The 64108-nt window shown below is 43.0% G+C and overlaps 1 long non-coding RNA gene across 2 annotated transcripts; it reads right to left on the reverse strand.

Annotated features, from left to right (window-relative positions):
• Positions 1-17688: 17688 nt before the first annotated feature.
• LOC137149307 (uncharacterized) lies at positions 17689-59024 on the reverse strand. Of its 2 annotated transcripts, XR_010918736.1 has the most exons (4): positions 58966-59024; positions 29273-29382; positions 25016-25107; positions 17689-18044 (listed from the first exon to the last, which is right to left on the reverse strand). It is a non-coding gene; the product is annotated as an uncharacterized lncRNA (long non-coding RNA). The 2 variants fall into 2 exon arrangements; XR_010918735.1 differs by lacking the exons at positions 17689-18044; positions 25016-25107 and adding an exon at positions 26043-26311.
• Between the last annotated feature and the right edge of the window lie 5084 nt (positions 59025-64108).

The raw sequence follows: 64108 nt of genomic DNA on the forward strand, positions 1-64108 counted from the left end.
AAAGTTCACTGGCGCTGAAGACGACCAGGAGCACCCAAGACTCACCACCAGATTGGAACTATGCCCAGGACTCCTGAGCTCTGAGTGCAGGCGCGTTGTTCAGTGTCTGCCCTTCCAGTCTGCGGTAGCACTGGGCCTGTGGGGCCTTGTGTTGAATGTAGCCCTGTTTTACTGCTCCTCCTTTCCCCCCCCCCCCCCCTGTTGTTTTTCTCCATTCATTCCTCTGTAAATAAATATTTCCCTTTCCTATATTCACTCTACTATCCTGGTGTGTGTGTATGTTCACTCCAGGGGGGTTAGAACAGGTACCTCTGGGGTGGAGGGGACGTTCCCTGCTGCATTCTTGCATGCGTCTTTTCCTGGCCAGAACTTCCTGCAGAACAGACTCCATCTTGGCCACGAGGGCGCTAATGTTACACCTATGTCAGGGGTGGCCAAACTTACTGTCCCTCGGAGCCGCATACAACAATCTTCAGAAGTTTGAGAGCTGGGGCGTGCCTTCCGGGCCTCCAGGCCTCAGCATGTGGGGTGGTGGTGGGGCTTGGGGCATGGCAGGTGCCTCCCACAGGGCAGAAGCCCCTAGCCCCATCACCCCACCCATAGGGCTGAAGCTCTGAGCCCTCACAGGTGTGCCCCATGGGGCTGAAGCCCTCAGACCCTCCTCCTCACTGCTGGGCAGAAACCTCTAGCCCCACCACCCCACTGCATGACAGAAGCCCTGAACTCCCCACTCCTAATCTAGGGGAGAGGGGTTGGGGGTTCCGCAACCCACACTTTCACTGTAAAAGAGCCACACATGGCTCCTGAGCCACAGTTTGGCCACCCCTGATCTATGTGATGAAAGATCCCAAATGGCTCACTTGGAAAACGAGCTACAAAAGACCTCCACTGAAAGCAGTGAAATTAAAGAAGAAACTACCTCCTTAAGCTTGGACTAGACAAACTGGAAGAAAAACAGGATGACTTAGAAAACAGCCTTTGCCTCTTGGGCATTACTGAGGGTCTAGAGTAAAAGGATATTATCAGTTTTCTTCTGAAGCTGCTCCCTGACACACTTAAATTGGACCCACAACTGCTCCTAGTAGATATTGAAAAGGTGCATTGAATGCCTGGTACAAGAAAGCAGGAGTCTGGTGAGCCCAGACCCATCATCTTCAAGCTGCTGAAGTTCAGTGATAAAGTAATGTTAATGAATGCTGCCAGAAAAGCTGAAAACCTTATGTACAAAAGCCACAGAATTTCTCTTTTTCCTGACTTCTCAATTGACCTTAACAAAAAGAGGGCTGCATTCAATGGCATAAAGCAATTTGACGTTGAGGGGGCAAAGTCAGACACAGCATCAAGTATCCATCCACCTTCACTATAAACTTAGCGGGATCCATAAGATTTTGCAATACCTCTTCTGGAGGTTGGCAGACACTTCAAAGACTTAGAGCAGATTTGACCAAAAATAGAATGTTTTTTTAATCATAAAAAGATATCTCAACACACTTAAAAATCAATTTGTTGTCATATGTATCCTTGTTCATAACCAGCTAGATTGGACTCTTTTGTTGATCTCCTTTGGAACTGAGCAACAACAACAATTATATAGTACTGCAATGCATACAGTAACAGTTTAATATTAAGCTAGGGTTTATAACACCATATGATGAAGTATTATCTGCACTAATCATCACAACTTGCACTGCTAGTCAGAATCTCTTCACTAGCTCTGCCTCTGATGGATTTTGTTATGGTCACCACAATTCCCTTTGAACAGTCAATACTCTGGACATATAAAGTGGACTATAACCTAAATATTCACTAGCACTAGTTATTCAATTTGTGCAGGGCATTAATATGATTTTTATATTGTATTTTTCATATTTAGATTTTGTACTAATTTATATTTGATTTACCAAATCAATTGTAAATGTACTTGGGATGAGTCTGTATATAAGTATATGTATATACATATGTGTGTGTATGTATTTATACATAAAATCTTCTATTGATAGAAATAGATTATACATATGCTAGTACGTTATTTACAGGGTAATATTTGACTTAAAATATATTTGTATTTAGAGATGTTTAAACTGTTAGATAATACAGGGAGGGGAGGAGCAGCTGGAACTGAAACCACCAGGAATCTGAATGTGTCCACACTGGCTTGTTTTAAGTCTGTTAATCTTTTTCTTGTTTTCTGTTACAAATATACTTTGGAAGACACATGATATTTAACTATAGATCATTTTATATACCGGACACTCTTAGAGGCTCAGCTGAAGGCATAAATTCATTTAAAACTAACCAGTATCTAAATATGTAAAAATACAGACTATATCCTAGAGATGTGGTTTTACAATATCAATGGGGAAATATGAATCTTAAGGTTATATATCTTAATATACCTTTTAAAACTGTGCCATGAATTTTCTTAAGGGGTGTCCATACTACCGCTTAAGTTGATCTAATTTACGTCGCTCAGGGATGTGAAACAGACACCTCCCTGAGTGACTCAAGTTACAGCGACCTAAGTGCTGTCCACTGAGAGCATCTCCTGCCAACATAGCTTCCACCTCACGTGGAGGTGGAGTAATTATGCCGACGGGAGAGTGCTCTCCCGTCAGCATAGAATGTCTTTACCAGATGCGCTAAAGTGGCACAACTGCATGGGTGCAGCTGCACTGATGTAGCACTTCTATTGTAGACCTGCCCTTAAACCTGCCTATTCCACATTTCACTTCTGGAATGTGAGGAGACTTGCTCAATCTTCCAAAAGAAATAAAATCCTGAGATACCTCAGATCAAAAAAGTGCCAGGTACTTTATTGCAGGAAAATCATCTAGCAGAAAGAGATGCCCTAGAATCAAGAAGATGTTGGTAGGTGCTATCATTCATCATTGAATTCTAAGAGCAGAGGTACATCCATCTTAATTCATAAAAGTATAACATTTCAATGTACACAATTTTGGTCTGATCCTGAAGGCAGATACGTTCTTCCTGAATGCTGTTTCAACTCCAAATAGTTAATTTTAGAAAGCATTCACAATCCAAGTGGAGGTGATGCTGAATTTTTCAGAGACATTGCAGACATTCTTTCTACTAAAAAAGACATTTCTGTACTAATGAGAGACAACTGGAATACTATGTTAGACATCTGGACAAATCCAGTTACATGAGACCCGGCTCTCAGAGCACAATTTAAAAGATACACGGAGAATGGCACACCCCATGGAGCGTGACTACACATATTTCTCTACTGTACTTTCACCTTACTCCAGAATTGACTTTTTTCTTGTGTCTTCAGAACTGATTCAAGCATGCCTAGAAGCAGCTATTGGTAAATATATTAATTTCATATCAAGGTCCAATTATGTTTACCATAGACACTGGTTACACATCAATAAAATCTTCTAGGTGGAAGCCAAACACTTTGCTATTAAAAGATGCAAAGTTTTGTTCCACAGTTGATTCAGTCATCTCTAACATCATACAAGAACATAAGCACTCAGTTACCTCAGATACCGTCCTTTGGGAAGCTCTGAAAGCTACAGTAAGGGGTGAATACATAAAGTATTAGTGACAGGGTGTACTGAGCCTACTACATACATTGTCTTTTTCCTTGTCATTCCATGTTCATGCTAATGAACCAATTTTCTATGCTGCTTTTGGAGCCTTTTTGACCTTTAATTAACGGGATTGTTTGTAGTCCTACCACACCCCACCCCAGAAAAGGAGCGTTGATTTCAATCTTGTGGTTTGCCCTTTATCTGTATCCAGGCGCTTGATGTCTGTTCGGGCCCCCCTTCTTTTCTTTCTCACGCATTTCTTAGGCTTGAAGCTGGGTCCTCCTTTTAGATTTTTACCTTTTTCCTGCCTAGAAAGGCTGCAGGGTGGAAGCAGCCAATCAGCAGCCAATCAGCAGGCTCTGTTAAAAGGAGCTGCAGGGCCTGGCAGTTGCTGGCTGGGACCAGAAGGATGAAGAAGGACTAAAAGGCTTTGAAACTCGAAAGGTAAAGAGATTGGGGGAGAAACCCTGTTCAAGCAGGAATAAGACTGTGAAGATTGAGAAACTTTCCAGGCAAGGAGGCCTGGGACAAACTCTGCTCAAACTGAGAACAGACGTAAAACCCAAGAAGAGGAAGGTGCTACTTGAGAATTTACCCAGAGAATAGCAGCAGCAACTATTACAGGAAACAGCACGTGGCTGCTATTTATAGGATCCCTGGGTCAGGACTCAGAATAGTGGATGGGCCCAGGTCCCTCCACCAGTCACTGGCAGGATGGCCTAAGTCCTAAGAAGGGGATAAGCCTTGTTTATAGGCCTGAGTGAAGGGCAGGACTTAAAGAGTCTCCCCAGAAAAATCCCTGAGGGCACTGCTCTATACCAGGGCAGACAGGGACTTAAAGCTAGTCCAGAAGGGGCTGAGGACTGAGCCCAGAGACAGGGCTAAAGACATTACCGAGGGCACATGGTCATGCCCTGTTGGACCTTTTACCTTGGAAGGGGTTTGTTTCTTCACATGTTGACTATGTATGATGGGGCCGGAGGGTTGAGTCACTGAAGACCCATCTGACAAGGGCAACAGCCAACAGGGGGCACCAGAAAAGGAAAGAATGCAGGTTCACACCCGGCTGACAGGAGGAGTGCACAAGCCAGGAGTGCCATTTTTGAATCAACAGATGTAATTAATCAATTTAAGCAATTCTATCATGCTTTATGTAAATCAGAAAACCAGTCTGACTCTAATAAATTTGATTGTTTCATTGAATGCCTACCTTTTAATACCCTAGCTCCAGCACAAGTGTTGTTTATGGACAAAGCTATCACAACACAAAAGATCAAACAGCCTATAAAAAATATGAATTCTGGCAAGGCCCCTCAGATGTATGGCTTTCTGGCAGATTTCTAGAAATCATTTTGGAATCAGCAATCTTCTATTCTTTTAAAGGTCTTCACACAAATATTTCCAAAATGTACCATGTCTCGTGACGTGAGAATAGCTTTAATTACTTTAATATTAAAGAAAAGCAAAGGTGGTTGCAACAGGGCAACTTCCAACTCATATCTCTATTAAACGTACATTAAAAAATTTTAGCTACATGACTAACACCATTATCCCAACAATTATACACACAGATCAGGTTGGTTTCATCAAAGGAAGACTGGCTGCTGATAATATGAGAAAAATCATTCACTTTATCCAGCAAGCTCAGTTGTTCCCTTCATAGACTATCTTTCGATGCAAAGAAAGCCCTTGATAGGGTTGAATGGCCTTATCTAATGACCATCCTAAAAATATTTGGCTTTAGACCAATATTCCTGAATTGGATCAGTGCATTATACAACTCTTCCCTTGCTTCACTATCAGTTAATGGAATTTTTTCTCCCACATTTCAGCTAGAAAGAGGGACACGACAGAGCTGTCCCATCTTGCCCCTTCTTTTTAATGTCTCTCCTGAACCACTGGCAAAGTACATATGTCAGCATTCAGCCATTGAAGATGTGACTATAAACAGGAAAGAATACAAAATCCGTTTATATGCTGATGACATTTTTGCGCTATTGAAGAATCCATCCTCATTAATTCTGTCATTACTGGATGTAGTTGATATTTTTTGAAAGATCTCTGGTTTTTGCATTAACTGGAATAAATCACAAGCAATGCATATATCCAAAAGACCAGATCCTTCTCAGTTTCGGCATTTTCCATTTCAAATACACAAGGAAATAACTTATTTAGGTGTTAAAATTTGTCCTAATCTTCCCAAGATTGTTTATATAAATATAGTCTAAATATTAAAAGAAATTTCCAAGAATGTAGAGAGGCGGCATCTCCTCCTGTATCCTTACTGGGGAAACAGAAATAGCTAAAATGAATATCTGCCCAAGAATGGTTTATATCATTAGTCTATTGCCTTTTAAGGTCTCTCCTTTTCTCTTTGCTCAAATACACAGTTTCATCATGCAATTTATATGGGATAATCTACAGCCTTGTTTGTCACACAAAACCTTTATAAATCTGACAACTCCATGGGAACCTCCAGTTGCCCAGGATTTTGAATCTATATTATCTAGCATTCCAAATGCATTTATTTGTAAGGGGATTCCCCTCCAGTAGCTCTGTATACACACTGGCCTGGTTTGAGATTCAAAAAAACTTAGCTATGCTATTTGGTTCCCTCTTTTCTTTTATATGCCTTAAAATGGTACCTACACCCTTAAGGAAAAATCCAATCTTTGCATCTACATGAGACATCCTGCAATACATTAAGGTGATTACAGCATCAGATCTTACTAATTCTCTTATCATACCACTAGGAGATAACCCATGCCTCAGGATCAAGGTCAGCGCCACACTTAAGCATTTTTCTATCCAAATTGTGTTTAACAAAAATGTAAAGATTATAATACAGGATAATAGACTAGCCTCTCTCAATTACATGTGTAACAAATATCAGCTTCTGCTGTCTCATAGTTCTTTCTTTCAGCAGCTATGCTCAAGGATAGAAAACAATTGGTCTGTTTCAACTCTCTCACTTTTAGAAAAACATGATAATAAAGATGAAAACAAAAATCACTTTGTAGGAATTACTTAATAGGTGGCTTAATGCTTTGTATTACCCGCTCAATCTTAGACTCAAAGAAAAATGGGGAAAAAAATTTACCCTTTATCTCCCACATTTCTGTTGTGATGGTATCTGGCTTAATGTGAAAGGTACTTCAAATACTTCATCATTGCAATTTTTCCAGAACAAGATATTAAATAGGTACTACTGGACTCCAGAACGTTTGCGTCAGGCTCAATTGGCAACACACAATGAATGTTGGAGATGCAAACAGCCACATGCCAACCTTTCACACATCCTCTATATCTGTCAAAAATGCATATTCACTGCTCTCTCAAAAACGGTGTTGCTATCTTTCCTTCTCCAAGCTTGTGTATTTTGGGGTGCTGGATGAGCTGGTGTTGATTGCAGTAACTATTTTATTGACCAAAAGATGTATTTTGAGAAAATAGGAATCTGCCATTCCTCCTCAGACACACACTGGCTTAATGAGCTCTCTACTACTGCATTCATGGAAAAAATTATTCTGTTCAATTGAAGGTGTTGGAAAACATATGAGGATGTCTGGTCATACATGAAACTATTGCATATCTATTGCAATAGTGTATTTTGTTCTTTACTATATATTAGTCCCCGATAATCATAGGTTATGTTCTCACTTTAGTCACTTAATAATTGATGCCCTGCATAACCTCAACAAGTTCAGTTTTGTTTGGTTGGTTGGTTTTGTTGTGTTTATATTTTATACAAAAACAATAAAAATAAAGTTAAAAAAGAAATCAAGACAGAGGTGTTGTTCTCAATGTTGCTGCATCTTGGGACTTTAACATGAGTCTCATGATATTTTGTGTTTGTCTCAAAGCCCTAATCTCTGTATTCACGTGACTACACTAGAATCTCAGCTTTCATTAAAAAATAAAGTTTCTAGCCCTCATATTTGAAGAAATCAACTGAGAGCTCGAAAAGTGACCCCGTACTGGTTCAAAATCCAGAAAGGCGGTAAAACCTCCAAGTGTTTGGTTCTTAAAATCATTTGTCTTTAGAGCAGATCTCACAATTTAGGGGACCTTGACTTATGATACTTGAACATTCAGGGCTTACAATTCTGGAGATCTCTGCAGTCAGCAAAGAGAGTAAGCAGGACACACACTCTTCTGGTGCAATATTCACAGCTGGGCCAGATCTGCCTCAGGAAAAAATCAGCATTGTTCCAACCTAATATATTTATTTAAAATTTTGCTCACTGAGACAGCCTCATGAGATATGTATCTCGTTTTCTTGATGTTCCCAAGGGGACAACAGTCATAAAATCTTGCTTCGGCATTCTGCATGTGATACAGACAATATCAAGCAGAGCAGATGTCACCATACTTTAGCATAGAAAGTAGGAAGCAAACAAATGGCCTCAGATTTTTCAGTAACTACCAGCCAAATGAGTTACATAAATGGAGAGAGACAAATACAATTTGCAAACAGAATTAAATTAAACGTTCAGCTTCTAAAGTGCTCTTAGTAACAAAACTAGTGTAAGAAAAAAATTGATTTCAAAACTTAATACTATAAAGTCCTTTTAACATTGTTTCCACCCATTAGCAAATATTATCCACTATACTAAATAGCTACACATAGAGCAGCAAACCTGATGTATGCATTTATCTCAGAGCATAGCAGCTCTCCCCTGATATTTCATACTATATTAAACCAACAAGATAGGAATACAGGACAAAGTAACTTTGCACTGTCTTAATGCAACGTAATTTATTAATTATTATTATTTGTATTGCAGTAGCACCTGGGAGTGCCAGTCATGGACTATAGGACCCCATTGTGCTAGGCCATGTACAAGCACAGAACAAAAAGACAGTTCCTGCCCCGTAGTCCACAGACTCTAAGTTAAGACACGAGACAACAGGTAGGTATTGTGATGCTGGAAGCTGGGTGAAACCTCATTGAAGCCAGTGTGTGTGATTGCCATCCTTCATTTAGGATAAATTTAAGCACTTTTTGGAGTAACATAGTGAAACAATAGGCGACAGCACCCAAACCACAGGCCACATGCAAGGCCAACCAGGAGCTGAGATAGGTGGGCAGCGGGGTTACATAGGTGCTGGGTGTTGTTTGGTGGAGACGTGTGTCTGTTAGCAGAAGCAAAAGAAGCAACCAGAAGCAGGCAGAGAAGGCAGCAGAATAGCCAAGGAGACATCAAGAACAGCACTGGTAAGGTGGCCCTAAGAGAAAACCAAGGAAAGAAAATTGGGCTGGCTGGAAAGAGACTTGGAATTATGAGCAAAGAAACTTTATCTTATTTGATTCCAGCTGTGTCTTGGAGAACAGGACTTTGTGTATATTCTTTGTAAATGGATAGGATTGCATCAAATAAAAACCTGACTCAACAAGCAATTCTTCTCCTAACGGAAACATCCTGCAAGTCCCTGAATATTGGCTACTCACTCAGGTCAAAAGGGGGTAACTATACAGACAGGAATGGGGAAGCACAAGGAAACAATGAGCCAATACCGGTCAGCATCTGCGCTCACCAGCTGCCTAACTACTGTCAAGTTTTTGTAGGCTTTGCAACAAAAAGTTTTAAGAAGTGATTTGAAGGAGGACAGTGAGGTGGTAAACTGGACAGTGTTTTAGCCACCATCCCAGCACGCAGAATTTATTGGTCTTAATTTTCATGGGTAATTGACTAGATATAGGCATTTCCCTCATAAGCTGTAACCTGTTCAAAATACAAGATACACAAAGCCCAGGGGCATGCGCAAGTGGGGGCAAGCTGGGGCACAGGCCTCCTCCAATAATCAACAGGGGCACAGAACTCCTCAGGCCCCAGGGGGGTAGGGGAGGAGCAAGCTGCTATTCCTCCTGGAGTGGGGGGGAGGGGAAAGAGCAAGGTCCTCCTAGGGCGGGGGCACACAACGTGCCCCCCCAAAAAAGGGGTCAAAGTTAAATTTCTGTGTACGCCACTGACAAAGCCAGCACAACCCTTACAAAGAACTCTGTGGTGGGGTTGCATAACCAGATAGAAACAGAATAGCAAATTAATTCTGAACAACATACTTACACTGTGTTTTACAAACAAAAGGCAAGAACATTCTGGACCCTAAAGAACGTACATACCACATTAAATTTAAACTGCTTAAGGAAAGGAGGAGGCAGGACACACAAATGACCTTAAGCCCATTTTGCCCTCCCTCTCCCCTGCGGCTGTCCAGGTACCAGACTAGTACTCCAAATAAATGTACGCTAGCTGCCATCAACCCCAAGGGGATGGAATAGCTCTCGGGGATCACCCAGGCATAAGGGAGCCTTGAATGTGCCTCTACACTGGTATCTGAGATGAGGATGGTGGAGGAGCTGCTCTGGCAGTTCTGTGTCATTCTGTAAGGCAAATATATCAACTTCAGGGCAGCTTTGCACTGCAGAACTGGGCCCTCTGTGTCTGCCTACACTGTACATCACCTGAGTGTAGAAGCAGCGTGGTTCAGGGGTAGGGCACCAGCCCCAGGGGGGTCCTAGGGAGGGATTGTGCCTAAGGAGGCTGGAATACCTTTTGGGGATCACAGGGGGGAGTGGTCTTACTGTATCATCCCTTTAAAGAATGCAACCTGCCCCCTGGATGGTGCAGAGGAAAGAAGGGAAATGACTATGGCTCTGCCCTCTTTGTTCCAGGAGGGGTGCTCGCTGGAGAACACAAGGACCGCAGCTCCGCCTGAACCCTGCGCAGGAAGTGCAGAGGATCTTTGTAGCCTCCCCACCCTTGCACACTCACACAGAGTCAGTTACACATCAGCCCCTATATTTTGTTAAAGGAAGGCATATCAATCAGTGGAGCCAAACTGAAGTGAATGGCAGCCATCTAAAATTAATAAGAGGTGTGTTGAAAACAAAGCAGGATGAATATTCATTTAAAGATAGTTAAAGAATTAATAAAGGATCACAAGACTACTGGGAATAGACAGTGATAAGAATTAAAGACTTGTGAATTGCAAACTTTCTGTCATCAGATTATTGGAGAGACATAAAGCTATGGATTTCTAATTCCTTCCACTGCTGCTTTATTACTGTACTTAGAGCTTACATACATATTAGATTGTAGAATGTACCCTAAAAATTGAATTACATTAATTAGAACATTACCAGGGCACAAGAACATAAGAATGGCCACACTGGGTCAGCCCAGTGGTCCATCTAGCCCATTATCCTGTCTTTCAACAGTGGCCAGTGCCAGATATTTCAGAAGGAATGAACAAAGCAGGGCATTTATCGAGTGACCCATCCCCTATTGTCCAGTCCCGGCTTCTAGCACTCAGAGGTTTAGGAACAGTCAGTGCACGGGTTGCATGCTTGACCATTTTGACTAATAACCATTGATAGATTATTATAACTTGATAAATCCATGAATTTATTTAATTCTTTTTTAACACAGTTTTATTTTTGGTATTCACAACATCCCTGGGCAGTGAGTTCCAAAGGTTGACTGTGTGTGTGTGTGAAGTACTTCCTGATGCTTGTTTTAAACCTCTGCCTATTAATTTAATTGAGTGACTCCTAGCCCTTGTGTTATGTGAAGGGGTAAATACACTTCTCTATTCATGATTCCTTAGACCTCAATCATATCTGTCATTATTTATTTTCTAAGCTGAACAGTCCCAGCCTTTTTAATTTCTTGTCATATGGAAGCTGTTCCATACTCTTAATCATTTTGTTGTCATTCTCAGTACCTTTTCCAATTTTAATATATGTTTTTTAGATGGGGTGACAGATCTGCACGTAATACTCAAGATATGGACGTATCATGGATTTATATAGTGTACCGTATTTCCCCATGTATAAGATGCTCCCATGTATAAGACGCACCTTAATTTTGGGGCCTGAAATTTGAAAAAAAATGTATTACGGTAAAAAAATCTAAAACCACTGTATAAGACGCACCCAGTTTTATTAACCGATAAAATAAAATCAGGATACTGATTTGTACCCTCTTTCTTGTGATCCAGTCCAGGTGATCCTCCTAATACCATTCCCTTCCCTTCCTGCCCAACTCTCTGGTGATATATTCCCCCTCCACAGCATGGTCATTTCCCGCTCAGCCTCTTTCCTTGCATCTGAATTCCCCTTCCCATTCAGGAACTATGTCAGTCTGATGAGAGCTTTTACCAGTCATCCAATTTTGCCATCATCATGCAGATTTAGTTTCTTAAACCACACACATCTATAATGTAATCAGAAAGCGTTCACGGTAAGGCCTTCTTTTCCCCAGAGCCCATTAGTCCACTTTATTTGTAAGGAACAGAAAGGAAAAAAATCAATTAATAAATGAAAGAGTAATTCATGTTCAGAACAGATTTACTTGTCAACATCTCTTTACAGAACATGGAAATAACAGCCTGGAATTATGCTGATCAGTTTGCTGCTGAAATCCCTATGCACCTATTTGACCAAAAGCAGGTGTTTCGGGCCCAGTTCTGTGCTCACACCAATTTGACACTGTAACTCCATTGACTTCCATGCACTTACTCCTGATTTACACAAGGGTTAACTGAAAGCAGACTCAGATCCCCCACCTGCCGCATCTTTTATGACAACAGCAAATTAACAAATTATGATGGGTAATATAATGTCTAGCTCATGTTCTACTTTGTGAGGCCACATGATGGTCTAACAGTTGGTTCTGTTTTTATTGCCATCATCCTGCTGCAATAAATAATGGTGCTAGGTGCATTGCTAATTAAGGATGGATGGATGGATGGATAGATGGATAGATCTGCATAATATGTGGCCCTGTCCACTTTTAATTTGGTTTCAGCTGAATACCACTTCCAATTACAGCATTTGGTATCTGGACAAATACTAAACTTAGGTACTCGCTGTACTCCTGTTCGATCCTGATCTCATTTAAATGGGTATAAAACCAGAGTAGCACCACACACTTCAATGGAATCCTTCCTGACATATACCAATGTAGCTGAGATTGGAATCTGAACCATGGTTATGAATTGACCAGTAGTTTAGCTGCTCTCAGAACTAATTGCACAATTGAGATGACCAAAAACTGTGTGTCACATGTGGAAGGCATAACCAGCAAAGGTGATGCCCTTCTCCTTGTAAGTGACTTGATTCATTCATGTAGTTCATTGCTTGTAAAGAAACACTGCACGTCACTTGTAGTTAAACATCTTAGAACATTACTTCATATTTAATGCTGCCAAAAATGGCATTGCATTTATTATTCAACAGCTCCTAGCTATTATAATTTATTTTCTTGACAGGCACCATATTCTGGTGTAGTTTAATTTCACATGGCTATTGATAGCAAAGAAGTGGTGTCTGAAGAACAGGAACTCTCTGTATATTATTGGAAAAGCTTTCTTCTACTCATATTTCCTTTTCTTGCTAGTTCGGATAAGCAAATAATAGGAACAGACCACACTAGATAGTATCCAAGTTATCAGGCATGGAAGTGGGTGGATAATTACTCCCCATAAAGGTGGGTGTATGGTAACCTGTATTCATAGCTTATACAATGTGCACATAGATGATTTGTAAACAGTCAGGCATTCTGAATAGCTTCATGCAAAAATGAAGCAAAAACTTGGGAGGGTGACAGCTAATGTTTTGTGGCTAATGCTGCAACTATTTAAGAGAAATTGACTATTTAAGAGAAATTGAGAACAATTTTGGACAATTCTGTTTTCCCTCTGGCACCCTCCCATAATTCAAGAGTATTCAAATTTGGGTTTCCAAGCTGTCTATGGTTCCCAATCACAAAATTTAGATCCAAGATGGGATCTTTATTTCATAATGCCCTACTCTCAAAAGTCTGGAGGTCTTTATACTTAGGATTCCAGGTTAGTTCATTAGAGACAGATTCAAATTATGAATTTTGGACCAAATTATCAAATCCTAACCCACAAAGTCTCAAGTTGTTGAGATTCAGGGTTCCAATTCAGACCCATTTCTAATGAAAATATATCCATAATGTACATTTTCCCCATAGATCAGCAAATATCTCCATTCTCAACAGTACTGTCATTACACAATTTGCACAGCCATCTTCCAAACTGCACTCCCATCAATGCCATCACTGACTGTCCCAGAGAGCCATGGAAGATTCATCTGCAAAATATGGTCTGCATTTGGCCTGACAAGGACCTAAGATTCCCAATCCTGTATGCCAGTGATTTTCAACTTCTATGATAATGACAACCTTTCATGGAACCCAGAACAGTGGTTTTCAACCTGTGGTCCACAGATTTCTGGGGGTCCACAGACTATTTTTAAGATTTTCAAAGGGGTCCACACCTCCATTCAAAATTTTAGGGGTCTGCAAATGAAAAAAAAAGGCTAAAAACCACTTCTGTATGCTGTACAACATTGCTTTTCTTATGGGCCCACTGGAATGGGGAGATCAGAGGAGAGCAACAAAAATGATAAAGGGTTTAGAAAACCTGAAGAAATGTTTTTTAAAATTGACATATTTAGTCTTGAAAAAAGAAAATTGAGGGGGACAGCTGATAATCTTCTAATATGTTAAGGATTTTTATAAAGACGATGGTGATCAGTTGTTCTCCATGTCTACTGAAGAGAGAACAAGAAGTAATCAGCTGAATCTGCAGCAAGGGAGATTTAGGTTAGATATTAGGAAAATCTTTCTAACTAGTTAAGCACTAGAATAGGTCTCCAAGGGAAATCATGGAACCTTCATCACTGGAGTTTTTTAAGAACAGTTTATACAAACACCTGTCTAGGATGGTCTAGGTTTACTTGGTCCTGCATCAGCATAGGGGACTGAACTAGATAACCTCTCCAGGTCCCTTCCACCCCTACATTTCTATGAATCTATGTTTACTTGCAGTATATTATTCAATCACTAGGTGTATGAGTTCAGCATGGAGTTCCAAACTGAGCCGAAACCCTGCTAAACACAAAGAACTTGAGATCCTGGATCTTAGCTGATTCTTGAGATGTTTCAAAGCTTGTTTTTGTCTGACATCTTACCTATTTTGCTTAATAAATGCTTCTTGTTTAAGAGAAGTATGTTTCCATATATCATAAATGTACCTTTCAAAGTGGGTGCATTTTTCCCCTAGGGAGACTGTATTTCAAAATTACGTTCCAATTCCTACCCTTAATTCAACATTCTCTTTTCAATTTGTTTAATTGCAGTGGACAGCCCAATGTGTTAAGGTTTCTTTTAGGCTGGCATAGCAGCTGTTCTACCTTGTTCAAGAAATACTAAATCTTAATTTAAGATTACACAGATGTGTAAAGTATTTCTTTCCTTGTGGCAGCACCACCACATTTATTCTGTGAGACTGGATAATTTTGTTTCCCAAGAAATTAAGTATAAACATAAAAGTACTGTTCTGTTGCTATTTTAAAGACGTGTTCTAGCATTACACCCTAGAGTTTCTTGATGTAACGTTTATTACAGTGTTGCACAATATTTAGTACCCTCATAAAGAGCAGCCACTTAACGATATTAAAATATTTATGTCAATAGTATGTTCATAAACAAAGAGAAGATGTTTAGCCTCCTTTTATGCAAGTTGTTTCTACTGATGTGCAAACACTTCAGAAACAGTATGGCAAAGACAAACAAAATTAATTTATTTTAAATAGAAGCTGGGACTAAAATTAGAGAAGGGAAATAATGATTTGATTAAAAAAAATACGGAAACAAAAAAGGTTATGGGGGAATCCACTACCACATAAAGTGACACTAGTGAATTTTCAGAGCCTCTCTGCCTGCCCACCAGGTTCTGCTTAAGATGCAAAACTGGCATTTTGACCAAAATGTTTGCAACACCTACCCTTCATCGCACACCCAGCAGAAAAATTACAGGCTAACTAGTCTTTATAAATAAACAAATACTCTCCATGCAGCCTTCAACAGTGCTCTCCAATCCCCAGGTCCTAATTGCAATAATTTGCAGAAATTGATAGTTCCCAATTAGTTTGTGGGCTACTAAGGCATTTGGAAGTGTCCTTCTGGCTGGGATGGAGCTGAAATGTGCTTCCGCAATACAATATCCAGAGCCTCAAATTTTGACTGAACTTCCGTTCACATTTCCTGAAGCAAGCTGGCACACCAAAGGCTACTGTAGCAATACAGCTTGCCTGCAGCCATACCAAATTAGGCCACAGTCGTGTCAGATCACACAAACTGGGGTCTAGCCTAGTCAGTGCTTTGCTGGGAGACCTCTCGGTAAAACCCGGGAGCCACAGGAAAGGTTGGTCATAGAAGGGTCCACTGTGATCATTGAGACTGACCGCCTGTACAACACAGAGCCCAGAACTTCCCCAAAGTACTTCCTAGGGCAGATCTTTTAGCATATTCTTGCTTTTGAAACAGGAATGAGCCAGTGCAAGGTGTTCAGCTACTACTGTGACGGTGGCCATATAAATGGGCTGAATGCCCACACATAGTGCCATAGGCTCCCTTCCATAGGAGATGTTGTCATTCTAATGCCTCTCAGAATGGAGGCGCTGCAGACATTATGGGTACATCTACACGGAGATAAAAGACCCATGGCACAGTTGTGGCTGGCGCGGGTCAGCCGACTTGGGCTCATGAGACTCGGACTGCGGGGCTATAAAATTTCAGTGTAGATGTTCAGGTTCAGGCTTAAGCCCAGGCTCTAGGACCCTCCCCCATCACAGGGTCTCAGAGGGTACATCTATACTGCAATTAAACACCCGTCGCTGGCTTGTGTCAGCTGATTCAGGCATGTGGGTCTCAGGCTATGGGGCTGTTTAATTGCAGTGTAGACACTCCATGTCAGGCTGCAGCCTGGGCCCTGGGATCCCATGAGAGGAGAAGGTCCCAGAATTCGGGGTCCAACCCAAGTCCAAACATCTATATCACAATTAAACGGTCCAATAGCTTCAGCCCCAGGAGTCTGAGTCAGCTGCCAGGGGCCAGCTGTGGATGTTTAATTGCAGAGTAGACATGCACAGAGTCCGAAAGTCTATCCGCGATAGAACCAAATGATCTTTCGCCTGAAATCCACGCGAAAGGCCAGATCGCTCCTACCTTTGTGAGGGAGTGCAGATTAGAGGGGGGAAGGCTCCTTATACTCCTTGAACTATGACTAGAGAAAATTGCATCTAAGCACCTGTCCTTCTCCTTCCATGTGCCTAAGAGAGTAGGGAGATGGCAAGGCCATTACTCATGCAGCCCCCAGGTTAGCCCACAAATCTCAATGTGCATACTGGAGGTAGCTGACTGTTCTAATGGATGGTGTACTATGATGTCCTTTGTAAAGTGCTTTGAGATCTCCCGGTGAAAAACACTGTACAGGAGCTAGGTATTAGTATATTCTTTTGTAGGCCTGAAAGGATCAAGGGGATTGTACAACCTGAGGCACAATCTCTCCTAGAGCTCCCTTAGGGCGGTGCAGCTCTGCAGCATCCTTAACATGGCTTGCTGAGTCTAAAGGTATGTCTACACTTGGAGTTGAGGGTGTGATCCACAGTTTGAGTGACATACCCACACTAGCTCAATGACAGCTACCACGTTAAGATAGAATGTAGCCATGGCAGCAGGACAAGATACCAGGCCAGAGTATGTGCCTAAGGTCTCGGATGAGTAAGTATTTAGGGTAGCCAGCCCATCCCACCACTCACACTGCCATGGCAACATTTTATTTTTAGGTGCTATCTCAAACAAAGCTAGCATGTGTACATCTACCTAAGCAGGGAATCACACCTCCCAGATGCCACATAGACAGACCCTAATAGAACTTATGCATGTGCTTAAATGCTGTGCTAAATCAGGGTCTAAATGCTGCAGTCGGGCGCTAAAGCAAACTGTACAATGATGCTTCCAGTTTACCAAGCAGCAATAATGCTATCAATGGCCAAAAGTCCTCCTTCAAGGACAATAAGATCATTCCCTTAATACATGTTTTCTGACCCTTATCAACTATGGGCCTGATCCATTTCAATCAAAGGAAATACTCCCACTGGTTTCACTGAGCTTTGGATCAGTCTGTTTTCTCCCTTACACAGGTATCATAAGGGAAACACTCTCAAGGCGAGGTTGGTTTTGGATTTTTTTTTTAAATAATTTAATTATTTTTAAACTCAGATTGTTTATGAGCCCTTTTGAAGCTCATCTCAGATCTGATCAAACAATGAAAATCTTTATTCTTGAATAAAATTCATAAGAAATATTATTCACAGCAATAATTCATCCAACTCAACATTTCTTTCATTCTGCCTTTGGTGCAACAGCTCTCCTGCTGTTATGTCAAGTGTTCTTCCCAGATGTATTAGAGTCAGAGTTGAAGCCAGTTTACTTAAATAGTCTCTGGGTAATAGCCCTGCAAGGGAGAGAACTGATGCATCTACAGAATTGTCAGAAGAAGGATAAGGATAATTCCATGTTACAGTATAAACGCTGTGCCAATAGCACAATAAATCTTCATCAGTCTTTACACCCATACATGTTCTTATCAGCATTCCATTAAATAAATCTAAATGCAAAAAGAAAAGTTACAGAGCATGAATTTCTTGGTAAAATATTAGTCCCTACATCAATAGAACACTGTTGGCTTATTTATGGGCATGGATGCTAAGGCCTCATATAGGTATAGATGTTTTTAGTTTAGGGGCCATATTCTACTCATTCCTGACCTAGAACTCCCAGTGACATCAACTCTGATCCTGCAAACACAGACCCTTACAACCTTATGGAGTCCTACTGAAATCAATGCATTTCCAGCTCTGTACATTCAAACTGTGGCATCTATCTAGGAGGTATGTTTCCCGTGTGATCTGCCCTTTAAGTGGATATGACTGATAAAGGGAAAGCCAAACCCCCCTTCTCCTGAGGTCTTATATTGCAATTTTCTCAAATGTATTCATTATTAACAGTATTTGACATGTTTGTAAATTTCATTTACTCTGTGGCTTGCTATTCAATCCATCTTGCTTAGTCTGGTCACTTAGATCTTTTAACTAGGGCTGGGATTTTCAAGAATCATGTGGTCTTACTTAGCTAATGGTAATAGAAAACGTCATTAGAATTTAGGACCTATTTATTTTGGCAGTGACCCTTATAGGACAGATTCTCTCATCCACTAACACATATATTCCCTCATCCACAGTGCACGGTGGCCTTAAAGCAGCCAAAGAATGTCATTGGAGAATTGCCCCTGTGCAAGGAACTCTCTGCTGGCAGAAATATGGCAAAGGTGGTTTCACTGCCTCCTGCACCAATCGCCCCCAAGGGAAGGAACAGAGTGTGTCAGAGGCATTCCAAAGGTATGGCCTGGGGAAGGTGGGGGCATGGTGAAAGTGGAGATCTGCTATGCCCAGTTCTCCACTGGCATAAGGTCCCTGCAAGTGCCTTAATTTAGAAGCTGCAGCTTTATATATAGTGGGTCTGGGTGGCTGAAGATCAGGGAGATGCTGCCATTTCCTTGTCGTGCCCTGGTCTCCAGGCTCCATACAGGGGGGTGAGGAATCTGTCACAGAATGTTTATGTGCTGCAACAAAAAGCTAACTAAATCTCTAATGAAACCTGAATGAACGTACTAGTCAATGGAGTATTAAATAATGCTTACATAATACATTTCTGCCCTTAAAATAAAATCAAAACCAAAACACTCGGTTAAAGATAAACACAAGTTTTAACAGAAGTGGGCTCTGTATTGAAAGCAAGAAGCAACAGCTTAGCATCCAAAGCTTGCTCATTAGAATTAGCACATGTAAAGACCAGACTCCAAAGCACCATTCGTGAAAAACTGATCCCTTCCCACTTATCTCACAACTGACCATCAAAGATGCTTTTGAAAAAAGACCATCAATATTTGATGCTAAGATAAAGGAGGAGAAATGACTGAAAACAGCATTATATATGTAGCCATAGTTCTAGGCGAACAGCTGCCAATTAGAACCCAGTCCAAGGTAGAATATAAGGCTGCAACTTCAGTAACTCGGGAGACCATTCTGAAACGTGAGGGACTACACAATTTAGATGTACTAATGGGCCAGATCCTCAACTGGTATAAGTCAAATGCTCAGCAGCTGGTGTAGCACAAATGAAGTCAAGTTTTGACCATAATGCCTACTTCATGGCAAAGCTATTTCTCCATTTAACTGCACTAAAAATGTCTAAAAATGTAACCAATGATCCAAATTCCTTAGTATAAGGGTCCAATCCCTTAGTATTATTATGATGGAGGGTGTTTATAGCTGCTAGCATGAATGTTTTTGATTTATATAGGCAATCACAGAGGTCAATGATGCTGATAGGAATGATGGTCATCCTTCATGCTGGCTAAATGGAAGACACAGTTAAGTTGTCTTATGAAATAAGAAAGCTGAAACAACAGAAGCTACAGCCCAGAGCTCTGCCCACATGGAAGGTTGGAGCAAAACCTAACTTAGGCCATGTATACACTATAGAGTTAAATCAACGCAAGTTATGCCAGTGATTGTAAATCACTATAATTACATCACTTGTGCATGTTCACACATCACTCCTTGTGTCGGCAGAGCACGTCCACAATTTGTGCTATAGCATCGAAAGATGGAGCATTGCACTGTGGGTAGCTATCTCACTGTACAACTTTCCACCTTCTGCTGCTAGAAGATCTGGGAATGGATCGCAGTGCATCATGGGGGGCAGGCTCATCGCAAGGACACCAGAAAGAGTGCTTCCCTCATGGTGGAGAAGCGAGTGGCAAACACTCTGTGGAAACTGGCAACTCCAGACTGTTACCCGTCAGTTGTGAATCAGTTTGGAGACAGGAAGTCCACTGTTGGGGCTGCGTTAATGCAAGTGTGCAGGGCGATTAATCACATCCTGTTACAAAGGACTGTGACTCTGGGCAATGTGTGGGAAATAGTGGATGGCTTTGCGGCAATGGGATTCCTTAACTGCAGCGGGGCGATAGATGGCACACATATCCCAATTTTGGCCCCAGATCATCTTGCAACCGAGTACAATAGAAAGGGCTACTTCTCTATGGTACTGCAGGCACTGGTGGATCACCAGGGTCTTTTCACTGACATCAGCGCAGGGGGTCAAGGAAGGTGCATGACACACACATATTCAGGAACACTGGCCTGTATAAAGCTACCAGCAGGGACTTTCTTTCCAGCCCAGAAGATTCCTGTAAGGGATGTGGAAATGCTCACAGTGATCCTGAGACACCCAGCCTACCCCTTACTCCACTGGCTCATGATGCCTTACACTGGAAACCCTGCCAGCACCAAGAAGCACTTCAACCACCGGCTCAGCAGGTGAAGAATGAATACTGAACGTGTGTTTGGCAGATTAAGGGATCGCTAGCACTGCCTTTTTGGCAGGTTAGACCTCAGTGAAGAAAATATTCCCATGTTCATAGCAGCCTGCTGCGGTCTGCATAACATCTGTGAAGCTAAGGGGAAAAGGTTTCCACAAAGGTGAAGCATTGAGGTGAATGGGATATGCATTTCTTGGGTGCAGTCCTGTTTATTTACAGATATGTACACAAAATCCTGTTTCCCACAACACAGTACAAATAAACAGATACCACGCGAATGGCAAGGTCATTTGAGCATAGTGTGTGCAATGTCTGTCTCACACGTGTACACCCAAAAAGCAACAGCACAAAATGCAATTCAGTTATGACACTAATTAAAATAAATGAGAATGTTTCTCCTCACAAGTGACTTTTCCAAAATTCCATGGCACACCTGTTCACGTATGATGGCACACCAGTGTGCCACCGCACACCGGTTGGGAAACGCTGGCGTGAGGATTACTTTAGTACATTTTAAAACCTTTCAGCTGCTTGGTATATTTTGAAATCTGCTAACAAGTTTTCTCCCATTTTTAGACTGTTCCTGAGAAAGATAAATCAGTTTTACTTGATCTGGTGTTTTGTGCGTGTGCCTTTTTTAATAGTATAGTTCAAGATCAGGGCCCCCACATGGGGGGGGAAGGGTACACTTTACCAGGGCCCGGAGGCCCTGGGGTCCTGGCCCAGGCTGCAATCCCCATTATGTGTGTGGGAGGGGCCCATTACAAGTTTGTACTGGGCCTGAACAAATTATGCTTGGGCCCTGTTCAAGATAACACTATTACTGCACTTAGATTCCTAATAAGTAACTTACCCCTATCTAGTAACTGGCTGGGATTACTCCACCTCACAGACGGACCTGACACAGGTAAGACGAGCAACTGGGGAGGAGATAGAGTGGCAAGAAGGCAAGATGATTTGGAAGCTTGCTCACCCTAGTCTCCAGTGTTCAGACTCAGTCCCAGGGTCTCACTAGCAGCTGTAAGGTCCCTCAATAGGGAGGGTAATTGGGTTGCAGCCATAAAGCCAAGCGCATAGTGTTCTGGGGAGCCAGTAGGTAAGGCCCTGCTGGTATAGATTCATTAGATAGGTCAGGGGAAAGAAAGTCCTCTGGACTTACTAGTGTCCCATCCTTTCCGCAGGTGGAATGCCACACCCAGCCTGTTCTTCTGGGTAACAACAGGGTTAGTGAGAGACAGGTTGCTTCTCATTCCACCAAAAGAACTTGGGGTGGGGTAGGGTCAGGTCCCATTTTACAATACCCTTGCCCCTAACCCCATTAAACAAGGTTACCAGAAGGGTACAAACCCTGGAGTTTCTGCACCAGTACCACAGCACAGGCCTCAACCCCTTGAACTGAAAGAGTGAACTAGATCGCAGTAGTCCAGCAACTTGAACTAAAGCATTAGCAAGTTTCAGTAGTAGGCTGTTATACTCAGGAAAACCTGCCAGTGTGTTACAAATACATTAGCAGATGCAGCCTCATTTCCCTGTAGACTCAGACACAGCATTGCCTAAGCTACAGAAACAGAGGAACATGCCAATACACAGAGAGGCATTTTCAATTGTAAAGGGCAGCACATTTCTTCCCACCAAGGCAACTCATCTTACATGTACGTTTGCTGCCTTTGTTCAGGCTTTCCTTGGTAGGGAATCACACAAGTGAATAAAGAGAGACGGATGTCACGAGCTGTCTGCACAACAACAGAAGAAAGAGCTACAGGGGAGAAGGTTTCTAAGCCCTAACTGTATGGGGAAGAAGCTGCAACTAGCTAACAGTTCAATTCTCTTGAATTCCTGTGAACTGTCCATGTTTCCAATGCTTCTGTGAAACACAGGATCTGGTAAAAGGCATCTTCATCCTAGTTTCCCACCGAAATGGCTCCTTAGTCTCATGCTGGGCCTGATCTAATGCCTGGACACTTGGTGCAGGCCATATTCAGCAAAAATGACTAACATAGAATAAGATGCACCATGTTGATAGAGGGTTAGATTAGAAGTTGTTATGCAGCCTTACCTATAGCAACCTGTGTCTCACATTATATGCATTATAGTTGCATAAAATGTAATAAAGCTACTACATAGTGCTCTAATTCCATTTACGAATAACTATAAAAATGTTTGATGTGTGTCTGATGGACCATTTAGAAGACAGCATTTTCCAAAGATGACTAGTAGTACCAAGAAAAACATTTAATACCAGATAAATTAGATTTTATCTATGATAAAATGTTACACAATTGCAGTGTTAGTGTTTGTTGTTTTATTTTCAATGTTTGGTCTGCCCTGAATAATTTGTTTTGGGATAAAAAAAATATCCAGGGCTTCTGAGTTGTTCCCAGTGAATCACAGAGCATGAGTAATATCATTTGTCATTTTTTATCTACTGATGTCATTGTGTTCAGTGTCACACTGCAGTTAATCTGTTCAACTTCTGATGAATTACATTGTGTACAATGCACAGAATTATTTTTGGATTTAACCAACATCCCAGGCAGTTCCCTTTATACCACATCACTTCCTACATGTTAGGGATTTTCCGATTGTATTGCTCTTCTCAAAGGTGTGCAAACAAACAAATAAAACACAGCTCAACTCAGAGCATCGGGAGGCTGTCAGTGTCAACTCATTCACTAGATCTAAAATCAGTCACCTTTTGTGTTAACTATGGCAAAATGTCTTCTATGACTGCTAGTTTGACTGTTTATCCTCAGTCTTTGAAGCTGTGTGATTGCCCCTTTTTGTGTTCACTTTCCATGACCTAAACCTATTAATGTGACAGACCTAGATTGTACCCCAGGGACCCACCCCAGGAAGACACAGTTCTGCACTAAGTCAGCAGCATCCATGGAGACACAATTCTATCTCTGCTCCCCACTTGCTCCAGAGGGGCAGTAACTTGCCGCTGGCCTATATTAGCAGTAAAATTACTATTCTCACTCTGCTGACATTCCGGAGGCAGAACCGAGGTGCCACTCAAATTCAATCCCTCCCCACCCACTCCCAGCACACATACTCCAGAATGAGGGAGCATCAATTTCACAGCCCCCCTTCTCCTTCTGCCTGGTCCCAGAGCTCAGGAAGCTCTCATATGCATGTAAGGGGTGCTTTGACCCTGCCCCTTGCACCCCTGCCTGGGAACCCTGCCTATGCCACACCCTAACCCACAGAGATTTACTAGCATAAATATTAGTGGGAAGCACATTTTCAGTTCACACACAGGAAATTTTAAATCCACCTTCCACAAACATTTGCACCAGAAACTGGATTATAAATTATGCTTATCCAATCAGGGACCAGACAAAATAACATGTGACATACCACCAGCAGCTAGGCAATGCAGTTAAAACGTCAAACAGTAAACCTGAGAAATCATCATTTGCAAAATGTTTCATTGCACAATTTCAAATAGTGAAAAGAAAGACTGTCTGCACATTCCATGAGCAGAAATAGAAGCAAATAGTTCTTCCAGTGGAGCCCTAACTCACCCAACTCAGCAGTACTCGCACGGACAGACACCCTGGGTTCAAAGGAGCTAATTGCATCAGTAAGCATTCATCTTTGTGGATAAGGTTTGTATAGACAAGCTCCAAATAAATTAATGGTTGTGAATTATTTGCTCAGCTGTAATGTCTATAAAGAACTTTGGTTAGAGTAATCCACTGCCCAAAGGGGAGGTGGGGTGGGCAGGATTCCACAGAGCCGTACAGAGGGTCTGAATCCCTTATACAGCTGGGAGTTCAGTTATGTGGGAACTCCTGAATTCCAGTACACTGGTGGTTTGTGGGAAGGGGAGTGGGAGCTGTTAAGAGGGGTGGGGTTGGAGGATTGCGTGCTGTGCTTCCCCAAGACCTCTTCCACTCAGTTTCCCAGGAATTCAGTCTCATCAGTCAGGTTCCTTTTTCTGGAATACATCAAAGCTACGCTGAGTTGATCTGACTCAACCATAGCAGATGGGTATGGGGCATACCACACATCCACAGTTGTACAGCAAGCCTTTTCCTTTATATACATTTACACATTATATTGCACCACACGTTTTGGGATTGGCTTGGTCACATTGCAGGAATCAATTCTTGTACAGCACATACTGTCCATGCATGAGTTACTCTTTGCCTTATCTTACATTCCAGGCTTATCTTATCCATTGTTACCTTGTTCATTGTAAATGGCTCCATGGGTGTTCCCCCTTATCTTAGCTAGTGCAGACATTCTGTTTCCAGCCTGCTGATCCTTATCCTGTCTCCTGAAAAAAATGAAGCCTCACCATGTCCAATTACTCATGTCAAGTCTGGCATACACCTCCCAGAATCCCGCAGTGAAAGCCGTAGTAGCAGCTCCACAGACTGGAAGGTGGGAGGATCCTTCCACCTTTACCACCTCCAGCAGCACACTAGAGTAAAGCTGGTCAAAAGATAGTTTACTGTGCATGAGAAGTTTTGAGAAACATTTTTGTATAATTTTTCAGGTTTTTGCTAATTATTTGGAGAAAAAAACAATGTTTCAGTTTTCAAGAACGCTAAAGATTTGAGCATTTTTGTTTTGTTTTGTTTCGTTTTGTTGTTTGTTTGTTTGTTGTTTTGTTTTTGTTTTAATTACAAATCCCCAAAATAATGTCAATGGAAAAGAAAATTTGCATGAAATTTTCCACTTTGTCAAAAAGCCAATTTTCATCTAAAAATTACTTGACAAAAAATGTCCAGACAGCTCTGATGAAAACAATTGAATGTTTTCATTAACCGGAAATGCTACAATAGGATCTGCCTTGAGTTGAAAGTGAAATGAATTTATTATCTGCCTCAGTATAGCCCTCCATACACTACCATTTTGCCATTGGTCATCTCCAGTTAGGAGTAGCTGAAGTCATGCTGTGTGGTGTTAGAAATGACGGTTGAGTGCATTGGGAATATAGATAAGAAGCCAGCACAGCCTCTGGTGATATTCAGATTTCCAGGAAGTAATAACTATAGGTTCTCTTCTTCTGTTTGCAGAGAAAAACTGCCGTAATTATATCCTGGAAATCTGAATAGCAGTATTGTCACCCACTTTAAATGACATACAGAAACCTCCTATATTTTTAACCTTTTTGCCATACATAGAAAAGATACGTGCAAAACCTTCATCCACACACTTCTTCTGCAGGCATGCAATAAGGGCTTAGCAGATCTGCTTTGACATCAATGGGCAAAGGTGTCTGCAACCTCCAAAATGAAACACTACACATTTTAATGAAAAATTAAAGTAAATTGATCACATTACATTACATACTGGAGTTTACAAAGGATATAAAGTAAGGTCTTATATGTTAATACGTCTTACAATTTTGGTTTGTAAAAAGCAGCTTCATATTTGAAGCCACATACAGTGAATCCATTACAGCTAATGGAAGATGGTATTCGTTTGCAGATCAGTAGTGGGGTGATTAAGTAGATGGATATCTTCTGTTTGGTCTGGTTTGAAAAAAATAAAACTTTCTTCAATTTAAAGTGACTTTTAGTTTGATCAATTAAGTTAATTTCTTAAATCAAATTTTCAGTGGAACTGTACGAATCAGCATTTTGTTACCTGGCAAACTTCACAGCCCGCACACAAAAATGACTTTCCTCACTTCTTAAAGAATTAACATCAGAGAAGCTAAGAGATTTGTGAAATATCCACACAGAAAACTTTGTTAACTCTGCATTAAGGGTTTGTCTACATGGGAAAATTATACTAGTATAAGGTAGGGTGAGAATTTAAACCACTATAACAGTACAAATACTATGTAGACACTTAGGCCAGGTCTGCCTTACAGACTTAATGTTGGTATAACTACATCGCTCAGGGGTGTGAAAAATCCACATCCCTGAGCAACGTAGTTATGCCAACCTAACCCTCGGTGTAGACTGCAATGTGTTGGCAGGAGAGCTTCTCCTGTCAACATAGCTACTGCTTCTTGCAGAGGTGGATTAATTATGACAAAAGCATCTTCACTTAAGTTCTGCAGCTGCGCCGATGCAGCGTTTTAAGTGTAGACCTGCCCTTACTCTGCTATTCGTGGCTTTTTCGAGTTTAATTTATATAACTTTAGAAGCAGTTTAAATTAAGCCAAAAAAAGTCATTCTGACTCCAGAATAAGTGTGTCCACAAGGGGAAATGATAACAGCATAATTACAGCCTTATAACTGGGGAAATCTCCCAAGTGGACACTCCCTTAGTTTTCTAGTAGGTTGCAGGACGTCCATCCAGTATAACCACTAAGCAAGCCATTCAACACCTCTTAACTCCACTTATCTTCCCTTCCTCTGCCTTCTCTACTGTCTGGAGCCCATGTATCTCCACCCTGTAACTTTGCAAAGTAAACTACTATAAAACCTGATTTATTTTACCAACCGTGATAACAGCCATAGTGCATCAGTAGTTCACCAGACTCCGTGCTCCTGCTTTCTTCTGACCTTGTTTGATACACTACTGAATTTATGGTGAGGCAACAAATAACTCACTAGTTTATAGCTGCCCTTATTGTTTATGTCCAGGAACGTATTGGCTTACACTTTGCTGCACTTTAAAAAAACATTAATAAGCAAGAGATCATTTTATTATTAATAAACACTAATCATACCAATAATACCACCTATTTCTCATATGGTGCTTTTCATCAGTAACCTCAGAGCATTTTACAAAGGAGGTCAGTATCATTATCCTATTATGTAGAAGCAAAATAATAGATGTTATTTAGCTTTAAGGAAAAGTTATAGGTTTTGCTCCAGGTTTATTAGTAAAGGGCTAGATCAAGCTACCATTACGGACACTGTCTGAAAATATTTGCATAGTAATTCACCTTTATAATAAATCTTGAAGTCCATGGGGCTGCTTGCATGAGTAAGTGCTCACTGACATGACTAAGGCTTGACAGCCTACCTCACAGTATCAGCGTGCAAGAAGTGGAATGCACAGGGGAATGACTTTACACTTGAAAACCTGCAGCCTAGAACTAGGCAAGTATGACAAAGCATGAAAATTCAACTGTTTTCATATCCTTTTGTCATCTTCACTTCTCAAATATTCTAACAAACAAGGTGACTGGCATGAACACTGCTGGCACTGGAGATACAAGGTAATTAGCAAATAGAAACCATGTTTCGTGGCAGTTCGAGTTGCATCAGGACACACTCCTGATGCAAGGAAAAGCAGGGAAGTAAGTTAAGGGGAAAGACGTGCATTTCTTTCCACCTCCATATTGCCTACAACATTGTCAATCACATGCTCCAATGCTCCATTAGACTTTCACTTCCATTGCCAACGGATACCCAAAAGCAATACCCCTGCTTCATCAGACATGCCCTCCAACACAAAACCTTACCAGTGACCCTCATTTACTTTTAGATCAATTGTATCAGTACATCTGACTGTCACACATTCCTGCATTTGGGAAGTTATTCTGCCTTAGTCCTGCTGAGGTCAATAGTAAAGTTACAAGTTCTGTAGACAAGCTGATGTAGCTCAGTGCATAGCTCCCTAGAGACAGGGAAAAAGGGAGGTGCTCCTGCCTGGGAATCAGAGGGCAAAACTGCACTGCTGAAGGTGCTCCTGGCTATGGAGATCCTTCTGAAGAGTATAAGAGGCTATGATGCGTCTCAGCAAATCTTTGGCAGCTCTTCCCTCGCTGCCTTCTGGGTTGGGACTCAGGGCTTTAGTCAAAATTAAGGCTGATGAATTTCAAGGGGATTTGAGCAGCTGTCAGAAGAGGGGAGATTTGAATGCCTGGCCCTCTCTTTCCTAGATCACAAAGCTTTCCCATAGGCTAGAGGGGCATTTGGGGAAAACTGTTCCCCCCTTTTTACTCCAGAAATGAAAGGCATTCATCCCTCACCAAAATGGTTGTCAATGTGCAGGTTCACGTTGGTGCATATATTTTCCATTATGGATAAAAAGTTTAAAAAATTCGTTTTGGCAGGCATGGCTACCCCCATATTATCTCTTGCTAGTCAAGCATAGCACATCTGGCACTCCCTGCCTCAGTTTCCCTTCCCTGGGTTGGTCTCCTCTACTTTCCAGACACCAGTCTGTGCTGGAGATGTGGCATAGACCTGCAATCAAGTAACAACAAACAAGTCCTTAAGGGGTAGCAAAAGTCTAAACTAAAAAGTCCCAATTAAACAAAAAAGGTTATTCTGGCCTTCAGGGCTTCTCTTCAGCCATCCTTCTGCACCCTGTTCCCACTCCTTTTCTGGACAACATTTGAGAGTTTGTCTGCTCTGGGCTAGACCCTGGCTCAGAACCACTCACCCTATGACATTGCTCTATAGACAAACACTACCAATGTATAACTGATATTCTAGGAATCATCATGAGGAGCAACAGTGTTGAGACAGGGGTGTTTTAGATTTCTTGTGTAGTCCCTGTCTGAAGGTGTGGCTCAAGACTCCTACCTTGGGGCTTGCTACTTGGAGAGGCTTCTCCCTTCTCCTCATATGGGTTGGGTCCTGAGTTCTTTTTGGTGAAGCCTGGTGCCTCCGTCCAAGGTGACTCCTCACTGTGCCTGAGACAACAGGGTTGGGAAAGTGAATAATGGTACCACTGCTAGCAAGTACACAACCTAATACACAAGAAACAACAGAGTACATCAACACAAACCCCAGCAGAGAAGTGACACCTCCAAACACAACAATATGGTAGAGAGGGACTCTATTAGGACCAAGAAAATAAGGTCTGGGGAAGAAAAGTGTTAGGGTTAACCAATAAGAACTAACAGATCAACACATCAACCAGTTTCCCCACCTCCTAACAGTCACGACTCTTCCCAACACCCAGCTCCTTCCCTGGCACATTCCCAGGCAGATGATGTACTAAGGGGGAGTCCAGAGACGAGTGCTGCAACACTGTGAACATTGAATAGCTTAGCAAAAAGAAAAATGGATCCTCTTACAAGGTGTTCACCCCTGGGTGAGGCTGGGTCCCCTCCTGACTCCCTGATCTGGAGTCCTGGGGAGGTCTCAGCTAGTTCTTGGTAGCCAGCTCTGGGTTGGTCTCTTCAGGGTTGGAACTGCCTGACCCATGCACTAGAACCCACAGCATTTGAAAGATCCCCTTTATGGAGAAGGGGAGTTAATTAGAAACTTCCCAAACTGTTCTGCTTCTCTCTCCGCTCTCAAACTCAAATCTCAAAATTGAACCTAAAACTAATCCCTTGGTGTCTGAGTCAGGCTGTCTCCTTCCACTGGAGGACTGAACAGCCTGGGCTCATCACTGACCCAGCACACTGCTTGACCATATCACCCCATACATAAGCCTCCCTATTGGCCTCAACAGACATTTCTAGTCCATTCTGTCCCCACCCCTGACTCCAAGCATGCTGGGAAATGATGTCAGAGGGCTCTAGTAGCCATTACTTTTGTAGTCCATATGGTAGGTCCCCTAGACTGAGGCCAAGTCCAAAGTTCCAGGAGCTAGCACATTCCAAACGTGGGATACACTTGCAAAAGCGGTCAAAAGAAAAGAGAGACAATCCAGTGAAAAGCTGCTAAAAAGAGTGATTTTAATCTATTATTCTCTTTATCATTTCATTTCTCATCAAAACAAGAAAAAATTCAAAGTGTTCAAATATTATATTATTGGTTTTGGTTTTTGTCATTTCGAGTAGATGTTTACAAAATAAAGGTTTAAAGCTCCTGTTAAAACTTAACTCTGTTGCACAACCTTAATGGTCGTGCAGCTACATTCACAAAGTGAATTTTTAATTCGTACCTTCAAGCATTCATCTGGGGAACCTGATTCTACAATTTAGGCTCATCCAATCAGGGAAGAAAAACATACCGTGTGACTTACATGTCCACTTCAAACAGCTGTACCATCACATACTTGCAATGAGCAACTTACAGATGATCTACACAAGAATAATTTGCAGAAATGATCTGGCAAATCACCATCTGCTAACAGACAATTCTCAAATTAAAAAAAGGGGCAAAATTCATTGGATGTAGTTGTTAAGAATTTCGGCCCAATAATTGGCTGCAGTTTTTTACTCAGTTAAGACTCCTACTGAAGTCAGTGGCAGATTTGCCTGAATAAGGACAGTGCCCTATGATTGTTTATCCTATTCAGACTCAACCTCCTAGTCCCAGAACATTCTGAGCAAGACTTTACCTCCAAACAGATAAAAGTAATTCTTAATTAATGAGAAAACGTAAAATGGTAATATTCTCCCCCACTCTGGAGAATATTCTCAAACCAGACTTCATGCTGACCCCAGTCTTTTGCAATCATGTCTATGCAAACTGAACCCTAACACATGCCAGTTCACTTACTTCACTGGACTCACATAGGTTTAAGGGTCCTCCCACACTGGTCAGATTGTTGGATCCAGCTGCTAGTTTCAATGGAAACCCTCAATATGATGCTGCTTTATCAGCAGCTGTCAGCCAAATCACAGCTGAGAGAATGTGTCCTGCCAAGAGAGGCAAGCTGTGTGTTTGTAAAGGGCAGTGTTAGTGTATTTCCGGCAATGCTCTGCTCTTTTTAATGTAAACACTAATGTTTCTAGTGTATTGCCTTCCAAATGTTGCAGTAAGACATACTTTATAGGATTTAATGAATCACACAGTAAAGATAATTACAACTTACATACTGCTGTGCACTGAGTTTTTCAACATAAAAGCAATCAACCAGCAATTAAAATGCTAATATCAGGCTAAACCTTTTATAACATGTTTGTCAAAACCTAGAACACACAGTAACTCCTGGAGAATTTTGAACAGATGGGATAGGCTAGAATTTAGTTAAGACACCTTCACTTTATCATATAAAAAGTTCCTGTGGTGGTGGAGTGGGGCTTCAAGCTTTCAGCACTAAAAATGATTATAAAAAATATCTGTCTGCCATGATATATCCTCCTGTTTTGGCTGACTGATTTGGACATTTGTGTTCATGGAAAGACAGCTCTTTGGGTTCTCATGAAAATGATGAACAACCTCTTAAAAACTGAATAATCAGCTGTACAGAACAGATGCTGATTCCATAAACACCCATCTTGAATTTCATTTCTTAAAATATAACGCAAGATTTCAAGAACACGCCACACATTAATGAGTGAAATTTCAGATGGAATCCAGACTCCTTGGATGTAATCAGAGCCACTTTGGGTTTTAATTATAAAAGCTCTTTTGCAGAAATTCAATAATTCAAGGTTGTGGCACTCATGAAAGCTACAATTACTGTTTAATTAGATTTCTCACACATATACACACACACTTCATTATGTCCCTAATATGTAAAAAAAAAAATCAGACTAAGATAATTGCAACATATTAATTAATTCAAGTGGGGAATCAATTCACAATGCCATCAAATATGAAGAAGTGACAAGGGGTCTGCATTCAAACTCACTACAAAGATTCCAGGAGTATTATTATTATTAATTATAGGTTTAGTAGTGCAGCACGTAGGTGCCCTAGTCATGGACCAGGACCCCATTGTGCTAGTAGCTTTACATGGAGAGTAGACCCATTCTACCTTTAGAGTCACCTGAGCATCATCATTTTCCCCCGACAATAGAGCACAATTTCTGGGTACTAAGAATATGTTTACAATGCATCATAAGCCAGGACTTCAACTTGGGCTCAAGCCTAAATTCCCTTGTGTCTAAGAAATTGCACTAACTCAGGTCTTGGACTCAGGGTACCATGACCATGCAGAGTCTGAGCATGAGTCAAACTGGGACCTGGTTTGCTATCGCTTTGCAGTGTAGACGCAGCCCTGCTTAAATTGTGTCCTAACTGTCTGCCAAAAGTATTGCATAACTCCATGGGTTGACTTCCTTAGTCCTTTCTATCCCAACAATCTCCAGTCAACTCATCTGAAAACTGAAGCCACCCTTTCATGGCATACAGCAACTGCTCAGCATGTCAGCCTTAACCCATGTCTTCGATCACTGAGCTGCAAGCACACCATTGGCAAGCTTCCTGGGTTTTCAGTGGAGACCAAACTGAACAAGCCTTTGGCAAAGTGAGCTACTTCATGGTCTCGGGAGCTCAGCCAAATTTTGGTGAATCTCTGGTGCAAGTCCAGTAATCCTGTGGACTGCAGCAAAAGCATTAGCATGACCACACAAACGAGCAGGTAGTTAAAAAACTGGCAGCTTTGCAGATTTTCCAAGCAGGTGAACAGTGCAGGGAGCATATTAAGAAGCTGAAAAACAAGTACCAGAAAACCAGGGGCAAGAACTGCATCTCACCGACATCATGCCCATTTTATGAGGCGTTTTACTGGGTACTGGGCACTGCGCCCAGCATGGAGCCAACCGGGGTTCATGATGACCTGGTCAGCCAGGATGATGCACTGCTAACCTTGAACCCAGCATGGGAACTGATGGAAGCCAGCAGCAGACTCTGAGTGAGGAGCATGAAGAGACTCTGTTTATAAACCAGCCCTACAGCAGGCTGTGGATCAGGATTAACAGTAAAATCTCAGTCCCTACTCAAAAGAGCTGTTTGCCCTCACCCCAACCAAGGAACACCCCGCTGGCAGATCTGCAGCAAACCTGGTGGAGATAGGAGCTGCCCAGAGCTCAGTAAGTTTCTGACTCCAATTTACAATTGATTATTACAATAATGGGAGGGATTTCTGCTCTAAGAAGCAATGCAAGCATTCTAAGAAGCCCCGGCTTCCAGTGTGTATCTGCTAATGGCAGATTGTATCAGAGGGCCTTGGTGTTCCCACTCCCACTTCCTCCCCCATCACATGGAGTTCAAAATAGCAGCCGGGAACTTCAAACATTAAAAAACAACTTTAAAGACTATTTTCCCTGTGAAGTCACAGATGGGCAGCTGGGCAGGGCAACTAAATCCTGTGCAGTCTTCCTTCTTCCAGCCCTCTCCTGTGAATATTTCCATCCCACTCTCCCATGGCCATGTGCATGGAAAATGGGGGAAGAAGGGAAAAGCGAACACAAAGCCAGGGGACATGTAGTGGTAGGGGGTCATGTCAGGCCTGCACTTTTTTTTTTCCTGAAAATGTTGTTGTGCTGGTACTTGTTTTTAGATGTTGTGATGGCAACTGGCCTCTCCGGCACCAGGTGACTGTTGTACAAGTTTACAAATCAAGCCTTTTAGGTCATAAAAAAAATGTATTGCTATCACTGCATCACATGCTACAATCATGTTTCGAGATAATAAAGCTAAAAACATGCTCAGGAGCAATTATGCAGTAGTAAGCAAACAGTGTTCTTCATTTACCCCAGTACAGCAAGTCACATTTCAATAAAGTCCATACGTAACTCCATGCCGCCTCCCCCCCAATTCATCGTGTCATTTATAATTACATTGCTTGGCAATCAATCCCACATATCTCCCAAGCACTAAACACTCCCTCCCGTAAAAAAAATTTAGTTCTTTTCCCCCTGTAGGCATGCAGGGCCCTCACTCACTGTCAATCTCTGAGAAAGGCCACGCCTCTTTGCTACACACTCCTAAAATGGCAGTCTGCAAAAGTGGGAGTTAGCAGTCTCTAGGGCTCAAACCCTCCGGCAGGGTAGAGTAGTGAATAGTTCAGGGGCCCAAGCCCTCAGGCAGCCCTCAGCCCACTCCAGGAGTGGGGTGGCAGATGGTAGGGGGACCTGGGTCCACCCTATTCCAGCAGGTCCCAGCCTGTCAGTGGCTGAGTGTTTCACCATTGGGTCAGTGGGGCTCTGGCCGCAACGTGCCGACCAGTGCTCAGGCAGGAGCACAGCCAGACTGTAGTCAGCTATCCCTGGTCTTCTTCCTACCCTCCTCTCAGGGGGTACCTGAATCCCGGGGTCATCTTCCCTCTCCCCAGGGTACATGGCCAGTGGCATCCCCAGCAGTCCCTCAGCACTGGGCATGTCTGGCAGCACTGATGCATTCTTGGGACAGCAGAAGCCTTCTTTGGGTTCCTGGTCCAGCATCAGTGTGGAAGCATCCATCTCCCTCAGCAGCTACAGCCCAATTGAGCTGCAGGGCCTGCCTTTTATACTTCCTGTCCCACCCCCCTGCTTCTAATATGGTAGGCATGGCTTTCCTGGTTCCACCCACCAGGGGGCATCTGGCCCTCCCTCACTGTCTATCTCCAAGGGAGGCCACTCCTCTTTGCTAGACTCCCCACAAGCACTTTCGTACAGATACTATTCTGCCTCTTCCCATTGAGCGATGCAAGTCCATAATGTGAGAACACAAAGCTTTCCTGTCTTCTGTTGCTCGGGTGTATCCAGCTCCAGCTGCTCACAAAGCTCCAGAAATGTGGCTTTCTTCATGTGAAAGTTCTGGACCCCTTCTGGTCATCCCAGGTCCGCATGACGACATGCTCCCAGCAGTCTGTGCTTGTGACCCTGCACCAGAAGCTCTGATCTATGTTGGGGGCATCCACAGCTATGCCAATTGTACTGAGCAGCATCTGCCAGTGAGAGTCTGTGATGCCAAGGTACTTCTCCTTCTCTGCCTCCGCTGCCACCTCCTCCTTCTGTGCTGCTGCATCAGGAAATCTATCAGGTACCTTTGGTGGGACAGAAAATGCCGCCGAAATGTCCGCTGGCGCTACACGGATGCTCTGCCAGTTTTCTGACACAGGCGTGAAAGCACAAGCAAGAGAAGTTCATCAAAAGATGCCTCCTCCATGTTGCTGGCTCCAGTAGCTAGGAGTGCACAGATCAAAATGATTGCTCGGCAGGCTGTGTGGGTCGACGATTCAGACTTCCTGTAACATGCAGGGCAGGCAGTAAAGTTTTCCCACAGTGCATCATGGTCATAGGGCTAGAGCGGAAGCATTTCAGGAGGGCACTAGGGACTCTGCGATATGGTTGGTTTGACTCGGGTCTGCACACTGCAGTGTGGTGCCAGAGCCACAGGTTAGAAAAAATGTAATGTAGGGTTAGTGTAGACACACAAGTCCAGTGTTCCCTAACATGGGTCAGCTGACTCGAGTCCCACTCACCCTGGGCTTACATTGCAGTGTAGACATACCTTAAATGAACTGTTCTTTGGCAATTCCCCATATTTCCAGGGAAACGTTTACTATAAAGTGCAATCCATATTACTAGTGTTATTACAGCAGCACCTAGACACCCCAACTCAAATTGGTCCTCCATTGTGCCAGCTGTTTTACAGACACATAGTAAGAGACCATCCCTATCCCAAAGAGTTTACACTGTAAACACATAAGCCAAATAAAGGCTGGGAGGGGAAACAGGGGCACAGACAGGGAACGGAACCTGCCCAAGGTCACACAGAACGTCAATGGCAGAGACAGAAATCTGAATCCCACGCCAGTGCCTTGTTCATTGGACCACACTACCACCAAGGTGAAAGTGGAAATGATGGGTTCTTGGCTTGTCAGTGCCTTGCACCTCCAAATCCAAGCTAGCCTGAACCACTCCTCCTGTGTTTCCAAACCAAATGCAAATGTAGCTCTTCAATACAGATATCAAAGACAACGATCTAACCATTTCCTTTTCCATTTACCCACCCAGCTATGGCTTCCATAGCTTCCTCAAAATTTCCCTTTCAAAGAGAACAGCTTCTCTGTCCAGGCTTACGGTCCATTTCCTAAGTAAGGCTATCCCTGACATGATCCTGTCCCTTCTTTGTACCCATCTACTCTACCTATCAGCTTAGCAGCAGACAGCACATTTATGGGGTGGATGACACCATGCCCAACCTCTTCCTTCCTCCTTGCCCAAGTTCCTACTCCAGCAAGGTCAAAGTACAGCATGGTGATGCTCTTATAGGACAGGAGAGGCTCAAGAAGTTGAAGGTATGCCCAAAGACGCTGAACACTTCTCTTTCATTCTGCCCTCCTCCCCGCCCCAAAAATGAAACACTCCTTTAAAGGAGAGGGACCCTGAGCTACAGTTCACTGAGTGATCTCACTGATGCAGCTCTTCCATCACAGGCACACGCTAAGGAGAAAAGAAAGTGTCCTTTTAACCCTACTTTAAATTCATGAAGTAGGAAACCTATTCCTCAGCATGACAAAAAGGTGAATCGGCATTAGAAGAATGACCTAGACTCCAACAGAGGTCAGTCAGCAGAGGAATTGGAAACTTAAAGCTTAGCTTCTCAAATTACAGCCATGAGATTGCTTTGGCTGGAAAGTGCCAGAAGGCAGAGAGGGAGGGGAAAAGGCATTACATCCAGAATTGTCTTTCATAACACTGAGGCAGATCCTCCACTCGCTATGCTGGAGAAGGAAAGCAGCAGATTTCACAAAACCTCTGTACCTTAGTATTCGTGTAAGTCATAAAGACTCACGGCCAACCGTTCCCCCAGGAAACCAGAAGTTGCCAGGAATGTTTATAAACACCTTAGGAACATGAGATAGCATTGGCTTCTGCTTTTGCATGGCATGCATCAGTACAGATATGATGGTCGCACACATGGTTGCCAAGTTGCCTCTCTCAATGTGGATTGCCATGCTAAAAATAGTAATTGCACTCTTCTCCAAAGCCCTCAACACACTTTACAAGGAGAGTATCATTATCCCCAATTCCAATGTGGGAACCAAGGACACTGACAGATTAAAGAATGTGTCCAGGGTCACATGGCAAGTTGGGAATAATAGCACAAACAGGTGACCTGGGTTCAATCATTATATCACGCTCCCTTAGATACATTATGCTCTTCAGTAAACCTGCAGAAAAACTGCCAGACCATCCCTTCCAAATACCAACCTCCCCAAACCACACACACACACACACACACACACACACACACACACACACACAGAGCCCATTTGATGGATTGATTTTGGCCTTGAGACACTTCATCATTTTTTAAACACAGCATACTCATTCTGTAGTGGCCTATCCCAGGCAGCTCATTCTGTATCAATGTTTTAAAAACTAGTTGGGCCCAGTTCCTCACTGCTTTGTAGCTGGTGTAGTCATTTACACCTGGCCAAAGTGCCAGGCAGCAGAGGAATAGGGCCTTTGTGTTTGACATGTCTTATGTCTATATGAAACATAGAAGCAGACACCTGGATGCAGAAATTAGGTGTGATATTGTGCCTTGAGAAGAACACATGTTTATAGGTGCAGCATTGTTATACAACGTTGTATATCTGGGTGTTTGGTGCAATATATGATACAGTGCGGTACAGTCTCTCCTCTCTGATACTTAGTTGTTTGTTCTCACCTCCCCCTCCACTCCCAGCCGTCACTCTCCTGCCCTCTTTGCTCCTCCCAGTACTACATTTCTGCATATCCCTCATTCACTTCTCCCGGCTCTTCCTCCCTATTCCTACTCCCTGACTCTATTAACTCATCTTATTTCTACTCCTCTAATATGTTGCAAACAACCTACCACCACCAAATGCCGATAGAGCTAGCAGCACCTCTGCTAACTTTTTCCATCACCTTTTGCCTGTCTTGTCTATTTACACTGTATTCTCTTCGGTGTAGGGACCATGTCCTCCTCCATGTTTGTACAGCATGGAGCACAATGGAACTGCTTGGGATATTCAGGTGCTACCACAGTATAAATAATAATTATGATGCATCTGCAAGTAGTTAGTGCAGATCTCTACAGACCAACACATAGTTAATTTGCAGGTAAGACGTCTCATTTGTATTACGTTAACATCTATGACAGCTTCTTTAGAGTCACATGGCACTTGTGACAATGCATATATATGATACTGTTATCGCCCAACATGTCTGTGATAAAACAAGTAAAGGGTGACATTATCTTCTACATTTTCACTAACTGCTTTAAAACAATTAATTTTTGCCCAGTCTGTCAATAATTAACATATAATTATTGTTATGACTAGTGCTGCTACACCTAGACTTCCAGGTTCTTTTTTTCAGCATGCGAGTAAATGTTCAGTCTTGGGGAGACATGCTTGTATTGTTCTCAGTTTTGTTATGCAATGTTCTAGGTAGATGGAGCTGTGGGAGTAGCAGGAGTTTGCTCTCTGCCTTTGCCTTAAAAATTGACTCCAGTTAGAGACAGAGTTGCATCCTAAGGACCAAGCATTTGTACTGGACTGAGCTTCCTGAAAGAAGGAATTGTCCTGCATGTTATTTGACTACCTGTGTTCCGGTATTAGTACATATGTAAATAAACAAGTTACACTTAGAAATTATATACCCATACTCTGGTTCATTGATTTCTCCTCCAACCAGAAGCTGATCTGTCAGGCCACAGACATCTGCAATTGTTTGGCAGTGAGACAACATTATGTACATGTCAATGAAGCTGGGTCAATTTCCACTAGTTGAAAACTTGGCTCTTAGGATATATTTATATACATATACAGAAATAACAGGATAGCTGCACATATGTATGTCTTGTGTCAGGCAGAAACAGACAAAATATGTGTGTCTAAAGCACAGATGCTTAAAGAGAGTAAATAAGAACAAAACTGTAGATGCCTGAGATAAAAGTGGAAAATGGTAAAAAAAAAAAAATGCTGCTGTATACAGCTTACTGCTATTAAGCTCTGCAGTTCAGTTCCTGTGCCTTGGGTTAAGAACTGCAGTTGGGTTGAAGCTCCCATTTCAGTGTGCCCCAGTAATGGATTGCGTTTTCAGGCTGACTATCCCAGGAGGCTCAGAAGGAGTTTCTCTGAATGGCCTTGCAATACTTAGCTGGTATGCAAAGCTGTAGAATAAATGGCTCGCTATTCAGCCTCCACTACTGGAGAACACATCCAGAGCTCTGATCGGGTATTATAGGTCTGTACCTGTGGACACCAGTAAGTATATTTATGAACACTGAAAGCAGAAAAATCTCTTAAGTTTAAAAGCAGGCATTGTGCACAGAAAGAGAAAACACAGAAATAACTTTCCCAGACAATCACAGAGTCACTGTATTTTCAAAACTCAGACTGCAGCCAGTTTATTTTCAATCATCTCTGTTTCATGACAACATGTTCAATGGAAAGAGGAGGTGAGATTTCTTTTCATGTTGTGACTTGGTGGGGGAAAAATACACTAAAAGGTGGAGGATTAGAGGGAATTTCTCAACATTCAGGAGAAACAGCAACAAAGAAGAGAGACATGGAGGAGAGAAAACAGTGCCAAAACAGCAACTGTATCCTATAATAATATAGCATGAAGCAGGGATCTAACTCTTCATGCTTCCCCCATTTTGTTCCTCAGGGTATAGAGCAAGTTCCACTTCTGAATCATTTTCTTCACTATACAGTACAGGTCACAGAACAGCAAACTGCTCCTCTGGGTTTGCATTAGGGACTTGTGAATTTGCATTTGATTTCAGGAGATGTCCTTCCACCATAAGACTGTGTCCCACTTTTTAGAAGTGATAGGATACAACTGAAATAATTTATTCATAACTTCCCCCATCAAATGTATGGGTCAGGGTAGGTCTAGAGGGATTGCACTGCCATTGGTTTGGTTTGCAAAACAAAATCCCCGTTTATCAGGTTTTACAAACACCTGAAATGTAATGGCCTGTGATATACAGAAGATCAGTCTAGCTGGTTCCTTCTGGCCTTAAACTGTATGAAAATCCAAGACCACCCCATAATCAATTTCCAGAGATGAACCAAACCTGGAACAGTTTGTCTGAATAACCCACTAATTTGGAAGTCAGGTGATTTACCAGCAGTGTGGGAAAAGCAGTGGAGACCGAAATTGCTGGTAAATAAAATGCAAAGTGGTGACAACCAAAAGGATGGGTATGTTATCAATGGTGAAGGAACTGGGCAGTAGAAGAAAGGAAGAAGGTGGGGAGGACGAATTTCATTCTTTGTAGCTCCAGTAGCTGTTTTTCATGTATTAGCGGAGATGGAGATCAAACAAATGGAAATATGGATATGGGAGGAAGGGGAAAGCGGAGTGATATCAGGGTATAAATGATACTATAGGCCATAGGCAGAGAGAATATCACCAAGAACGTAAGTGTTAAGAGAAGAGGAAGGCGACCCAGGACTTCACCCCTGGGGCCTGATCCAAAGGCCACTGAAGTCAGCGGAAAGACTCTCATTCACTCCAAAGGGCTGTGGATCAGGAGAGGGAGAAAGATAGTAATTTATAATATCGTGAAAGATCAGCTCAGCAGGAAGAAAACTTTCAGCGTCTGAAAAGCCATACTTGTGAAGGTGATGAAGGAGAAAGCAGAGCATTATCCCAGTGTCAAATACAGTTAAGGCACTTGGACAGAGTGCTATCAGGGGAGCATATAAGAACCAAAATAGAGAGGAATAGTCACTGAAGTAGGATAAGAAGTGAGAGTTTGAAGCTTAGCAAGTCATTGACCATACTAGTGAAGCCAAGAAAATGAAGCAGAAACCAGACTGAGAAGGATCAAGAATAGAACCATAAGGAGGAGAAGAAAAGATATGACAACATGTAGCATAGTCCCAGGTTATAGATGAGAATGGGAGAAGGAAACCAGGGCAGGAACTGAATAGTGGTTACTGTCACAAGAGCTTTGCTTAAGAATGTGGAAAATGTAGCCTTTTGAGAGGCTGAATAGACAGAACCCGACATGAAAGGGGTATAGCACGGTGACAGAGGGGAGAAGCGCTGATAGGAGAGAACAGAGCTAAGGGGGAAGAGGAATGAGGGGGCAGAGAAGGGGGCTGTGCCTAGACAATGATGAGAGATCTTGTCAGGAACAATCAGGGGTATTTATAAGGTGCCTTTCATATTGTTATCTCAGGGTTTTTCATTACTGGGAGGTTTTTGGTTTGTTTGGTTCATTGGTTTGGTTTTTGCAGTGATGGAAACCTCTAGTGTGCATATGCTTTACTGGTGTAAAAAGCGATTTGTATTGGGGCAGCTTACCATAGTTTCAAGCCAGGCCAAGATAAGTTGCGATGGCGGAAGACACTTTTTACACTGGTGCAGCAGGTCTATATTAGGGACTTCTGCCAGTGCAGCTAGATCAGTGAAGCTACCCCAGTGCAAAAATCCCCAGAATAGATAAACCATGAGCCACTAGGAATCAGAGGAGGAGAGAGAAGAAAAGAAAGAAAAGTTAGACGGTGGTTGAAAAAAAGAGAAGGGAAAGATATGGGAGGAAAAGAGGCCAAAGGCCTTGGAGATAGTAATTACTTTATACAAAAAAAATGCGTAAAGTCAGGAGAGGTGAGAGGATGAGGACCGAGACAATCAGGTCAATGGAACAAAGGAGATAACTGAATATGATAACAGAGGTAATAAGTCTCAGTAAGCTGCAAAGGGCACATCCTGAAATGTGGCTAAAACATATTTTAAAGCATTAAAAGGAGTCAGTGCGCTGAGTTCTGTGCCCATGGCATTCTGGCGGGTGAAGATCAGTTCACTGCATTCAAAGAGCTGGGGTGAGTCACGCCTCTGAGGAGGAAGAATTTGGGTTGTAAAGATGAGCAGCCAAGTCACTGGGGAAATGCCAGGGTGGAACAAAATGAAAGGGCAAACGATTCAAGCTCAAGGTAAGAGGAAAGGGAGTTCACAAGAAAGGTGATATTAGGAGTAAATGCTTCCAGCACAGGAAAAATGGTTAGGGGATTTAAGAGAAGAAAGGTTCCAGACAGGGGTTGAGAGAAAGTAAGAGTGAGATGAGAGAGAGAAAAGGAAAGAAGGAAGAAAACAGAAAGGGGAATTAGAAATAAATAAATTCAAGTTATTGCTGTCTCATCCCTCATTACTCAAATGAACTCAGATGGCAGGGACCTAGGAAGTGCAACAAATCACCAGCACCAAGCACAGTTTAACACTGTTCAACCAGCCTCAGTCATCTCTGGTTTGTGGTAGCAGGAAAATGGGTGGTAGCACGTTAAAACTGGCAGAGGAAGCCATCTTTCTAGCTGAATCATGGAAGGGGTCTGGCTGGAAAGAACATCTCATGATTGCAGGGATGTATTATGTAACCTGCGGCCTGTGTTCCCTGATCCTTTTCAAAGGAGCAGGAAGCTATCTAGCACGTTCCCCACCTTCACCTTGTTCTGAAACATGCCCCTCTGCACAGGTGAGCTGGTGCTTGTGCCTTACCTGGGGCTCCACAACCCTTCATCCCAAGCCCCCCACATACCACCATCAACTACAGGCAGGACTGTGCCCCAAGCTTCTTGAAGTTGCAGTAATTGGGCTAGAAATCTTGCAAGAACAACCTCCTCGTGAGACTTCCTGGTTCAGGTAGGCTCAAAAGTAGCCTTAGAGAAGCCTTTTCCTTGGGGTACTCATGCACTTCCACTCACAGACCCACAGCCAGAAGGTGCAAAGAGGTCCAATATGAAAAGTAGTGAGGGTGGAGATTGTGGACTTCAAAATCATTAAGATTGTTATAGGTACACTAAAAACAGAGCTTACCGAGCAGGTAAATTCCATTAAGGGTGATGGAAATTCTCCCATTCATTTTAAAGATACTTGATAGGACACACTGTAGGCTTGTTTTAAAGATGTCTATTTAAGATTATGAGCTCCTGTCCCACTGTGGGAGTACTGCTGATAAAAAAAAAAAAAAATCATTTGCCGCCTGAACAACTTACATTCTGGCCAGTGCACACTAAGGACATATTTAAGGACAAATGGACCCCCTGTTCTGTGTTATTTTGGGAAAGAGAACATTGATTATTACATAGCCTGCTCATCTGAAGACTATTATTTTTGGACCAGACCACTTCTATAATACACCCTCAGATGTGCCGATTGATTGTATTATTATCTACATCAGTACAGAAGTTCATATTTAAAACTTTGAGTCAAGTAGGCTGACCTACAGTACAAACACAGGATAATGGTAACAAGTATTTTATTATGTGTATTATGGTATCACCAAGAGGCCCCAAATGAGACCATGGTCCTATTGTGCTAGGCACTGTACAAACATATAGTATAAGAGTCCAAACAGACAAAGGAAGTATCATCCAATTTTACCAATGGGGAACTGAACTGAGGCACCAGCAGATTAAATGACTTGCCCGAAGTCATGCAGGAAGTTTGTAGCAGACTCTGAAACTGCACCCAGATCTCCAGAGTTCCAGCCATCACTCAACACTCCACCCATCAAATGGACAAGAAATTGTTCTGCCTCATTGATATTATTGTCAATTTGTAAGAGGTGTGTGTCCTTCTGATCCATTCACTGTTTTAATTTTAAATTTAGTGGGGATGGTGCCACTTGATTAACGGCAGCAAAGCACAGTCAGTTTAAAACAGATATGGATCCCATGAGCATTCAGGACAAGGTTTGATCTGGAATAGACTCCAAACCAAAGTTGGGGAATCACTTCTGTTTCTTGGCCTTTGGCTGAGAGTAATAAAATATAAATAATATAAAATATAAGTAATTTATACCTAAAGCAGTGGCTGCCATGAAAAAGTGAACAAGCACCACACAGTGACACGTGGTGAGAACTGCTGTGTTGACATTTTAATGGTGGCCATTCTATGCCTTCCATTGGAGAGGGCTATAGTTGTGATGGAGTCTTTCCATGGACTGCAACCAGCATTGGATCAGGCTTCATAGTCTGAACTTGAAGACTCAGTGATAGGATAGTCTTCTCCATCTCGACGTCTGGGGGATCCTGTGTACAGTACCATATATTTCACATGGCATCTGATACTGTTTTTTCCTCAAGAGCTAGCTCAAGGCTCCAAAATAACTTTGAGCAGACCAAGTTATATAAGCATTTCAATTTCAATTGAATTCCCCTAACACAAGACACAAGCTCTTTGACAGAAATCTGCTTTTTCTGTCTGATTGACTTTCATTTCACACTTCTTTGTTTTAATTACATTTTAAGATTAAATAGGGGGACTGCGGTTAGTGACATTCAGTGAACATTGTACTGATTAAAGGGCCATCACAAAACAAAACAAAACAAAAGTGGTTTCTCCCTAATTGTAGGCACAACTACTATAACATGTGCAATCAACTGTTGAGTGAGAGTTAATACAAATGTGGTTTGATTGTGATTAAAGGAAGAATTTGCTGAATGAAGTCTTCAGCTCAAAAGTTTGGGCAGTTTCTTTTTTTAAAACACAGATCCTAAGAAAAGCTGACTCTGCCACACTTTCCTGACCTTACTGATTGCAACCAATTACAAGATGGATGGCCTAGATTTCAAAGTATCAATGTGCTGCAACAGCTGGCCCAGTTTATCTTAGAAGGCCAGGAGGGGACATTATGGATTTTGTCATTATTTTTATTAGGGCAGTAAAAATCCCACTTGGCTAGACAACAAGCGCTTTTAAAAATAAAATAAATACATACATACATTTAAAAAGCTTTACAAGCTTAAGAGCTTGATTGTTTTTAATATTATTGGCTGTTGCTTTAATTTATGCTCATTCCCCTTGCCAATGGGAAAGGCTCCTACGCAGAGCCTATGGAGCCAGACAGATACACTTTATCTTCTTTTTCTCCTTTCGTTTCCAATGTGGCTTCAAGGAAAGAGGTTATCCATATTGGCAAATAAGACTATTGTAGCATTTTTACCATTTCATTCATGAGAAGCACTGTCTTACACAGAGAATTTGTAATGTTATATGGAGCCTTTCAGGCTAGGTGTGTTTAACACACTCTTCAGTTGCTGGCCACCCATGCAAAGGTCTTTCTCCTTGAAGCTTTGGATTTTTTCTTTCTGGACTCTGAGGCTGTTCAGAGGAGTCAGCCAGCAAACAACATGCTGCAGAAAGCAGAATGTGCCCTATAAGATTCTACATCCCATCATTCGCTTCATGCTGTGAAAACAACTTAACTGGTGAAACCTGAGCCTATACAATTCAGTTCTGCATCTGGACAAAATTCAAGGACATGGGATCTAAGACTTGATATGTGGCCATCAGAGGCGACAAGTGGGGTATCACGCAGGGTCACGTGACCCCAGATTTCTGCCAGGGTTTATATTTTTATTTCTTTTTTTGCAGGGAGTGGGTTCAAAATATGTGCTCCCCTCCCAACATCAACAGTTACACATCGCCTCTGGAGCCCATCACTGCTGGAAAAAAAAGCCATAGTCTGCCTTCTGGTGCTAGCTAATATAGTGAGTCTTTAAGCTCAAGTAATAGTTGTCTGTGGGATGCTACTGAAGATTGAGGGTTCAAATCCCACTTACGATAGATGTTACAGTTGCACGCAGTGAAGTTTATGCTTACCTTTTTTAAAAAAAAAAAAACTAGGAAATTTTACATTAAAAACTATGTTAGAAGAATGCTATTTAGGTTGTAAAGTCACAGTCAAGCACTCAAAAGTTAGGAACTGCCAGATTCCAAGAAATGCCCATGCAGCCTTCACTCTGCCCCTCATGTGTATGCATTACAATGCAATCTTTAACTACATGATCACATACTATTTTTTTCACAGGACCCCAGTCTCAATCAGGGCACTGGGATGATGCACAAGTTAGTAGAATTAAGGTGGTACAGACAACATTAAATCTGGTATTCCCCCCCTTTTAAGTGCTTGAAACTTTGCAATCTAAATAACATTTTTTAAATTAGATTGAATAAACTGTGAAACATTATTGCCATGAGGTATCTAAATACAGATACAAGATTCTCAGAGTTAAACCAATCAAAATAAATTACAAAATCCACAATAGAAGTTACAATCAAGAGGTTGAAAAAGTTAAATGGATAATAGGAAGGTAATAACTATTACTGCATCTCAGCACTGTTCTTGTCTATGAAATAAAGTATTTTCGGAGGATAAACAGAAGATACGTTAGTCCAGATTTGTGTTTCTGAAGAATGGGAAATGTTCTATTATTGACTGGATAATCTCTTTTTTTTTTTTTGGCTCACTAAGAACCTGATTCTGTAAACTATCAGGTTGGTACTACACAGTCTCAAAAGGATTTGAAGTTGATCAGCACCTCGGAAGATTAGGCCTTCATTTCAAAATCTAATCACTCCTTATTTATATGAATTGCGATGGCTCTTCGAAGCAGGGGACTACAACTCCCATCAGCCCCCTCCCCACTGCCCTTCCCTTTCCCTGACCATGTAAGGGGAATGGTCCTGGACAGAAAATGGCTGGGCTCTGGGTGGAAGCAGCAACTGCATGACAAGGAGAGAGCTACAAGGAGTCAGGTTACCATAGGTCTGGGTTTTCCCAGACAGAGCCTCTTTTCCGAGTCTCCGTTCTCTGTCCAGGAGGAGCTGTTAAAAATAACAGTAAATGTCCTAGGTTTTTGCAGGGCAGACAAGCTGCTGCTTAGAAAGAGCCCCAATTGGTTCGGTTCCCGATTGGTCTAGGGTGACTATCTTTTCAAAAGTCAAATGTAGGACTCATACAGGAGCCCCACCCTCTCTGAGATCCCACTCTCTGCTCCTCCTTTTTCCCCTAAGACCCCACCCCTTGCACCTTCTCTTCCCCCCAAGGCCCCGCTCCCTGGCCAGGCCAGAAGCCAGAGCCAGAGCATGGCAAACACTGCCTAGGGAGCCCGGACCACTGTGGGGAGCCCCAGGCCCTCTGCTTGCCCTTGCCAGGGGGCCGGGATGCCCGAGAGCAACCCCCAGCCTATGTCCTCGTCCCCCTCCCCACGTGGATGCATCACTCACCCTTTCCCTAATGGGAGAAGTGTAGTGTTTTATAGTTGTAGGGTTTTATTTTGCAGGACTTTTTTTTAAATGTACATGCTGCCCCGTGTTCACATGCTTTGTTGGGAATGGACTCTGTTTTATAGACAGACTATACCTCCACTCATTTTTGAGAGAGTCCCATAGAAATTAAATTGTGTTACAACTTTAGAGTTAATTCTGTAACAGACAGTTAAACCCTATAGAAATCGTACCATTCGTTATTGAGTTCTATAGGTTTTCAAAGCAACTTCTACAGAACCAATTGATTTAATCCCTGTTAGGGTCAATAGGGCTTTTCTCATTGGTGGTGGCTGTCCCTCAATATGAGGATGATGTCTGCCAGGGGGAAAGTCATTGATGAGATTTAAGATGGCTGAGGAATCCAATTTGTGCTCTGCAGATTTTTCCACATATGTGACAGGTGGTTTCTTGGAGCGAGAACAACTGCTGGCTGCGATGCCGTACACTTTCCTACCTCCTCTGCCATTTCTCAGCCTCTTGGGCAAGGCAATTCTCTTCAAAATGGGCTGAGGCTTGGTGCATGATGTGATGCCATTGCAGTCTATTGCCAGCCAGCTCATATACTTTCAAGGTGTCCTTGTAGCATTTCCTTTGTCACCCCTGGGTCCTCTTACCATGACTAAATTGAGAAAAGAGAGCTTGCTTTGGAAGAGGAGTATCAGCCATCTGCACACAATGACCAGCCTAGCAAAGTTGATGTTTCATAATCTTCGCCTCAACCCTGGTGACATTAGCTGCAGAGAGAACGCTGGCATTGGTGCAACGGTCTTCCCATCTCATAGGGAGAATCTTTCTAAGGCAGCACCGTTGGTACCACTCCAGACGTTTAAGATAGCTTCGATATGTCACCCATGTCCTGCACCCATAAAAAAGAGGAGAGATGACTACTGCATTGTAGACCAGGATCTTAGTTTCCATTTGCAGATCTCAATCAATAAAGACATGACAGAACAACTTTCCAAAGGATGCGCTGGAACAATGGATCCTATGTTCGATCTCCACATCAAGATTGGCTGTCTGGGAGAGGAGGCTACCAAGGTAAAGGAAATGCTCAGCATTTTCCAGGGGTTCACTGCTGATGTCAATTTGTGGGAGAAGGGGGACAACTTGTGCTGGGGGAGGCTGGGGGAGCACCTTAGTCTTCTCACTGTTGAGGGAGAGTCCTAGGCCGTGACAGGCACCTGAGAAGAGATCTAGGGTGGATTGCAAGTCAGCCTCAGTGTGAGAGAGGCTAGCACAGGTCGGTAATAACAGTCCTAGTGAGTTTAATTTTAGAATGGAGACACCACAGATTGAAAAACTGGCCATCCACACGATTCTCAGTCTCTATTCTAGAGGAAAGACGGTCACGAATAAGAATCAGGAGTACGGCAAGATAGATGGAGAAAAGAGTTAGGGCAATAACACTGGTGTATCTGAGGACATGTCAGTTCTCTGCAACTGTGAAGGCAGATGAGGGCTGCAGCAGGATGGAGACATCCAGTTTTCTCGGACTTCCCAGCCACCAGGTCCAGGGCTCCTTCCTGTCAAGTTTCATGAGGTTGCCACCTGCACACCAGCTCCCCCATATTAAAAGATTTCATGCATAGGCCCTTGCCAAGGGTTTTAACATCTCCCACTAAGAGTCCTGCGGTGATGAATGAATGGTGGTGGGGTTAGGAGCAGTGATCTCTGGTTGTCCTGAGTCACAAATCTGCACACAGGCAGCAGGCGTGTGTTGGTTGTCTTGCACTTGGACTTATGAAGACTTTTCTATATAGGCCACAGCTTCGTTTCTCACTTTTCCCTGTCTTCTGAGTTCTTCCCTAAATATGGTGCCATCTACTGAAATCTTTGGATATTGCATGGTAAAAATTGAATTCTCTTAACACCAATTTTCTTATCTTTAAGATGAAAACTGATTCCTTCTCTTCCCTCCTCCCATTATTTGTGTAGGGACAATAGCTTCTAGGGTCTTGATACAGATATTATGATTTCCCCGCTTTCCTGTCCCCAGGAGTTTTCATCATATTGCTACATTTATTTAAGAATAAATATTTTCACCAATAAATTTACACACAAGTGAACCAAAAAAAGCTGTAGTTTACAGTATTAAAGTACAATGAATATTTAGGAACATAATGATAACAATACAGATTACAATTGCTGTGAGTAGCAATGCTTTTAACCCTTTTTACCTTTATTAAAAAGAGAGACAAAGGCAAGTGAGAAGTGTGACATTTCATCATCCTAAATTAGTAAACATAAGACTAAGTTTACCAGTCTAACATACCTTTGTAATTCCAGGCCAACAAGATATATGTGAATTCACTAGACAGAATGGTACTTACCTCTTTTATGGCATCTTCCATCTAAAGAACTCAAACTGCATTAATGAGTCTCACATGCCCATTGAGGAAGGGAAGAAATAATTCCATATTACATATGGAAAAACTGAGGCACATAGTGGTTAAGTCACTTAGCTTGAAGTCATACAGGATATCTGTAGCACAGCCTTAGAGCAGAACCTACATCTCCCAGACACATGTCTTGACTACAAGACCTCTTACAGATCTCATACGCCAGAAGACGTATCCACGCCGCTCTAACAGCTCCCATGTGCGATTCACTAGTTACTTAGTTATGGTATTGTTTTAGTAGAGCTGGATACATTATTTCATTTTTTAAAGTAAGGATTTTGAGAGACAGAAACCACCTTTGCTAAAATTCTAAATGGTTCAGTGAAAATTTAAATAAGATTTTTTTTAGATGACCTGGAAGGCCAGTCAAAATCCCCACACATGTGAATTTTGAAAAACTTGCCAGCTCACCAACCAGAGCCATACAGGTTAGTGGACTGAGCACAAAAAGGGCATGCAGCAAATAAGCATCAGCCCTAGGATTGGAACTGGGGCCTCAGTTCATTGTTAGAACACTTCACAAGTGCAGGTTTATAGCAGGGAACTGCAAGGAAGCCTAGACAAACATGGCTTTAACCTTCCACTGCTGGAGGTAGACATCACTACAGTAAGGAATGTTTTTCTGCAATCTCCATGCTATGCATTTAAAACACGAACGTTGGTGATTAAACAAATGGATTCAGGCTAATTAAATCAACAGCCCAAGCAAATTAGTTTTTCAAGTGTACGTTTTATTAAGCATTATTTTATTTTACTGCGATGCTATTACAGGGATAAGGAGCGAGATAACTTAGTGCTGAACATGATACAGAATGCTTTCTCTGGATTTTGGTTGTTTCCAGTTCAGTGATATTAACCCTGTTACTCAATTAAGCACTTTATACACTATGCACTCCTGTTTTAACATAGGACAGTTCTACACTACAAGTGCTACATTAGTGCAGCTACATGGCTGTAGTGCGTCTAGTGAAGAGCGCCCTTCGATTGGCATAATTACTCCACCTCCGCGAGAGGCAGAAGCCAGTGTGGACAGCGCTTAAGTTACTGTAACTTGCGTTGCTCAGGGGGAGGGGGTTTCACACCCCTGAATGATGTAAGTTAGATTGACTTAAACAATGGTGTAGACCTGCCCATAGACTTACATAAAACAAGATCACTGTCTGTGATGCATTACAAATAGCCATTTTGTTATATATGAATCAGTAGAAAAACGCAAAAGTTAGATCATGTTCTAAGACTGTATCCAGGCATGCACTGTGTACTTGCTTAATTCAATACTCCAGTACTTGAACTAATGTCCTTTTTAGCCTCCTTCTTCCCCTCTCTCTCTAGGGACTAGTATAAAGTCCATTCATTTTCCCAACTGGCAGCTAAATTATAGCATCACGGAGTGCTCTGCTTTGCAGGTAGTGAGGGCCACGATTTCAAAACAGACCAAGTTCCACATGCAAATCCCACCCCTGTGAGTGCCCATTTGTGGCTGCAGATTGCCATTTGCCAGTAAATATGTGAGTCCATACATACAGTCTAGAATAGATGGCAAGGCTTCACTTCTGGATTTTGCTCTAGCCCGTAGAATTAAGTCTCTCTTGTGCTCTGCAGGTCAGTGGCTATACTGGTGAGATCACTCCCTGCCTACTGTAGACAGGGGAGCAGCAACAGCAGCACTAGCCTCACATAGTCCTTGCACTATGGGGTGTGCAAGGATTACTTTGAGCACGGCCATGCGGAGGTGCATCAGCAGGGAGGGTGGGCTCAGACATTGCAACCTTCTCCACTTGCATGCTAACACAGAGCCACCTGAGCACAGTCTTTCCCCTAGCGTAAGATCCTGCTTCCTCTAGTCTGACCTGGGACATGGAGAGAGGTCGTGTGCTCTAGGGGCTTTGTAGAGGGATGCTTTGTTTGCTCCATAGCCAGTTGGTGTGTCAGTCTCCATCTCTTTACAGCATTACAACAAACAAAGAAAGAGGGGCTGGGGCCCATGCTCAACATTACTCTAAACATTGAAGAGAGAGACGCTGAGGAATAATAGGTCAATGCTGTTTAGGTGTTCACTGCAGTCACCCCCTGGGTTAAAACTAGTTTGTGGCATAGACTTTGTTTCTGCACTTTACTATATTGCATTTTGAATATCAGTCAGTTTTATATTCTGGGATTTAGCAAGTTTAATTATCCCCGTCTGTCTTCTTTTCAGATTAAATTGAAAGACAACTTCAGCAGAGAGCTCAAGGTGTGTTGCTGCAGAGAATTTGACTACAAGTGTTCTGCCTTTTCTCCCATGAAATGAGGTCAGGTTTGTCCCTTTAAAACTTTTGTAAGAAACTCATGATTTCAGTGCATAGGGACAGGATTTCATAACAGTGGCAAATATCGTCTCTCTACTTGTCACCTGGTCATGTTCAATTATATAAATTTATCAGCCATACATTTCTTCTCAGAAGATAAAGCAAGGAAAATAGATCCCATGGAAAGGCAATTGCTTTTCATCTGATATATGAGCAAAGAACATTTAAGTACTTTTCTGCACAACTTTTAATGCCACTCTACTCAGTCCCAAGTTCTAGCCAGTGAACAGTTTGGCTTCTGCAGATTTATTCCTGCTGTGACTCTGATTTCTTGCCTTTGGCTGACAGGGTGTATTTGGTCACACGTTGCCAAAACTCCAGGAGAAGTTCCTGGGCTGTAGTGCAATCCTATAACCTGCCCAGCATCAAGGGTACTATGTAGACTTGCTGCCCACCAGTCAAATCTTGCTTTCCCTGTTATGGTGAGGCATTAGAGGAGGGGCTGAGCTAAGGCCCTGCCCATCTCTGTAAGAAGTCGGTTGCATTAAACACACGCCTATGTTTATTTAGGACTCTGCATTCAATTGCAGGACCCAACCAAAGGCTGCACCTAGACAACAGTCTGTTCAGATCAGCCTTCAGAGCCCTGTGTAGTTACCTGTAGGGGGAGCCTGTGAATGTTCCAGCCACACCCACCACCCTTAGATAACAAGCAGCTACTCCACACAGGAAAAGGAGTAACAGCCCAGCAGCAGCTGCACCCCTCTCTTCCCCATGTAGGGTCTGGTGCTGAGGCACAGGTGGATTGTTTATGTTCCCTTGCTTACCCACCTGGGCAGGTAGTTAAGCTCACAGCTGAGCCCTCAGTGAGTAGCCAGTTGCACTGTGTGTCCATCTTGAGAGACACTGGCTAACCCTGGTGATCAGTAATAGGTCAAATGAGATTATAGCATTCGGCTATTGGTGAGGAACAATTGTAAAATAAAAAAAAAAACCCAACCCATCAGTATCTCAACTACAGGAGTGAGGGGTCTGAAACATCATGTCAACATTTCTGATGATATAGCAAGTAAACAGCTCCATGTACTTACTGTCAATTAATGAGTTGATTAATTGACATCAGGCTGTCATTTCCCACCAGCTGTAACCATTTATTTTGGATATATCACAGCAGGAGGTGCAGACTGTTCAAGATATGCAGATAGCTAGTTTGGGGGCTGGTAGGGCAGCAGCATCAGAATTCAAGGTAGAAGTCAAAAAGGAGTCACCAGGCCCTGCATGATCTCAGCAGGGTAGCAAAGGGGAGATGTTTAGAGAGGGGCTCCAGAACTGGGGGAAGAGAAGCTGAAAATTGAATTAATGAATGGGGGTGGGAAGTTGGGTCTCAGAATCAAATAGGTCGGGACAGTGGAAGAATTTGGTAGATTGACAGGCTGTGGACCAGAGAATGGGATGATAGTGTGAGAGGGGAAAGGCCAGAGAATGAATTTTTGGTGTGGGTGTTTGCAGGGAGGGAAATGGATTGTGTGGAACAAGGAGTGGGGAAGAGAAAAGGAATGGGTTGTGTAGAGAAAAGGATAGAGAAGGGACATGGCTGGTGCTCCGTTGTACTCCTGTGACCCCAGATCCATCCTATGTTGAGGGGGTTGATGAATTCTCAGGTGGGTGTATAAACCTGCTTTGGGCTGCTCTGGCATGATGCAATGGCAAAAAACAAGTCAGCAACCACAAGCTCCCCAGGAAGAGTCCCCTCAATCTCCGGATTGAGATGTGGCATGGCAGATTGCAGGGGCAAATTTTCTGGTGGATTTTAGGGAGGGCATAAAATAAGAGAGCTTTAACTCTACCTATGGAGCAGAAAGCCCTGCTCCACAATGCAGGGAGGGGAGATTTCTAGAAACTGTTCTTCTTTTATGCTGTTCAGGGTCATGTTTGACCTACAATATATTGAGTGGCTCCTGTAGATAAGGGCCAGGTACTGAGGAGTGTTAGCCACCACATCTAGTTAAAGCCCCTTCTGACACCTTGCACCCCCATGTTTACCCTTATAGTGTAACTGTGTATTGTGCAGTGCAAAGCATGTCAGGTTAGATGTCTTCGGCATGCTCATGATGCACTGCTCATTATGGTTATAGTAGTATGTTGGTTGCAATTTCATGTGTATAGGTGTAAAGCTTCACTATAATATTCCTAAAGATGTATCCTCATGGTTTGAAACATGACCAGGCAAAACTCTCCAGGAGCAGAGGGGCAGTTCACACTTCATCAAGGCGTGTATAGGACAAACCCAGCTCAGCCTTCCAGGAACAAAGGACTGGCCTGGGTATCAAAAGAGGATCAGTTGGACTATCAAGTGAGTCACCTTCCTTCGGCCAGTTTGGAACCCTGAGGAGGTGATGCTCACTGACTCAGGACATGGATGAGTCCATACAAGGACATTATTTGTCATCTGACCCTGGGGGGGGGGGGGCAAAGCCCCAGAGACAGAAGGACCGTTATAAAAGGGAGAGACATTTGCCATGCTCTCTCTTCCACCTGCATCTACTAACACCACCAAGCAACTGAAGTACTGACTAAAGGGGAGGGCCTGGCTGAAAGGAAACCAGCCAGCCTGTGGTGAGAATCGCCTGAGTTTGTAAGACTGCTGAAAGTGTTAAGCTCAGCTTAGAATGTGTTTTATTTTTATTTCTTTTGACCAAATCCGACTTATGTTTTGACTTATAATTACTTAAAATCCTTCTGTAGTTAATACATTTGTTTGCTCTACCTAAAGCAGTGTGTTTGGTTTGAAGTGTGTTGGAGACGTCACTGGAAACAAGAAGGCTGCTGCATATCAATATCTTTGTTAAATTGACAAAAACTTATATATTGCAATAGAGAAGTGCCTATTGTTCATGGCTTTTTTCCTGCAACAAGTGCAATGTGAAGGACATGTCAGTCGTGAAGTGTCCAATTCTGAATCCACACTGGCTCTCAGGATGAACTCTCAGCAAGGACTTGGAGTCATTTCAGCAGGATCCTTGCAAGCACCTGGCCGACCACACTGAGCAGAGATATCCCTCAGTAGTTGATGCAGTCTGCTCTGTCCCCTTTATTTTTGTATAAAGTAATTATGTTTTCATCTTTCAGATCCTGGAGTATGTGGCTTTCTTCCCAGCAGGCGCAGAGAAGTGTGTGGATGTTGCTCGCAAGCTTTTTCCCTCCTGCCTTTAGGCGCTCCAGAGGCATTTGATTGTTGCCTGCTGCTTTCCCAGATGCAATCTCTTCAATAGCTTTCTCTACATCTTCAAGAACTGGTGTTTGGTCCAGCTCCTGCGTCATTGGAAGCCAGGGAATGGCAGCATCACAGAGAATGGCATCCCTGGAGTAGAGTTCTTCATAATTCCTGTCAGTCAGGATGGCATCATCTTTCGCTTTCAGGTTTGCAGTCTTTTTACAAATTGGACCAAGGGCCTCTTTTGATTCCATCATAGGTACCACGAAGGTCCCTTCTTTCAAAGCAGGGCTGAGTTTTCTTGCAAAGGTCTTGCCAGTACTTCTGGGCACATTCTCTAGTGGCTTTCTGGACCACAGCCTTAGCCTCTTTGAACTTAAGAGTTCTGGACTTAATTGGTTGTTGAAGTAAAGTTAGACAAGCTTGCGGTTCTTTTTTTCTATGAGTGGGAGCAACAGATGTTCAGACATTGCGAACCAGTCAGGTTGTTTTTCTTTGTTGTTTCAAAGACATCTCTGGCAGTAGCCAGTATCTTGTTCTTAAAATCATCCCACAAGTCTCAATCAGGGGAATCAAGTTGATCATTTTCAGAAACATACTCAAGCACAGGTTGAAATTTTGCACAAGTGTAAGAGTCCTTCATGTTAATGATGTCGAATGAAGTTTGCCTTTTGACTTTGCATGATGGATCTTTTTAAGATGTAATTGGAACTTGGCCATGACAAGGCCAGTGCTGCAATCAGTGCTATGCATTGATCAAGCATGCAGTATGTCATGAATGTTTCTGCAACAGATCCGGATGAGGTCAAGCTGATGCCACTGTCTGTAGCAGGGCTGCCTCCATGTGACCATGCTGCTGTCAGCAAAATAGGTATTCAAGACAATCAGCTCACAAAAGGCACAAAGCTTAAGGACATACTGGCCATTTTCACTGAGGCTGCCTGTGCTGTGTTGGCCAATGATGTGTTCCCCAATGCTCCCAGTCCTTACCCGCACAGGTATTGAAATCACCGAGAACGAGTCGATTTCTTATGGGTACATTCTTAATGATTTGTTCCAGGTGAGAATAGAACTCATATTTTTGCTGTTTAAAGTAGTTAAAGTTTAAAGTTGGTCCATAGATGGACAGAAAAGTCAGAGTTCCCAAATTCATATTCACATCCAGCTGCATGGTCCTCTCATTAAATAATTACCAGAGGGGTACATGTACTCAGGACAAACTTCTTGACAGCATATCTGACACCGTATATCCTTGGTACATTTTCAGGTTTCCCAGACCAGCAGAAGTGATAGTTTACTTCATCCAGTGGTCCAGTTTCCGAAACTCTTGTCCCACTATGGGCTGCAGTAGCAATGCCGAGTTGATGTAGTTCTCTATCAATGATGGATGTTTTCCGAAGTGCATGGTCTTTCAGTTAAATCTGGTGAACATAGTATGAACATTCCAACAAGCAATATTTAATTTAGAGCCAGGAAAGAAAAAGTTGGAAGGGAGCTTTATTAGCCCACCTTTTCTAGGGCCCTCTACGAATTGGGGCAAGCAGGCCACCCCTAAATAGGGCTGCTTGAACATCTGAGCCACTGCCGATGCCTGGGTCCTTCCCCACCAGGACGAGTGACCAACAAGAACAGACCTTCAATATGTATCCCTAGGCAAAATAAAGACGGAAGGGGTTGCCATAGGCTCTACATCTTCTCTCTCGGCAGGGACAATAGAACTTGAATTGTGAGATGAAGGTCAAGATGACTGATATAGGCCTGCTGCAGCTTCTAGCCAGAACACCACTCAGCGTTGAAGGAAGCACCTGACTTTTCACATCCGCAACTGCACCTTTTCTAAATGGATAGGGTCCCAATAGTGTGGGTACCATTGGCTAACAAGATTCTGGCTCATCTGCTTTTCTGGGGACATTTCCTTCCACTACCCCATCCTTGGGCACCATTGGGGCTTCCCAAGGGAAGACAGGTTTATTAAGCAGTGCCTGTCACTTTCCATTGTGTCACTGGCTGCACCGTCTACATATCCGGTGATGAATCCTGGAGGAATCAGCCAGACCAATGGGGAGGGAGGGGAACACACTGACCATTGAGCTACATTGATCCTCCTCTGAAAGGCTTTAAGGGGATCATCTGACTGTTGAGGCTAATGATTCCTTAGCCAATCTGGATGCAAGGGAGGTGGGAGTGGCTTTCTGTGAAGGGGAGGATCTTAAGTGTGGGCTGAGCACTCCTGAGGGAGGAACTCCAGCAACACTGGGCAGAAGGTATAAACTGAGCTTGTTTATTCTTTTGTTAATATAACTAAACCCTAAGAAGGGTATGAATTTGGCCTTTATATACTGTATGGATTTGTTTGTAGAGCAAATTGGGAAAGGCAACTATTCACAGCCTCTTTATATGATGTTCAATAATTCCTCTTCCTTCTGAGTATTTATGCAATTCTAATATCTGTAGACTGTCACAAACAAACTACACACATTTGGCTCTTAAATTTCTCTCATAAATCATTCCCTGTAGTCCACTACTATTTTCTGTGCTTGTCTCTTAACTATATCCTGCTTATCACGGTCTTTCTGGTTATGAGGCACCCAGAAGAGATTACAAAATTCCAAGTGCACCAGCACTTTAAAGAAAGGGGCTATTGCCCCTAATTCCTGGCACTGACTCTCATTTGGGGGTTAAGTCCTCTCTCCCCCACTAACAAAGTAGCAGTGTGTGTTTCTCCAAATTTATTCTCATTTCATTATTTTCTGCCCATCTTCCTAATCTCTCTAGATCTCCTCTTTATTACTTGGCTCTCTTGGAAGTTTCATATCGCATGAATTGCAAGACTTTACTAATTATCAAGGACAGTGAGAACAGCATGTTAATGAAGTATAGCTGTATCTAACACACAAACTTGCAGTATCCCACTGGGCTTCTCCCCAAAACTTCACACTTTGCCATTTGTCACAACCCTTTCTATATAATCCTCTCTGCAGTTTTCCGTCCACATGAGAGCATTCACATCACACAAACTAAGTTGTATTCATTTTGAAATTCAGAGACATGCTTTTCTGACCTAGGTTTTCCACTTTTCAAAACTCACTTCATCTGCTAATTTCATAATAACATCAAGGCAGCAATCAAGTTTATTGGGAAAGCTCTGTTCTTTACAAATAATGGGACATCACCATGTTCTGTTGTTATCTAAGTCTGGATGGCTTGATTGGCACAGCCGTTACTCAATTAGAGCCAAGGGCAATAAGGCCTACCTTAATTTTTCTGCTCCAGCCACAGGGGAGTGTGATGGTGTGTATAAACCCCACACAACGTGGCAAAGAAGTCAAAGAGCTGCTGTGGGTAGGGCTGGCACAGCCCCTGTGGCCCTTTCAGTCATAACAGGGGTGAATTAAGGGTTTAAAAGCAGGAAATTCCTTGCTGGGTCATGTTCAGAGAGAGCAGACAGGGGTTCTGCAGCTCCCAAGAGGGAAATTGCCTTCAAGAAGGTCATGCACTCATCCTAGAAGGAGACAGCAGACTGGGATACTGGCTAGGCAGGATAGATTTGGCATGCCCCATGGTGTGCTGTTAAATTGTTAGTACTGCTGCTCACTCTCCTAGGGTTAGGGAATCTGGGATTATACTGAGGCCTGGTATACAATACAGAGTTAGATTGCAGTGAGCTACTTTACATCAACCTAAGTTTGTAAGCATCTATTCTCCCCAATGCCAGTACCTTCCAGGTGTTGTGGTCCACACCAGACATGACTGTGTTCTCCTTACAGCTCTGCTCCAGCCACACACCTCTGCCTGAAAAGGAGGCTTTTAACTGCTGTGGCAAGCTCCTTCATTGGCCTCGGGTGGCCTAATTGACCTGGAGTAACCCTGGCTGACTCACCCAGGGAACAAGGATTTGCTGGTTCTGAGGCTAATATATATACCATCCAACACTCCCCTATGGCCATCAGGTCTGGCCCTCTCACATTATGGAAACTTAATTCATCTTCATTAGTTCTCCAGATATGTTGGCTGGGTCTGACATCATTCACAGATAACAGCAATAGGTGCATTTGCAATGTTATATTATCACACACACGGCACTCATTACAAGGTTCATACCAGAATACAAAAAAAAAAAAAGAAAAGCCAGACACAACACACTAAAGCAGTGTTTCTCAAATTTTTAAGTAGCAAGTACCCCCTAACTTCTGAAAATTTCAATAAGTACCCCAACACTCAGTGTTCCACGGGTTTTATATATTTACAGACTAGTATGAGCCATATGTTGGAAAAAGAGCTGAGTATATAAAGCTGTGATATGACAGATGTCAGGTCTAGTGTGGGTAGGGTTACCACCTCTACACCAGGGGTGCACAACTCAAGTATGTACCTGGGCTAGAGGTGATGTGGCCAAAGCTAGGAGGCTTTGAGCGGCATGCTGATGCTGGGGAATATAAAGCGCCGCACCAGATTTTTTGTCATAGATTTGAGAGGAGGAAGGGGTGAGAGAGAGACAGGAAAAGAGGGTAACTGGTAAAATCTGGGGCTGTCCTAGTTGTCAATTTCACAGTTCAGCTAGAGCAGTGAAATTGACAAGTTTTCTGGGCACTGGGCTTTGAGTCAGTGAGAGGGACTGCCACCTAGGCAAGTTGCAGGCGTCTGCCGCCTGCCTGTCAGCCCAGGAGGTGAGCGACTGCCATCCAATCCGAGCTGGGGCAAAGGAGACTTTCACATCGGCTGGGACCCAGGGATGGGGGCAGGCGGCTGCTGCCCGTCTTCAAGCCAGGGTGCTGGAGGCTGTCCCTCGGCTCAGAGCCAGGGCACAGGTGGCTGCCATCCAGCTGCGAGCCCAGCTCGCGAGACACAGGAGGCTGCCACCGGGCTCCCACCTGGGAGCCGGGACCCGGCGGGAAGCAGGGGCCTGCTTCCCACCTCCCCCAGAAGCCCACGGCTGCCGCCTGCCTCCCAGCTAGGAGCTGTGACCAGGCAGGAACCGGGCAGCTGCAGCCTGGCTTCCCGGGACTGTAGCGGCTGCCGCTCGCCTCCAAGCTGGGAGCTGTGACCAGGCGGGAAGCAAGGGGCTGCTGCCCGCCTTCCCCAGAAGCTGGGGGCTGCCGCTTGCTTCCCAACTGCAGCTGCGATTGGGCAGGAAGAGGGCAGCTGCCACGCACCTTCCCCAAAAGCCAGCGGCTGCCGCCCACCTCCCAGCTGGGAGCTGGGACTGGGTGGGAAGTTGGCTGTTGCCACCAGGCTTCCCCAGAAGTCGGCAGCTGCTGCCCGCCTCCCCTTCACTCTATTTTTCCCCAGGTACTCCCTGCCTGTGTCTCACGTACCCCCAGGGGTACACGTACCACAGGCTGAGAAACTATGCACTACAGCAACACACATTACAGTGGCTCATTGTTAAAATAGTCCTTCACAGCCTCCCTGAGCCATATAGCCTGCGGCTGAGCTCTTCTTATAGCCCTGATATCTGGCTGCTCAAAACCAGCAGACCGTTGTTCCACCTCCACCTCCACCTCATGTGGAAACCGCTTCACCTTTGCTTCACAGATACTGTGAAGTGCGCAGCAGGCAGCTATGACTATGGGGATATTTTTTTCATGGAGATCTAATTTCATGAGTAGACAGCCATAGCACCCTTTAAATCAGCCAAAGGCACATTCCACTGTCATTCCGCACTGGTTGAACCTGTTGGTGAAGTGCTACTTGCTTCTGTCGAGGTGGCCAATGTATGGCTTCATGAGCCATGGGAGTAAGTGGTAGGCTGGGTCCCCCTAGATCACTACTGGCATTTCAATATCTCAACAGTAATCTTCTGGTCTGGAAAGAAAGTCCCTGCTTGCAGCTCTCTGCGCAGGTCTGTGTTCTTAGAGATGTGTGTGTGTCATGCGCCTTCCCTGACCAACCCACATTGATGTCAGTAAAACAACCCCAGTGATCCACAAGCTCTTGCACTACCATAGAAAAGTAGCCCTTTCTGTTGATGTACTCCGTGGCAAGGTGGTCTGGTGCCAAAATAGGGACATATATGCCATCTATCACCCCACCACAGTTAGGGAACCCCATAGCTGCAAAACTATCCACCACTTCCCGCACATTGCCCAGAGTAACAGTCCTTCATAGCAGGATGTGATCAATGGCCCTGCACACTTTCGTTACAGCAACCCTCACAGTGAATTTTCCAACTCCAAATTGATTCCCAACTGATCAATAGCAATCTGGCATTTCAAGCTTCCACACAGCAATTGCCATTCACTTCTCCACTGTGAGTGCAGCTCTCAATTTGGTGTTACAGTGCTGAAGGGTTGGGGTGAGCTCCACACACAGTTCCAGGAATGTGGCCTACTGCTTCCGAAAGTTCTGCAGCCACTGCTCATCATCCCATACCTGCATTGCAATGTGATCCCACCAGTCAGTGCTTGTTTCTCAGGCCCAGAACTGGTGGTCCATCGTGTGCAGCTGCTCTGTGATTGCCAACAACAACCCTGAATTTTTTCTTTCCATGGCACACAGCAAGACAGCCTGCAAGGAATAGTCATATTCTATCTTGCAGCTCTGGAAATACTGCAGGATCAGGTGCATTGTAACACTCATCGTGACACTAAAGAGCAGTGCAGGATCCATGCTTCTCGTAGAGATGGCAGACACGCCAGTTTGCAGGGCTTTTGAAAAGGGGCATGAAACGTAATAGGATGCCCAAGGAATGATGGGATGGAGAAAATTGCATCATGGGACACTGAACCCATTTTCCTAGTCACCCCTGCACCACTCATTTGCCCCCATGAGGCACTGCAAACCCTTCCCAAAACACCCTGCACTACATGGTGGTGAGTTGCACAGATGCAACTCATGGTGCGCTGCTCTCTGCATCGATGCAAGTGCTGCTAGTGAGGACGCACCCATCTGACACTAGGAGTGTAGCGTGTATAGGCAAAATCAACTTCGTTACTGCGGCGGCCGTATGTCAATGTAACTTAGGTCAACTTAATTGTGCAGTGCAGATATGGCTTGAAAGGACTTGGACAGTGGGAGCCAGGAGCCCCACCCCCTTCAAGTGCAGTCAGACTATTTGGCTCAATTTAGTGTCCATGAGACTCCCCTTTATGCAGGCAGGCGGTGCCCTACAGGTTTTACAGCACCCAGATGGCAGGTGGCACCTGTGAGTAACCTGAGAACTGAGACAAGGAGAAAGCAGAAAATGCTTATCCAGTCCTGCCCTCTGAGAGCAAGCTGCCCTGGGACAATGGATGGAATAACCTAGGAGTAGATTTACAGTGGTACTTAGGCACCTCAATAAGTAGATAGTGGGATTTACAACAGAACCCAAGTGAGTTAGATTCCTAACTTCTATTACTCTTCAATGGGAGTTAGGCACGTAAGCTGTTTAGGCATTTTTATAATTTCTATTAGGTGCCTAAATACCTTTGTAAATCTGCCACTCCTCCCATCCCAAAGCAAGTAGGTAGCAAGTCACAATTCCTTTCCTGGTCTCTTCCTGTGGCCGTGCAGCTCTACCCTGCCCCTTACTGCAAGAAGATTGTAAAGTACCACTCCAGCCAGTAGTATTTCTCAGCATGTTAGCTCTGAAAAGTTTGAAAGTCTGTATTAAGCTCAACACAGGCTTACTTACCACATGATAGGGAATTAAGAGGAAACTTGTCTAACAAGTTTTGTTTTGTTTCTTCTGCTAAGACTCCTGTATGGAAATAATTGATAAGAGGTCCAGTTTTTCCTTAACACGTTTATCTTCACTATGCAGTTAATAGTAAGATTGTCTTGAATAACTAATCCACAGTCCTGAGGCAAAGCAATTATTTATTTTAGCATTTGCATTTAAACAAAATATTAAAATTCACTAAGCCATGATATGTAACTCAATAGCCTAAGGTAATATAATTCTAGTCTGTGTAGCAACCAATCCCCCAAATAATCTGACCATATATGACCAGCACAATTTATAGCCAGTCTTACTGTATTTACAATTTTAATATGACTAAGGGCATTAATGAAAAGAGGGGGAAAATGTTTTTTGCTTTAAATCAATGATGAAGTAAACCTCAAGCTCTCTCTGACCAAAATTCCATTTGCTTGAATATATCAATCTATTCCATTTTACAGGTTCCTGGATGTTTACTGTAACATCACTGGGTACCATTGACAACTACTCCAGGGAGTACTAGACCACCGAACTTTAATTAGTAGTGAAATATAACCACCAGTAAGTGAAACAGGAACACAGTTTATTCTTGTAGAATTTCAAATCAATATCTCACAATTCCCAGTGAGTCAGTAATTCCTATGTATTGTTTAATTGTATCTATTTGAACCTCTAAAGACCCCTGAATCCATATGCAGTGATGACTCCTGCTGCTGGAAAGGTATTTTGCAGATGATGAAGGAGGAATTGCCTGGTACTCAGGGACTCTATGGATGAGATTCTGATCTATTACACCAATGTAAATCCAGAGCAATGATGCTGACTTCAATTCTGTTTATCTAGACAGAATATAACCCGAAGAGGTTGTGTATTGCATGTGAGTTTATGCTGCAAAGACTATCACCCTGCCCTTTAAAATGGTATAAGAACTGCAGAGTTTTCCTCATATTGTGTGAGCAAGCTGCCACAAGAGGAGATGTATAAATATGATCAGTGGTTCTTCTCTAAACAACTCATTTACACAAGGCAGCCAGTCTTTAATTATGTTATTACGCACTATTTTTTTCCAAAGAAAAAGTGCACAGTGCACAGAATGGACAGTGCTCTCATAATGAGCCGCTATTGTTGGGGACAAATCTCAATATTGATTAAAATTACATTTAATAAAATTATCTATACCTTAACTTTTATTAAGTTGTTACATAATTAGTTGCACCAT

Source organism: Emydura macquarii, unplaced genomic scaffold (assembly GCF_026122565.2).
Source record: "Emydura macquarii macquarii isolate MOO-44397 ecotype Brisbane River unplaced genomic scaffold, CSIRO-AGI_Emac_v2 contig_719, whole genome shotgun sequence".
Classification (NCBI taxonomy): Eukaryota; Metazoa; Chordata; order Testudines; family Chelidae; genus Emydura; species Emydura macquarii.